The 72,089-nt window shown below is 42.4% G+C and overlaps 2 pseudogenes; one reads left to right on the top strand and one right to left on the bottom strand.

Annotated features, from left to right (window-relative positions):
• The first annotated feature begins 24,773 nt into the window (after nt 1-24,773).
• LOC140525231 (alpha-enolase pseudogene) lies at nt 24,774-26,073 on the top strand (annotated as a pseudogene).
• A 2,571-nt stretch (nt 26,074-28,644) lies between these two features.
• LOC140517153 (procathepsin L-like) lies at nt 28,645-45,332 on the bottom strand (annotated as a pseudogene).
• Between the last annotated feature and the right edge of the window lie 26,757 nt (nt 45,333-72,089).

Below are 72,089 nucleotides of genomic sequence, written 5' to 3'. Positions count from 1 at the left end.
GATTTCCACCATAAATACACAGCTGAAGGAGAAGGCACAGAGACTCTGAGGCAGGCCAACTCCAAGTGGATGAGTCCATCTGTCCTCCTCTTAGCATGAGGCAGGGTCTGACCTGCAGCTGGAGCCTCACCTTTGAATCATTCACGGCTTAGAGAGGAGGAGGGGGCACACAACAGTAGTGGGATTTTTTTTATATTTCTAGAAAAGAATACACATGTCTTTACAAGTGACAAGATTGTCATTGATGGGACCCAAACAGATTTATAGAGATGGAGATACATCAGAGGCATTGAACTTTGGCCCGCACAGCTTTGTAAGAGACTGCAGCAATACTCGGCTCTAAGATGCACCATGATACTTTGTTCAGCCTGCCTTCCCAAGGAGGGAGGGTAGGACCACTTCTGCTGTAGGGATAAATCAGGGTGCAAGATCCCCAAATGCTGTGATCACATCTGGGTCGCAGTCCTTTGAGGGAACAGAGCTACCTTATCTGTAAAATGGAGGTGACAATGATACTATCTGCTTCATATGGTATTGTGAGGAAAGGGTTTTGTAAACCTTCAAATTCTATAGAAATGTGCAATCATGTTCTCTGTTTTAAGGCCCCTTGCGATTCTGATGCTCTAAGATCCCTTCAGGTTAAACATCCTATGAGGCCCCTCCCAACTGTGACATGCTCCACTGGAAGGCTGAATAGTACAAAGGAAACACCATAAGTCAGCTGGAAATCAAACCTTCTACAGACTTCATAGGAAGGCTTCTTAGGAGAATTGGGGCTAGAGCTAGACTTGAAAGGACTTTTTCTCTTACACCAATTAAAACGCAGCTGTGAAGTCTGTACAATCTGAAGACAATGTTGCCGAGTGGATAGGACACTGGGCCTGGAATGATCACCTATGAGTTCAAATCCTGGTACTGGCATTTAACTAGCTCTGACACCCTATCAATGGAAATTAACATCTATGAGTCTCAGTTTCTTCATCTGTAACATGAAGATAATTATCCTTGAAACACCTATGTTTCAGAGTTATTGTTAGGAAAGTGTTTTGTAAATTTTAATGTGATACAGAAACCAGAACTGTTGCCATTGTAACCGTTAATCTTGTGGTTAGCAGGGTCAAAACCATATAAGGAGCTCCAAGGGCCCTTTCTGAAGGATACCCAGTAAGTAGCAGAAAGTAAAACCATACTTCTTCCTGCTCCCCTACAACCCTCCTGGCCTGTAAAATATCTATCCTGTACATGTTTTACAAAGTTGTATTTAGCTCCTCATCTGAGCTAGTGTATGTGTGTGTATGTGTGCATGTTTCAGTGTGTGTGAGTATATGTATGTGTTTGAGTCTGTGTATGTGAATGTGCGTGAGTGTGTATGTGAGTGTATATGTCAGTGTGTATGACAGTATGTGTGTGTGTGCGTGTGTGCATACGCAGGTGCACGCAAGAGGACAGAAGGATGAACCAAATGGGGGCCCCTTATCTTTCCCTTTTATGCCAAACTTTTTTATTGCTCTCATAGTTGAATCTGTGGTTGCCATGGCCTCCTCCACCTTCAGGCCTCTGGGATTGCTAAAGGCAGAGGCCTAGAAGAAGTGAGACCTGATGAACTACAGGAAACCTGGGAGACACAGCTGGGCAAAAACCCTCTGGACCACAGCAAACGAATCACACAACCAGCATCTGCTGTAGAGCATCCTGAGGCTCCTGCTTTCCAAGCCTGGAGCCTGTCCCTTCCCACCCCTTCCTTTGATTTATACACTTATACTGGGAGGAAAGACAGGACCCCTCCTCCTTTCTGACTCACTGACATCCTAGTCTGTAACTTCCTGAATTGCAGAAAAATCTTGTTCTTACCCTCCCTCTTCCTTCCCAATTAAATTATTTCCAGGCTTGATGTGTGTTATCTTTCATCTTTGATCTCAAGCACCTGGCATGCAGAGAGTGCTTAATACATAAGCTTGTTGGATTTAATCAGTTTCATCTCAAGATGGAAAGTTGCATTATAAATACAATCGTAACCTGAACATTCTGGGCCATCCAAATGCACTTGGAGCTTGTGGAGAGCATGATGCCCAGAGAAGCTGGACAACCTGGTTCCGACCTCAGCTCTGAGACACTTTTCTGGCCATGAGGCCAAGGACAAATCTCTTTGCCTCTCCAGTGGTCAGTTAGTTCATCTGTTACATGGAATCCTAACTACTTTTCAGAGTAGCTCTAATGAGGTAATGTAGGAATGCCTTACATTAATATCACTTATTAGTGTATACTGAGAAGTCATCCCACTCTCTTCATTCCCACCACCACTTAGTCAATTCTGATACTACTTTTGTATATTTCATCCCTTCTTTGCTACACCCGTGTGGTCAGTGAGGCATAGTAAGTTTGGAAACAAGGTTAAAATTCATTCTCATTCTCTTTGTGTCTTTACCATTTCAGTGGGTTTCTTGTAGACAACAATTTGTTGAGTTTTAGCTTCTTATATATCCTTATCCTTGCTTTTGCTTTATTGGGTTGTCTAATTTATTCACATTGTTAAGTTTGTGTTCTATTCCATTCATTTCTTTTACCTGGACTTTGACCTTCTTCTTCTTTTAAAGTTGTCCTTGTACTTAGATTTGCTTTTACTACGTTGATGCTAGTTTGTTGGCAAAGGCTCTTTCCTCCCTCTCTTCTCTCATTGACCCACCAAGGACAGAGTCCTTTAAAATAATTTAAATTGTAGAATATAAACTCTTGGGATAAGAATTATCCCACTTTTGTCTTTACATTCCTAGTACCTAGCACAGTGCTGGTCACACTGATCACAGCAGGCACTTCAAAATGCTTGTTGATTGATCATCTCTGTTTTAAATACAAGAATGAAGTAACAAAAGCTTGGAGATCCCTGTCCCCTCCCCATCCCCAAACAGGAAAGATGGTTAGACTAGAAAGTTAATCATCTTGGATGTCATTTTTAATGGTTTCTATTTAAAACTTGGGCAAGTTATCTGACTAGTCATCAGTTTACCAGCCAAGAAAATGAAATGGAGATCAATTGTAAAGAATCCAACAAAAAACCAACTACACAACAACAATGCTGTAACTGCAGGTGATCTGGGAAGTTTCTGAATTTTCTTTAAATTAAATGAAACATTCACCAAGTTTACTTTCTTCTAATATTTTAGAAGAAAAGCAAGAAAGTATGTTTGGCCCTCTACTGTCCTAAAAAATATGTAGTAGAATAAAAACAATAATACCTCTTCATACTGGATTTCTCTTTCTTTCTCTGTCAGTCTTGTTTTCTTCTCTCTCTCTCTCTCTCTCTCTCTCTCTCTCTCTCTCTCTCTCTCTCCTTGCTATGTCTCTTCCAATTAGTCCTCATGAAATCTGAGCTTTCTGAAATGAGTTAGAAGTCCCAGTAAATTCACTGTAAGATAAGGAACTGTATCTCCAAAATCACCTTCCCTAATGGAATCAAATGACAGTCTTGAGAGAGAGGGATCCTGAGTTGAATGTGACATGGAGATTTCATTGCTCCCATATTCTGTGAGGAGCCTTCCACAGCAAGGGGAAACACATTCACCAAGCAGAGAGAGAAGGCCTCCATTGGAGCCCCTCTTACTTACCTTGCCCTACGTCAGTTCCCCTTGCCAGCCCTGAGTTTGGGACCTGGTATTGCTGGAGCTCATCTCTGTTTTCAAAAGGCAAGTTTGATTTTATGGGTTTAGGAGGCTATCTTTAAGACAGTCATGTGTCTTCCCTGGAAGAAAAACACTGTGGCCTCCACATATATGTTGGCTGGGAAAATGTCTTTGCATTTGTACACCAAGCCCTTTTCACCTTTAATATTGAGAGAAAGAAGCCCAGTCCCTGCCAAATACCATAAAGGCTTTTGTGCTTGCAATAGCCTGTGTCCTTTGTGCTCAGCACCTCCGTCAGTATTACATTTACAGAGCAAATGTTTTCCGTGATAACTGGCCACGAGCAGATGATAGTAATAAATGCGGCGCACAACTCATAAAGCAGAAAGTTCAGCCGTGCACACACCTGCAAAGACTTCGATAAATAAGTGGTGGAGAACAAAGCTGAGCTGTGAGATGGAAAAGATGACTTTGAAAGTTCAGGAAATGTTCACTGGCAGGATGAGCTACAGGTCGGAATCCTGGAGCTGTTCTGTGCCTTGGTTTTTAGAGCCAGAAGGGGCCTTGTGGTCCCCTTTTCCAATCTTCCACTCATTTTATAAAAGAGCAGCCTGGGGCTCCTGAGAAAGAGACTGAACCGAAGTTATAAGGACACTTTCCAGAGATATCAATTTATTACACAAGGGAAGAAAAACCCTCTTAATGGTTTATATGTTAATTTCTTCAAGGCATCTTTAAATTTTTCAGTATGTTAACAGATCCATGATCAATATCACTGTCATCTCCAAGAGTGATTATCACAAACCATTCCTGACAAATCACAGATTCTCAAAACCAGGAAAATCATGGTCATTGAATCCAACCATTTCCTAAACAAGAATCCTTCTATAAGGTACATGCAATTTGGTCACTAAGCCTTGGCTTAAAGACATCTAGCAAAGGAAGGCCCACTAGCAAGATGTGATGGGGCTATGTGGTGGTGATACACATCCCAGGTGACATTTTTAAGACCACTTTTGTGCACACTTCATCGTTGAAAATAGTGCTGCTTCTTTCTCATGATCCTATCTTTCCACATCCCTTTGGGTCCTGGGATATGGAATCTTTGGAAACTAGTTCTTCATGATTCACAGGCATAGGGCATCATTCCAAGATATTGGAGCTTAAAAGAGAGGTGGTTGTTTCAGGAAACAGCTAGAGATCATTGGAAGTGTTGCATGATTTCCTAAACATAATCTTTGACTTCCCTGAAGTTGCTGATGACTGGTGGTTCAGAGTGCTAGTGGATAGAGCACTGGGTCTAAAGTCAGAAAGACCTGGATTCAAATCTAAATTCAGATACATAAACCTTTGACAAGCTATTTAACCTCTATTTGCATCAGTTTCCTCAACTACAAAATGGGTATAATAGAGAGGACATCTTGCAGGGTTGTTGTGGGGAGCCAAGAAGATATTTGTAGAAAATGTTTAACACAATGCCTAGCACATAATAAGTACTCTATAAATGCTTTTTCCCCATCTCCCTTTCCTCCATTCAATTCTACCTTGTTGTCCTTCTGGACATTAACCAGAAATTTACTTACTGATGGACTGAATCAGTGGATTGTCCATTTACTTGCATACTTTCATCTTTAAAAAACAAAGTCTTTCCACTCATTTGTGTGTATCTGTCCTTTTTTTTTTCATCTAGACTATCAAAGGTACTTTTTTGATTAATTATGGATCTCATTGAAAAAATTCAGTAATGTTCTGGGATTTGAAAAAAATCAGCAGGATGTCATCTGCAAACAGAAGCATCTGGGAGACCTAATCTTCCATAGGAAATTCCACCTTCTATGATAGTGATAACCATCCATATCACATCTTTATGCTTTACGCAATGTTAATAATCATGGGAAAACTGAGTAAAGTCATTTTAGTGCATGCATCTATCAAAGAATCTCATGATTTTGGCATATGAATGAGAAAAATCTTCTTTAAGGATGTTTTTTCTCAACTATATCAATTGGTTTAATTTTTTTAAATAAACAATAAACATAGCCTTATCTTGTATTCCTTGCCTCTTTGGGTCAATTGTGTGACTGCCGAGATAGAGGTGGCTGTTGAATCTTGTTGCCATTCTTACATTTTCCTCAAGGACATTCTAAAGCTATGTGCAAATCATTCTCATGAAGATTTTGTAAGAATCACAATATGTAGACAGATGAGTCAGTAGCTATTCATAGCAACTGACTTTTTTGGTATTGATACTGTTGAAGATTTTCATTCCAGTACTTTGGCATATTCTTCTTTTTAAGATATCTTGAAAACTAATCCCTTCATATTTAAAAAATGCAGTCATTTTCTTCTGGGTTTAGTTGACTTTGGAAAGCTACTCTTCTTGACTTCACTTTCTTAAAAGTCATTTCTACTTTGTTCAACAAAAATTTAAACATCTGGCATACCAAAATGGTGGATCCAGTCGTTAATGATGAGACTAAATGGTTACAAAAACACTGAAAAATTTGTCCCATTTTCTGTCTGTTTTCTTCCAATTTCCTCTCTAAATGTCATTGGTATAGCATGCTATTTGGGAGCCATGTCAACCTCTCTGAAAAATCATTGTGTCCTCAACATCTTTTACCTGTTTTGTGATACAGTACCATTAGTCCCCCTCAGTCAAGTTCACCATTTTACAAATGAATGAGTTTACAGTTGCAACAACTGTTATCCATAACTAGCACTTCTCTGTGCATGGCAAGTAGGTCGGTTGTTCATGATATCTTTTAGCCTCCATCTTAATTGGAAATCACATTGGTATGTTCACTCAGTAGTCACCAGTCATGGATCTTCCATTTAGAGTGCTAGTGATTAATTTAGTGCTTATAGATGGCCTTGGTACTGTCATCCTTTGCACCTTCAACATCCTTTTCTGCTCCTTCCCCTATCACTGCCACTGAAGAAATGAAAGGGGCCCACAGAGGACTGGGAGACATTCTGTGGTTCTCTTTGCTTTGTAGGTTCTCATAGTCAAAGAATTTGTCTCTGAATGTGAAGATTTCAAGTTGATCGATTTCTCAATACTTCCCTAGGCTGATCCCTGGACAGCAGGCTGAGTTGGCCCCCAGGACTTTACCCAATAATATCCTAGCTTAGTAGAATCTACCAGAGGCTTTGGAATATGTTTTCTATGGAGAATAAGATGCTATTAAATGCTCATTCACTCTTCCCTAACATGTTCTCTTTTCAGTGGAAAATCTTTGACTTATAGACTAATGCACACTTCAATGGTGCCTTGTAGTTTACAAGTTAATTTATCTACAATTCACAAGCAGTTAAGTTTTCTGGCTCAGGTGAAATCTGTAGCTTGATAAGTTAGTTTGGCTGCTACCCTTGGTCTGTGAAATGTGCAGGCCATTGTAATAGCACTTTTGACATTTTTGAAAATCTTTCCTTTAACTGTCTGAAAAACCATGAAAGGTATTCAGAGGTATTTACCTAAGCCTCAGTTTTCCAATCTCATCCCTCCCATGAGATATTTAGATATTTCTTGAATTTCAAATGTAGCATGGCATGGGTGATGGAGACACTGAATAAAATGAGTAGAGAAAGAGAGAAAGCTGGTGGGAAAGAAGGAAAGGAAGCTTCTTTGAAACAGTTCACAAAGCTGGCTATTGACTATGGTTTAAGGGACAATGAGCAGGTTGCCTATCCCCATGGATGTCATCCCTGTGAAAGGTCTAACATTGTGAGGTGTAAGTAAGAAACAGGAGAAGAGGACAGCTGGGAAAGATACCTGGAGGAAGAAATAATGGAACTTGGTGAGTGCCTGGATAGGAGAGGTGGGGGTGGGGGAAGGAATAGTCAAGGAGGACATCAAGGCATTCACCCTTGAGATTGTTTCATTTCTTCAACAAGTATTTGTTAAGTACCTGCTACATGCTAGGCATGAGAAATAACAAAACAAAAAATCAATGGCTCCTTCCTTCTAGTACCTTGTTTTGTTCATGAGAGGAAATGACATGCACTGAAATAAATACATTGATAATGTACTCAGTCCTCCACTATATCTGTGATTTTATCAATTCTCAAGTTTCTTCCAAAATTCCAAAACACCAGCAAGCTAAACTAAATCATGAAGAAAGATAATTTGGTGATGTGGCCATGACAGTATATTGCATTTCAGTCATAGAGAACTACCTGTGAAAAGGCAGTAAGATGAAAGATGGAATTCCAAGTCCAAGGAAGAGCTAGATGCCCAGAGTTGTGAATAGGAAGAATGGAAATTAAATAAATAACTGCCCAATAGAGCTATTAAAAAATACTGTTAATTGAGAAGATGCCATAAGTAAAAAAAAAAAAAAAGTTTGCTTTGTGATAACTTGTTAAAAGAACAGGAGCTCTTTACTCCTATAATCACTAGGATCTTTTTTACTCCTATTCCTAAAGTCCATTGAGTGACATCTACAAAAAAAATCCCTCTGCAATTAAAATAAAGGTCAAATAATTAGGCACTGAAGGTGAGTGATTCAATGTGATGCATCTGAGCTAATGACCACATAGGTGCTCCAGGGAACTATAAACTGCTCTGTCACCAGGGTTCATAATCATCAAATATATTTGTCTTCTCAGCCAATGAGAGTACAAAAATAAAAGAAATCACTTCCTTGTTAGTATTACTACAGTTAGCATTTGCCTCTAGAGAGTCTGGATATATGCTTCTGAAGTTTTAGACTGTGCCGAAGTTGTGTGTGTGTGTGTGTGTGTGTGTGTGTGTGTGTGTGTGTGTGTGTGTAGGGGGTGGGGGCTACTGTGAATTTTCCCCTCACTATGAGTGTCCTCTTTGATGATTTGTAAAATTTCATTAAAGTAGTAGACATGATAAAACAGATCAAAAAAATCCCAAGAGATTAAGGAGACCCAGCTAATTGACTGAAGTCATGAACTCCTTTTCCCATTGCTTCCTGGGCCAGCACTGACAACAGAGAAACGTGGTGATCTCAGAGGAGTCATCCATCAAACACCATTTTCTTTAACCACAGTCTAATCTTCATGAGTCTACAATAACAAGGGACCGCAAAGTCCAGCTGGACTGATTAGAGTTTTGAGTATGGAACTTTCCCAGTTAAAAAAAAAAGTCTACATGATACTTTTGAAGAATTCTGACATTTTCTCTTACCCTTTTCAGCTCTGCAGAATATATTGTACATTCAATATTTAAACCTCGAATGTGGCAGCATCTTGACCAAGATTCAAGACACAACACCAAAGAAAAGATTGACACTGTGGCAGAAGGAACAGAAAAATGACCAGTTAAACAGCAAAGGGAGAGGCCAAGTGACCGGTGCCAGTAAGGCAGTCACTCAGATGCCTGGCTCCTCACAGCTCCCCAGGAAAATGGAAGCTCTTAGAGGACAAGGGCTGGGTCCTTTTTTCTTTGCATACTTAGTGCCTAATGAAATGTGCACGCTCAATAATGAACTGAACTGAGGTGAACAAGAACACTTTTACAAAGAGCTTTAAGATCATAGAATTCAAGATGGGTACCTTGCTACTGACTATCCCACGTGATGTCACGTTGTGCATAGCAGGCCCTAGACATATCCAGCTACTCTTCCCAACCCCCTGCAGCTACTCCTGTCAGTGTTGTCTCCCCTTCATTAGAAGGTCTCTTCCCTGAGGTCAAGGACTGTCTTGCCAGTTTGCATTTGTATCCCCAGTGCTTAGCATAGTGCCTGGTACACAGGGCTTAATAAATAGCTTGTCTGGCTGGCTGGCTATTTATCTATCTATCTCCATATTTTTATTCCTCTATCATCTGTCTAACTATCCCCCTACTTAGCTACCTAACTGCCTAACTCTATCCATTTATCTATCATCTGCCATCTCTTTAATCCATCTATCATCTATCTGTCATCTATCTATATCAATCTATCAATCTAGGCCTTGAATACCATCCCTTCTTGCCTCTACTTCATAGAATCATTTATCTTCCTTTAAGAGGCAGTTCAAGCACTATCTTCCACTTGAAACCTTTCTCAATCCCTCCCATACACCCATACATACACTGCTAATGCTCCCCCTCCCACACTACCTTTTATTTAACTGCTTTGTATCTGTGTTTAACATCTGTGTTTATTCACTTGACGTTTGTACTGTGCCTAAATGTACTTGCTGTCTCCCCCATTAGAAAGTAAATTTATTGTGAGAAGAGATTGTAATCAGAAATAGGATTAGGATCAAAATCTCATGCAGTACTTGGTACCTACTAAGTATTTAATAAATGCTTGTGGGTTGATTAGCTGCTTATGGATGCAGAGCAGGAGGGAGCCTTGGAGCTCATGATCCAGTCCCTTCATTTTAGAGATGAGGGAACCAAGACCCAGAGAGTCAGGTTGAGGGGAAGGGTATCCCCAAGGTCACAAAGCTAACCAATGTCAGAGTAAGGATTTGAATCGAGGCCTCCTGACAATAAAGCCCAGCTCTCTCCTTTGATGGAAAGCTGGCTCTCTTGGAATTGGGGTTAGAGTCAGAATGTGGAATTATATCCTGTCTTGGCTACTTTTGGAATGAGAGATCAGTGTGATCTTGAACAAATAACTTCCCCTCTCTTAGACTCAGTTTCTTCATCAGTAAAAGGATTAGACTTGATAGGATCCCCAAGGTAACCCAAGTTGAAACTAAAAACTAATCAATTACAGTTTAAGTTAGTTAAAAGTTGCCAGTTGAGTGCTTAAGTATAATATTTCTTTTTTGTTCTAAAGGCTAGGTCATGTGGAATTGTATAATTCATGTTTATGCAAATAGTTTATTGCTATTTTAATTTAGCAATATAAATAAAAGCCAAAGCATGTCCCTAAGATCATGTATCTGTACCTCGAGTAACTCAACACATTTAGTCCCTGCTATCATAACTGGAATAACTATCATGGCAGATCAAGTGCCAAGGAAGTACCAGTTGCCCCTAGGTCCTCTAGCCTCCATAGTCAATCCTATTTGAAAGCAAGAAGATAAAGAACAAGAACAAGAAGAAAAAAAAGGAGGAAGAGGAAAAGAAGAAGAGAAAAAGGAGGAGAAAGAGAAGAAGAAGAGGAAGAAGGAGAAGAAAAAGAGAAGGAGGAAGAAGAAGGAGAAGAAGAGGAGAAGGAGGAGGAGAAGAAGGAGGAGGAGAAGAAGAAGGAGGAGGAGGAGAAAGAAGAAGAAGAAGACAAGAAAGAAAAAGACAAAGAAGAAGAGGAAGAGGAATAAGAAGAAGAAGAGGAAGGAGGAGGAAAAGGAGAAAGAAAGAGAAGAAAAAGATGAAGAGGAAGAAGAAGAAGGAGAGGGAGGAGGAGAAGAAGAAGGAGAAAAAGAGGAAGGAGAAGGAGAAGAGGAAGGAGAAGAAGATGAGAAAGAAAGAAAGAAAGAGAGAAAGAAAGAAAGAAAGAAAGAAAGAAAGAAAGAAAGAAAGAGAGAGAGAAAGAAAGAAAGAAAGAAAGAAAGAAAGAAAGAAAGAAAGAAAGAAAGAAAGAAAGAAAGAAAGAAAGAGAAAGAAAGAAAATATGGAACTTAAGTCATGAGGACAAGTTTTGTGCCACTAGCCAGTTTTCTGGTATTACGCAAGTCTCTTAATCCCTCCAGCTTCAACTTTCTATAAAATGACACAACTGGACTAGATGACTTTCATGTCCCTACCCCCTCTAGACTTGTGGTCTCATGGCCTCTTGAATGACGAAGTTATACTAGATAAGTATTATACCTCTTCTATAAAATGATAAGACTTCAGTAATTGCAAAGATCATAGGAGAAATTTTATTTTAATTCAAAAATGGTCAGATATGACAAAATAATAGCTCTTTGTTCCACATCCATCTGGTTATGGATATCAAAATTGAAGGGAACAGAGAAGCTTGCTTTTCAGAATGTCTCTATCCACAGTGCTTTATTCACATTCCCATTTATTTATTTGTATTCCCTTTACCCTTGAGCTGAGTCTTCAAGAAATCCAGGGCTTCAGAGCAGTGATAGAAAGCACTGCCGACATGGGGAACAACCAGAGTGGAAGGAATGATTAGCAAGCCAAATTAGTGGAAACACACAGCACATGAAGAGCGGCAATATAAAGAAAACAAAGGTAGCTGGAAACTAAGCTATGGAGGAGTTCCAATGCCAGTTGCCTGGATATTACATTTTGGGGGCTCATTCAGAATTGTTGCCAGTTTCTTGCCCTCAGCATGAGGTAAAAACTTTCAAACAATCCTCTCCATTTGTGTCTCTTTCTTGGCCCTAGGAGATGACACTGTTTCAGATAATAATAATCAATACCCAAACAATATCTATGAAGCACCTACTGAGTATGAGACACTGTGCTCCAGAAACAGGGGATGTGTTGTCTTCCTCTTTGTGCACCTTACAAAACAACCTGTGGTGATGTCAGCTGGTAAGCTGCTTTCTCCAACACCCTGGGACCTTCTCCACCCCTTTCCCTGTTGTGCTCAGCTTCTCTTCTGAGATGTACTAGTCTGACCTCTTCAGCATTCCACTGCATTATAACAGCTAAGTAGCACCTCCAGTACAAGGAAACAGGCCAAAAGTATTGCTGCCACACCCAGACACCAGGCAGCAAAAGCCTGTAGAAACCTCCAAGCTTAAAGTAAACTGGTCTTTAAACTCCTCTTCTCCTGCAATTTAAAGACATGAGATCATGTACTATTGGCTATGTAACAGCAGCAACAGCAGCAGCAGCAGCAGACTCTTGTCTGGGTTAGGGTCCAAAATTCCTTTTTACTCTAGTCATGTTCCTTGGTCATCCCTAATCTTCATTCACCTTTAAATGAACCTAAGGACCCTCACTCTTTGCCACCTTAGGAAGCTTGCACAGGAACTGGGAATCAGGAGATCATCCTTACCATGATGCTCCTGGTGGCCAGGCAGTTAGCTCAAGACCAAGACTGAAAGTGCACAAGCAGACAGGGCTGTTAATCTTTGATGACCTTTGCCCTGTTTTCTATCAGTTATTAAAATCAGTGGTGTCCCTACAGATGAATGAACAATATATAGATGTGTGTCATTTGCAAGTATGATAATTGTCTTCCCTGGTAAGTGAATAAGATCACCAAGCAAACAAGTGCAAGGGAAGAAGAGAAAAGAATATTGGAAAACACCCACTCTTGATGAGTGAGACAAGGACAATTCGGCACTAGACACTGACAAAGAATAGCCATATCAGTAGCAAGAGAAGAGTCATGTCACAAAAGCCAAGGAAAAAGAAAGGACATGGAAAGGGAGAGTGGTCTACAAGGATTAAAAACTGAAGGGAAGTCAAGAAAAATGAAAACTGAGAAAAGACCCTAGGTTTCACCAGTGAAGAGAAAGCTGATAACTTGCGTGAGTTCAACTTTGATTGACTGGAAGGATTGGAAGCCAGATCTCAAAGTATCAGGAAATAAGCAACATTTGAAGGAATGAAAGCAATGGAGAAAGGTGACTCCTTCTGGGAGCTTGGTTGCTTTCATGAGTATCTACGTGGGGTGTGTGTACTTATATGGGATGATTAATTGAGGGGTGGCAGCACCAAATAAAGGGGATTGTTTGTTGTTTTAAATAAGGATCAGAAGACCCAGTCACGTCCATAGGCAAAAGGGGCAAGAACCATGTGGACAAGCAGGACATGCAAGAAATGTAGACTGAAGATGAAAGAGAGAAAAGAAAAAGTCAGGGGTAGGCACTCAGAGGAGATGGGAAGGGTGAGATCAAGGGCACCCATTGCATCCTGTAGCTCTAAAAACGGGGGGAAGGCTTTAGCAAAGAGTAAGTCCACCTTCTGAGAGAACTGAGCAAACAAGAAGAAAGGAGATGATGACCTAAAGAAAGTCTGAGGAGAGGAATAGGGGAGCGAGGGAGCACTCAAGGGCTTGCCCCTGTGTTTCCAGTAAAGTAGATGAGGTTCTTTTATGAGGTGAATCAGAGAAAAAGCATTTGGGGCAACGTGGACAGTCTCAGACAATTGCCTGCAAAGAGATAACAGTCTAGGTTCTCCCATTAACTTTTGTTATACACTCAGTCCCCAGCAGAAAACTGATCCCCATCACCGAGAAATTATGCCCATTGCTCCCCCCAGACACAAGATGAGGGGACGAGCAGAGAAGATCTACAATTACATTTTTAAACCAACAGCTCCCTTCCCCTTCCCATTATTAATCAATGTACAAGGGGGAAGCCAAACTCTTATCATGACAACTACTCTAGATTTCCAGACAATAAAACTGCCCTCCTCCAGTATCGTAGAAACTTACCTGGATTTGGCTCTGGCTCTGAAAATAAGATAAACTTTTTTGAGACTCTGAGATTATGGCCAGTCCAATAATACACCAGTGCCCAGTACCAACCCTTCCTCTCCATTTAATCCCAGTTAAAACTGTTTCCATGTGACATTGTAATAGCAACCAATGATGCACTCTGTATTTATTTCCCCTAGTACACAGACTTACTTACAGAGCTAACCCCTTTAGTACCATCTCAGCTGACATTCACTATAAGAACATCATAATGACTTGGATACCACATATTGGTAATCCATGGTATTCATTCATGTTTCCATTTCCTAGGAGCTCGCAGGGCTGAGCTGGAAATTGGGACAAATTCTTATGTGGACTCCCAGCATTAGCGCTTTGTCTCTGACATTGTTTTAATGCCTATGTGCCAGGTAACAAACCATCAACTATTTCATTTTCTAGAGGCAGCTTTGTGGAGAATTTGAACTATACCTTTTGCTCTCACTCTGAATCCACATTCACACAATCATTGATTTTAGACTAAAGAGAGATCTTAGAGGTGATCTGGTACAGAAGAGGAAACAAGCCCAGAGAGGGGAAATTCGTTCATTTTTCATTCATTCATTCAACAAGCATTTACAAATCAGGTTCCATGTGCGATGCTGGAGATATGAAACCAAAAATGAAATAAGCCCTATCCTCAAAGAGCTTATGCTCTTTCAGCAGAGAGCAGAACATCCATATATATACATACATAAATATATGTATGTATATGAACATATATGTATATATATTTATGTGTATACGTGATAATAAAACTTCTTATTTTATACCACATGAATAATGCCTTAAGGTTTACAAAGCGCTTCCCATATTTTATCCTCACAACAAACCTATCAGAAAGGTCCTATTATCATCTCCATTGCATAGATGAGGAAACTGATTCTGGGAAGATTGAGTGATTTCCTAGGATCATAGTTAGTGCCTGAGGCAGGATCCAGCCCAGGTCTTCCTGACTCCAAATTTAGCTGTCTATTTACTAGACCACCTAATCACTGCATCAAAGGTGAGCACAATGTCATTTGGAGAAAGAAGGGGCACCAACAGACAACGTGCCCCTGATCACAAGATGAACCAAATTCAGCTCTTCCAGGTCCACATCCAGTAATCTGTCCAACCCATAATCTTCTGCCTTTAAGCAGAATCCCTAAAAAGGGATCCTAAGTTTTAGCCAGACTATGATGGTCTTAATTCCCTGAAAAGAAAGGAGTTATCAGGGCAATATCTTCACATAAACAAAATAAACTTGAACATTCTGGAAAGAAAAATGCAGTTGGTGCAGAAATGATTGGAAAAGTGAGATGGGGTCATTTTTCTTGTATGCCAAAGCTTGGTTCTCATTCCTACTCCCATGCCAAGACAGTGGGCCTGAAGAGGAGGGGGTGGCCAGTCTCCGAGTATGTCCTGAGCCGGCAGCATCTCTAGCTCCTGGCTGTCTGCAGCACCTGACAAGCCCATCGGAGCCTGCATATCTCATGCTCAGATTTTCAGAAACTTGTTACCACACAGTGGTCTTTGTTAAGCTGTCAGTGCACACCTTTCATGACAATGGTGGCGATGCTGGAGACAGGATGTTTCCTCATTATTTGCCGCTCCGAATCAAGCTGCACATCCCCTCAAAGCGGGTTCCCGTCTGATTCTTCTCCGAGCGGGTCCCTGCTGTGTCTCCAGCATATCTAATTGCCCCTGTGTTATGTGCATGTTGAAAATTGTGTCTTATTACACAACACACTCAACATCCCCGCCTAATGAGATTTGCCTCCTCCTCGTGATGAGTGCAAATAGAGATGTTCATTTGGGCCACCATCCTCTGTCAGGTTTAATCTCCTTTACTCATTTCTTTCTTGAGACTTGAAGCCTACTTTTCTTAAGTACTGAAGCAGCTCCTACTATATGGAGTTTATTATTCTCACTATTATTATTTTTTATTATTATTATTTCTCAGAAACAAGTGAAGTCAAGTAGCAAGTGGTTCAGCATGGACAGCTGGGATATTAGCCAACTGTCTTTCATGCTAGTTGAGATAGGGCCTATTCTTAATCAGGTTGTAGAGACCTACCAAAGACCTTTGGCTTTCAATTATTTGGGGAAAATGTCATATTGATGGACTTCTTATCTCTCTGAGATGTTTCTTTCCTACAGTGCCTCTCCATTTAAAGTCAATAGCTTTCAGAGTTACAAACTCATACCCATCTGTTAGCTACTTCGGATTATTATACAGATTTGGGGGAGTGAGGTGTTAGAAGGAGGTTTCTTCCCTTCCACTTCTCTGCCTGGAACTTTTCTAAATCTTAAGTTCACATCTGTGTTTTCAGGACTTACACCTGGGGTGCAGGTTCAGTTAACCACCACCACATCTATAATTGAATGCCTTCTAGAACGCACTTCTTGGCTGGTGTCTTCTAGGGTTAGTGAACGCAACAGGCAACCATTGGCTGGTCATCCACCATTTTGCCTACTTCCAACTGCGGTTGGACTCACAATGGATTTTCCTGTTGCCTGACCACAGATCCCCAGCTTTAGTCAGCATGGCTCTCTGTTTGGAAGGAGTTCTTCCTCCAGCCAAGTTTCCCATCTGAGTTCAGCTCTCCTCAGTTCTTACTGCATAGTAACCAATAGAACCCATGATATTCATCTTTTTTTTTTTTTTGCAGCCTTGCAATCAAAGGATCCCACGTCCAACATGAGCAAGTACAGGGGATAAATAGTTCCTTCAGGTCTTCTGAGAAATGGTTGAGTTTTCAATAACAACCATAAGCTTGAAATAAAGCCAACAAAAACTCATAAACTCTCTTGGTATAAGTTAAACATATTTACTTTCCAAAATGTAGCTCTACCTCCTAAGAAAATTCATTTGGGATGAATTGTCCAGAAACTATGAGTAAGAATTACATTTCCTGAATTTATTTTGAACACTCTTAGAGGATGTGACTTCTAACCATTGCTTAGCCTTCCTGGGCCTCAGTTTCCTCGATCTAAAATTAAGGAATTGTATTAGTTGACCTCTGGGGTCTCTTCTTTCTGTAGACCTCTGATCCTGTATCAGTGGCCTAGAAGAAGTAAAGTTCCTCCCCATAGGTTTCACATGAATAGAGAGAACATGGATGAGCAGACCTATTAATCACTCTGTGAATGGGTATTTATTAAGCACCTATTGTGGACTAGGTCCTGTGCTGAGTGGTGGGGATACCATTCTAGTGACTAATTAAAATGTTGCTAACCCACTAGCTGCTTTGGATGAAGGAGAGTCTAACTCCTGGCTCCCAAGGCAAGGGTGTGATTATACTCTGCTCCCCCAAGGTGAGCTGAGGGTTCAGCCCCTTCCATTCTGGAGATCAGCCCAACAGCACAGCCCTGTGTTCACTGGAGCATGGAAGTCACGCCGAGCACACACTGCCTCTCCTGACTTTCTCTTTTATTCAGAGATCCTGGCAAGAACACACTGGCTAGAGCTGGTTGGGCCCAGCAAGGGTGAGGCCCGAAATTCTTTGCACCATGTGGTACTGGTGCAGTTGGCTCTTCGGGGTGGCTCATGGGAATCAGGAGATCGCACCACACCTGAGCAAAGACTGAGTGGAACTCTGTCCATTTGTCCTAGCTGAGTCTCTTTTCAGAGGGCTTATTCCCACTGCGCAGTCTTTGGAGTTTTCCATGGAGAAGAAGCAAGGGGCTGTCCTCATTCCCCTCATTCTTGAGCTTTACTTTGAGGTCACACAGTCTACAAAGTTGTCCTGGTCTCCAGCACGTTAGGGCTAGGACAGCTGGGAGGCACAGTGTTCTGGAGTAAGGCAGACCTAAGTTCAATTCCTGCCTTGGTCATTTACTGGCTATGTGAACCTGGTCAAGTTACAGAACCCACCCATCTGTGCCTCAGTTTCCTCATCTGTAAGATGGGGCTAATAATAGCATCTATTTCATGGAGATGCTGTGACAATTCCATGAGACAGAACATGTTAAGGACTTTGCAAATGCTGAAGCCCTAGGTAAATGTTAGCTCTTCTTCCTACTTAGCTGACCCCTCCCAAGGAACAGACAAATGCCTCTCTGAAAAGAGAATTTAGAGCCTACCTGCTCAGGCTGATCACACATTCTTCCCCTTCATGGATTCTTTTATCCAGCCACACGAACTCCATTTCCCTCCTTTGCAAGAACTGTCCCACCACAGAAGTCATGAACTAGGTGGTAAAGGGAGTTGTTCATGGGACTAAGAATCAGCAAAATCCTGAGTTTGAATCCTGCTCAGACACAGTTTACTAGCTGCATGCACCTCAGGCCCAGGCTCCTCCTCTGCAAAATGGGAATGATAATGGCACCACCTGACATCGTTCTTGTGAGAATCAAATGAGTTTCCATATACAAAGTGCTTGGCGCATCCCAAAGTGCTATGTGACTGCCAGGTGTGATTACTTAGAGCTGAAAGGGAACTTGGAAATCATCTCCTCTAACCCTATAATTTTACAAATGAGGAAACTGAGGCCCAGGGAGGCTCAGTGATTTGGCCAAGGTCAGAGTAAGGATTTAAAAACAGGACCTCAAGCTACAAATCCAATGAGCTTTTCCTCTGTCACCTGCTATCTCCCAAGCCTGGGTTGCATCCCCTGCCTTGCCTCCACTTCTCAGAATGAGGGCCTTCCTTTAAGGCTCCCCTTAAAGGAAGCCCATGCTGGCCCCTACACTCGTATACTCTTGATTCCCTGACCTCCATTCCCCACCCCCCAAATTACCTGGGAGACAGTTCAGACTGACTTTTCTAGGTACTGTTTCCCTCAGTAGAATGGCAAGAAGAGGCTTAGCTCATCACATCACGCATAGTAGGTTCTTAATAACCACGGGTTGATGTCATCACTGATGGTCCCCATTTAGCTTTATCTCACATAGGATAAAACCTTTTCAGGAATGTTCTGGGATCACTGCCAAGGAAGCAAATACATTGCAGGTGTACAGACGTGTCTTTTATTGGAAGGGGGAGTGATCTTCCCAAGGAGCCGTTGGCCTCTGCAGCTGTGTCAGCCACAATAAAACTTTCCCAAATCAGGAGACAGCATGGAGTCCTTCTATAAGCAGATGAATATCAATACTGCTCAACTCAAGCTCCAGGAACACTTGTTGATTGATTACTAGGTCTGTTCATCCACATTCCTTCTATTAAAGTGAAATCTGTGGGGAAGGACCTTACATAACTCCAGATAGGGAAGAGACCTCAAAGGTCATCTAGAACAATTCCCTGATTTTACAATTAAGGAAACCTTTCTTGACAAGAGGATGGCCAAACCTGAATCTGGGAGCCTTGATCATCCATTGTCTTCCTAGAGAATGAGATCCAAATCTTCTGGTCCTCCAATGACTCGATGATCCTACCTACGTGGGGATTCCTCTCAATGATCCATCCATGGCTTCCCATCTTTATTTGTGTCCTTCCATATGTTCTCTCCAGGACAGCCAGTCTAACATGCTATGAGCCTTTCTCCCGATATCACAAGGACGCCATACACATACACAGGCATTCCATACAGTCCCCCTTGCTCTTGTCATGTGGCCAAGCCATCTACCTTTTGACCCATTCCTACTTTTCATTAACAATATCCTTGACCTGGCTTTTCTATTTTGTTAGATGTTATGGGCTGTGCTCTGTTGACCTCTCAGTGGTCCTTATTTATATTGATTTTAACACTTTGGTATGTCATAGCCATAGATTGTGTGTGTGTGTGTGTGTGTGTGTGTTTTCATCCTTCATTGCTGAAGAAGACCATGCCATTAGAGAAATAATGACATGACTTGCACTTGACTTTGTTTTGAGTGAGGGAGGGCTGTGTAGGTCACCAACCTCACTTCTCCTCCTGAGCCATCTGAATCCAGTGGCCAGATATTCATCAGCATGACTGGAGATGACTCAGGATGAAGCAATTGGGGTTGAGTGTCAAGTGTCTGAGGTGAGATTTGAACTCAGGTCCTCCTGATTCCTGCACTGGTGCTCAATCCACTGCACCACCTAGCTGCCCCCATAGCCATAGATAGGCATCGGCAGAATGTTGGTATGAAAAGACAAGCCTGTAGTTCCTAGGAGAAGCTTAGAATCATTAAATGAGATGGGCATTTCCTCGTAGACAGTCCTGCCTGTGCTCTTCTTCCTGTTTCTTCTTTCTGGAGCTTAACTCACCTACTTGCATTATCTGTCCAAGACACAAAGAAACAATAGCTCTACAGACCACCCACTGAACGATATGTCATTCCCCTAGAAAATAGACCCCTCAACTTGCAGCCTTGTCAAATTTTCAATTCAGAGTCACAGACACACATAGATTTAGTTCTGAAAGATCATCATATCAACCCCCTTGATTTACAGATGAGAAAACTCAGGCCCAGAAGTGAGGCATGACTGACCCAAAGCCACCCAGGCATTAAATGGCAAAGTCAGGATTCTGACACAGGGCCTCTACTTTTTTTCCTTTGAATCAGGTGTTTTCCTTTAAAGGGTATTTTAATCTATGGGATTTTCACAATCACAAGCTAATTTCACAATCACACTCCCTCCCAATCCCCAAAGAAGAGACTACTAGGCTCATGGAGATGTAAACCATTTCCTCAGAGCAAAACTAAATATCCTTTCTGCCTTAAACTTCCATTGAGAGCACACACAGTTTCACTTGGTTTTTGTTATTGACAGTCTGTTCTTGACAAAGCCCAGGGGAGTATGAGAAAATAAGATGATAAGAGGAAGGAAAGGTGAGAAGGCATCAAGTTTACACTTCCCATGAAAAATAATGGGGAGTCAGCTGAGGAGCTTATAAGAAAGATACCTTCTCAGCAAGCACAGAGTAGAAAGAATCAGTCAAATCAGGAGTCAGCCCTAATATAATTCAGTAAATCAAAGGTGGTAGTAAGAAAAAGGTGGGAGAAATTTACAGTTAGAGCTGTGGGGGACCTTCAGGGCTATGGAGTCCATCATACCATACCACTGGCACATTTTAGAGATGAGGACACTGAGTCACTGAAAAGTTAAGTGACGTGTCCATGGTCTCACAGCTAGTATCTGAGATAGGATTCAAACTCAGGTTTTCCTGATTTCAAGGCCAAAACTCTATCCCCCACATTGCCTAATATCCTCAAATTGCAATAGACTTATCAAGGTTGGTCATCATAGGACAGGTTTACTATTTGCTCCCAGGTCCATCCTAGAAGCTTTTCCAGTTTGCCAGAACTGGCATTCTGCTGGCACAGATATCAGGCACCCAAGGTGAATTCCAGTCACTATGAAACTGATCCAAAGGGACCTTTGAGAAATATGTAATAAATGGCACCTTCTCTAAAGTATCCCCTACATGGAGGCAAGCCCAATGAGAGAGATGCTGCTATTATAGACCTTTGTTTAAACAGCCCATAATGTCATCTCTGTCTAGACTCCCAGTCATCTCTTATACACATGGAATTCCCTTTGAAGTCAATAAGGAAGCAACACACTTCCATATCTCCCCCTGGGCATGGTAAAAATAGTCCATTTTCTGCCAACAGCCGCCACTCCAAAGCCTCCATCAGTCGTTGGAGTTTAAGTTAAGTTCAGAGCAAACTCTGAGTTTAGAGGGTGACTTTTAAAAAAAAAAAAAGTTTGACTCTATCCTGACCTCAGAACCTGCCAGTTTGGAAGGGAAACCTCCTGAGAATACATCTCTTTGTGAATCTACAGAAAAATCAGCTTGGAGACAATAGCTCTTTGGGGCTATTGTGCTTCTTAGAGCATTGGCACAACATCAAGAAAGTGAAGGAGTCAAGAAAGTGCAGGTGAGTCACAGGTCTTTTTTTCCAAAAAGGTGATCATGAGGAGGGAGGCAATGCCCAGTCAGCTTTCTGGGACTTTCAGCACTCCAGAGAAGCAGCCCAATGGGACAGTGTCCTAGGTAGACACAGTCTGTCAATGAAGCAGACAGGAGAAAGGAACATCTAGACCTGGGCTGTGCCCACATGGACACCGGACAGATTGAACAAAGATAAACAATTGTTTTAGCATAAGGAGGAAATGTAAATACCAGCTCAAATCTTCTAGCAATTTGAAACAAGGCAAGACCAGTTCTCTGATCATTCCCACCCACCCACCCCCCACCAAAGAGCTGATAACTCTTTGGATATCATGTGAATTCTGAAACAAAACTTTTTGTTGACTGCCTATGAAATAAAATCTTTCCCTCATGCTGAATGTTTTATGGAAAACCTGTCCCAGAGACACAAGAGTCATGCCTCATGCAGGCTTCAAGTGCACGTATTTTGGGTTTCTGGCCCCATCTCTCATTTTTGTTTAATTCTTTCCCTACCAAGGTGCCCTCTGTTCCCTTGGACTAACCTCCTTCTTCTGATTGCTTCTCTTACTTTCTTTTCCCCTCTTTCTGATTTTTATGGTGCCTCATTGCATGCCCATGTGGCTGATCTTTTGTTTCTTGCTATTTGCTTTTAGTTGTCTTTATTCTTCTATACCACACTCATTCTTGTCTTATTTACAAGACAATAGATATATGCCAAGGGCCATATATACCAAGATTAAAAAGTCCAGGGGGCTTCTGGAACCAGCTAGAGTTTATTGTCAAATTTTTAGTGTAAGCATTTATATATGGAAAATTAGAAAACGCTGCTAATTAGGACTTTCTTATTTTCTTCATCATCCAGATTAAGGAAATTATGCAAAAAAGGTAATAACAGATTAAAATTAAAAGTGTATTAAGACTTTTTTGAAGAATAATTATTAAACATTTACCAGCATGTCCTTGCTAAAGACTTAACTGTAGCAAAGAACAATTAGCAAATTTGCTATTCTTTCTATACTTTTAGTGATGACTCTAATACAGACACAATGGCCATCAAAGAAAAATAGCAGAGCCACTGGACTTGACATCAAATCCCTGATCTAATATATACTAGCTGCATGACCCTGGGCAAGAAGACATAACCTCTCAGCTTCAGTTTTCTGATCTGTTAAATGGACTGAAAATTAAGTATCAACCATCTTCTTCCTCCTTTTCTTTTTTTCTGTTAAAAAACATTCTTTGTTATATATGATGATTCTCTGGTAGGGGAGAGAGAATAGACAAAATTTGCACAGGAAATTTTAGGTAAGATAAAAGCAAAGATATAAAAAATATGTTATTTTTAAGAAATGCCTTCCTTCCAGGATTGTTGTGAGAAAGAATATTTGAAAACCTCCAATTACCTTTTAAGTGAGTTATTACAATTATATGTTTAAAGGGCAGAAGTCCATTGAGCTAATCAATCAGTGAACCAATCACTCCACTTAGTCATGATACTTTTTTCAAGAGAGGCCATAACTTGACAGAATCAGTCGATGAGAGGTGTGGACTAAATGTGACCAAGAGCTACATGTATTGAATCTACTGAATACATCTATGGAATCAATAAATCAAAGACATTCAATTTGATGTGAAAAGTCACCAATCTATGTAGTAGTCTTTAAGAGGCATTGGATGAAGTTCAATGATCTGTCAGAACGGATTGGTTGGGGGACTTGGTCATACCATGTGGGACTTGTCTCAAACCAATGAGCTCATTTTAAATTGGGGATTCAAGCAAGACTCTAAGGGGAATTACTAGGCACTAAAGGAGGATGGAGAAGAGCTCTGACCACAGCCTCCATCTCCTCCCTACTTCCCTTGGTCAGAGAAGGGCCTTGTAAATTTTGGAATACATGTATGTATTATGTATTTATTAACTTTGTATGTGTGATGCATTCATATGCAGGGGTCCTTCTTATCTCCCTCTTGACAGAATGGAAGGCTCTGACAGATAGTGGTCTATTCTTTGTACTTGTGTCTTCAGTGCCTAATACAGTTCCTGACACATAATAGATGCCAAATAAATGTTTATTAATTAATGTAAACAAACTCACAATTATGGGATAGGAATCGACTTCTATTAATAAGCAATTATTCTCAAAAGGCGTTCTGCGTTACCCTAGTTTCATACAAACAAGACGAGTCTGTGTCTCAGCTTTCCCCCCTCCCCACAAAAAAAACTCCTTTATGCTTAAACCTGAGCCCTTTTGGTCAGAAATGTCCTCCTTCCCTTTCCGCACCTACTCGTGGCTCATCCTTCAACGTTTGCCTGGGATGCCCACAAGTCTCCCTTGGTCCCTCCAGCTTTCAATGACTTCCCCTTCAGAACACAGAGAGTACTTTGTTTTGTTTCTCTGTAAGACCCTTGCCTCATAATTCCAAGAATGACGGAACTGTCTGAGTTGGTGTTTGTCCCTCCACTAGACTGGGAGTTCCATGTGGGCAGAGATTGAAGGGGGAGGGGAACACGTATTAATTAGAGTCCTACTATGTGCCAGTGGCTGTGCTAAGCACTTTACCAATGTTATCACAACACTTCAAGATAGGAGTAATTCAGTATGATCTCAACTTCTTGCCTCGGGAATGTCCTACAACCTACAGGAATTTGCTAAGTATTTCATCTACAGGCCAGATTGGATCTGCTCCTTCTTATTTCTAGTCATAGAAATCAGTCTCGGTTGGATCTTTGATGGTGGCCTGGTACGTGTTTCTCTCTGCTCCTAGAAGCTTCATCCTGTGTAATTCCTCCCCTCCTTTTAAGGTTCTGTGTGTTTCTCTCAGTTCCCCCATGGCCCTTTGGGTTCTCTCTCTCACCAACATCCCTCTGTTTCCTGAGTACAAGAAGGGCTGGCCTCAGGAAAGGCTACAACTTCTTTCCTCAACACTCTTCTCTCCCAAAACAACACAAAACTCTTCTCAGGTGTTTTTAAAAATAAAGTTCACTCACATTTAACACTCCCTCTTGGTGTAGGCAGACCCCTCAGCCTCCGTCCTCTGAGCCTAGTGGAGGAAGCCCTATGCAGAAACTCAACATGTCTATTTACAGGATCCATGCAAGAAAGATCTTTGACTCTTGTGGAAACCCCACTGTTGAAGTTGATCTCTACGCTGAAAAAGGTCAATTCCGAGCTGCTCTACCCAGTGGGGCTTCTACCAGTATCCATGAAACCCTGGCGCTCCAAGACAACAATAAAACCCACCACATGGGGAAAGGTGTCTCAAAAGTAGTTGAGCACATCAATAAAACTATTGCCCCAACCCCAATTATCAAGAAACTGAATTTTGTGGAGCAGGAGAAGATCAACAAATTGATGATAGAGATGGACCGCACTAAGAATAAATCTAAATTTGGTGCAAATGTCATATTGGGAGTGTCTCTGGCTGTTTGCAAGGCTAGAGCTGCTGAGAAAGGTATCTCCATGTACCACCATATTGCTGGCTTTACAGAAAACAATGAAGTTATCTTTCCAGTTCCAGCCCTCAATGTGATGGGCCTCTCATGCTGTTTACAAGCATGGCCATGCAGGAATTCATGATGTTCTCTGCTGGAGCGGCAAACTTTAAGGAAGCCATGTGCATTGAAGCTGAGGGATACCCTAACCTGAAAAGAGTGATTAAACAGAAATATGGACAGGATGCCACCAACATAGGGGATGAAGGTAGCTTTTTTCCTAACATCCGGGAGAATAAAAAGGCTCTGGACCTGCTAAAGAATGCTATTGGTAAGGCTGGCTATACTGATAAGGTTGTGACTGGCTTGGATGTTGCTACCTCTGAATTCTTCTGATCTGGGAAACATGATTTGGACTTCAAATTTCCTGATGACTCCAGCATATACATCTCCCCTTCTGAGCTTGGAGACCTCTACAAGAGCTTCATCAAGGATTACCCAGTGGAGTCTATTAAACATCTCTTTGATCAGGATGATTTGGAAGCTTGGAAAAATTTTACTGCTACTGCAGGTATCTAGGTGGCAGGGGCTGATCTCACAGTGACCAAGTCCAAGTGCATTGAAAAGGCTGTGAAGAAGAAGGCCTGAAACTGCCTCCTACTCAAAGTGAACCAAATTGGTTCCATGACTGAATCTCTCCAGGCGGGAAGCTGGCTCAATTCAGTGGGTGGGGAGTAATGGTTTCCCATTGCTTGGGGGAGACTGAAGAAGCCTTCATTGCAGACCTGGTGGTGGGTCTCTGCACTGGGTAGATCAAGAGTGGTACCCCTCGCTTATCTAAGCATTTAGTCAAGTACTACCAGCTTCTCAGAATTGAGGAAGAGCAGGTCAGCAAAGTCAAATCTGCTGGAGGAAATTTCAGAAACCCTCAGGCCAAGTAAGCTCTGTGGCCAAGAGACCTCAGAGCTTGAGGGCACCAGGCACAAGGTACCTCTGCTCCTGTCCTAAGAATGGGCAGCACCAAGCACTAGACCAGTCTTGTTTTGGGGGCAGGATGCTTAACTTTCCTCTTCTTCCCATCTTTCTGTGATATTCTTACTGCTTTTTTAGAACTGTCTTACCCAAAGACTACCTGATCATCTGACTCTCTGTCAGAAGACCCTTATCATCTTGTGACTGGGATAGAATGATCAGTTCTTACCCCCAACCTTTTGTTGATGTATGCAGCTATGTACTTGTGATGGAGTCTGGATGAGCCCACAGGCCAAATCCTTAGTGGCTTCTATGCGCAGAATGAAAGTATTCAGTAACCCCCCCCCCAAAAAATAAAGTTTACTCCTGTACCTGATCAGGGAATGCACAGTGGGACACAATAACAATTGGAAAATCTGCCAGGTAATTAAGGTCTGTCCCTTAATGCTAATTCTACAAAGGGGTTGATTCTTTAATAGAATCATCCCTTTCTTTTCTGGGGTTTCCCTCTGCTTTACAGCCTGTACCAAAGTCAGATTGCAGCCTCCTTTAATTTCTCAGCCTTGATACTCCTGGAATTCCTCTCCCAGACATTAACACAATCCAAAACAGTTTCATCCCCTACCTCCTTCAAGTCACAAGTTGCCTTCACCAGAAGGATGTGCAATGAACAGCACGAGGCAAGACCTCACCTAAATTCTTTAAGACAAATTTAGTCAGGAAGAGAAGCCCCTGGACCCAATACCATGGTAGGAAGATGGAGACCCAAAGACCCTGGCAAGCCATTACTGAAGTTACTTGAGATGGGGAGCCAAGTGGACCCAGGCTAGGCTGCATCTGTCCTATGATACAGCCATTAGAAGGAAGAACACTGTCTAATAATTTCCTGTTTTAACTATGTGACACTACGCTCTCCACGGGTCTCTTATATTTAGGAAACCTTGATACTTTTCAGGTTTAATGTATGGTTTGGATTCATCAACTGTTCAAAATCACAGTCATTCTCCAACACATCTCTATACCAACCCTAACAAAATACAGGCATTTGAAAGAAAAGTCATTTAATTGGGGCTGATTAGATCATATTTAGAACCATAAAGGACTATGAAGGTCACCTGGTCCAAGCCCCTCATTTTACAGATGAGGAATATGCTCTGTAGAGATACAACATGATGTATCCTATAGTAACATGACTGATAAGTGAGAATCAGGACTAGAACTCAGCTCCCTGGACTCCAAGCCCAGTGCTCTTCACCATGTGTAAAATTGTCTCACCAGCTAAATAGGAAGGAATCACATAAGGTGGTAGATACGCTCTGTCCCCATACATGAAAAACATTCCATTTCCCAAGACTGTAAGGATGAAAAACTCAAATTCCTTTCTAATCTTCTGCTTCTCCCAACATAATGGGAGAAAGAATAATGATTTCAAACTCATCACATTAACAAAAAAAAAGTTGAGGGACTAAAATCTTGAACATGAAAGACAGAAATGGCCAATACTGGAGAAAGCTATTGGAAGACCAACAAGCACATACATTGTTAGTGGAGTTGTGAATTGTCCCAACCAAAACTGAAAATTTTCCTGAGACTAAAAATACGCCCAAACAGGAAACATTCAATAAGGACTTCACCGGTATAGTGATGGTGAGGTGGTTCTTAATTACTGTAATGACTGTTTGCTTGTTAGTTTAGTTTGACTTTGGCTATTGTTTTCCTTCTCAGACTTAGATTTGTTTGTCTTGGGAAACTCCCACTGAAGAAACACTATACTGGTGCAAGATGGTTTGGGATTTTTTTGTGGTTGTTCACTTGTTAACTTGTTTGTTTTGCTTTTATTGATGTGTTGTTGGCTTTTTTCTCCTTACGTTACAAATATTTACAGATTTGAAAGGTCTCCTCTAAGAAAGTAAAACAATTAAGCAGAATTAAAAATACAGTGACCTCATGTAAATGTACATGCAACATTCCACATACGTGGTAATCCCTAACTTCCTATTTTTGAAAATAACAGAAATCTATCCTCTTTCTCTCTTTCTGGGGTGGGGTTAAGAGAAAAAACTAAGTTTTTGAAAACAATATGCATAATTATCCAAAATGACTTCACATTCTGCCCCCTCCATCTGTCACCTCTGTTACAGATGACGTTTCACTGGTCCTTGGGAATCACAATGGTCCTTGCATTGATCTTACAGCTTCCAAGATATTTAGCTTTAGAGGGTGTTTCTCATATAAATGGTTCTTATTCTGCTTATTTAGTTTTTCTTTTTTAATGTCAAATCAGGGTTTATTTTAAAAGGTAAAGTTTTATGCACACAATTTTAAAATGAAAAATTATAAGTTTTTTAATTGAGCAATCAATATTGCAACCTATTTATAACAAAATAGTGTTTACATATCACAAAGGTTAAAATGTCAGAAGAAATTCAAATTACAACTTGGATCCTGAGCAATTCAAGAGTTTGATCCCCAATGATTCAGGTCAAGTCCCTTCTCTCTGTGAGGTGATCCTCCTTCAATCATATCATACTTCAGGATAGCTAGCTGACTGCTGTCACTATTTCACAGTAGTTATTCTCGTCCTTGGCCATTAAAATGTATCCTTTGTCACCCTACTCTTCACCTCAGCTGTTCTTGACTATCCAATATTTCTTTCTATGTTTTCCAATATCACCATAGCCCACAACTAGCATGCTATGATCTAAGTGTTGACTACTGCATTTAGGTTCATAATAAACAACAGATTGATAGAACTGGAAGAATGGATATGCTGCATCAACAGCAACAGAGATGGAATCCACGGTTGCCAGAGACTTTGCAAGAGTCCTTTCATGTCCTAATGGAATGTCCACATATCCAGTGACACTAACTAATGTCCACATATCCAGTGACACTAACTAATTCTGGTCGATAATGACATTTGCCATCCCTTGCTTCATAGGGCTACGATTTCTCTGTATCAATGCCTCCATTTTTCTTCACATATTCAAAGGCATTATCCATTAAACCACCTCTACAGCCTTCATTGCCATCATCCTTAGTTCAGACAACCAGATTCTGTTCACTAAGTGAAACAAGTTCGCCTATCTTACAGGGCCACTGACCTTCCAGGGAACCAGTTGCGCTAAATGCTCAGGAAGAATCACACTGATCCTGATCCTTAACAGGAGTTACATAGTCTTTGTTTCTCCAGTCTACAGATTTAGGGATCTTTACAAAGAGAGGTTCATGAAATAGAGTTCCTTTGACTTTCCTTTGAAATCCCTTTTGTGTAAAGCCATTCATCACTTATCTGAATTTCTCATTGGTCATATCTCCAAACTTGTTCGTTTCCATTCAGAAACAACGTCTGCAGTACTGTACTTCAGATTGTGCATTTCAATCACTCTCAAATTCTTCTCCCATGTTGCTCTCCTCCAATTATGTTCCCTCCCAACATTGGTCCTTCTGTGTTGTGACCTCCATTGGTCCCATTTAGCATCTACAGTTGGGTCAAGTTGTAGAGCAGCAGCTGCTATCCCCAAGCAAAGGGAAGTTAAACATAGGTAGAAATTCATGTTTCAAACCTGAGCGTCTCAGCAGCAGTGGGACCTGGGGGGAACCGGACCTCTAAGGATACTTGGAGGTCCTGGCAGGAAATTGCTTACTTACTTCATTTTTCAACATTTTATGAAAATTCTCACAGTTGTTCATTTTTCTAATATTGATGTTCCAGGATAAGTCATTCTCCTGGCTCTGCACCCTTCCTTCTGCATCAGTTCAGACAAGTATTTCAGTGTCTGTCAAATCTTCTCTTTCCTCATTTCATACAGCACCAAAGGATCCACAGACTACAACTGATGTAGCCTTCCTTCAACTGTTAGACATGCCCTTCACTTTTACTTTGGGTCCACCAAAAGAAGAGCTGCTACAAATGTTTCTGTAACAAGAAAGGCCTTTTTCTCTTTCTTTCATCTCTTTTGGGCATTGACCCATTGATGAGATGAATAAGTCAAAGATTGAAACCTCCTCTGTAATTTACATTCTCAGAAAGGTGCTTGAGGTCATGAAAGGTGAGGTAAGCTGCTCAGGGTTAGACAGTCAGTTTTGAGTCAGAGGTGGGACTGGAATCTAGGTCTTTCTCACATCAAGGCTAGCCCTATCCACTACAACTTACAATAGCATAAATAGCAATTCAAATTTAACTGTGATAGGAAAATGGCAAGTGTAGCTTTTCATCAAGATATCTCTCATATTCTTTCATTGATCCCCAAAAGAAACTGAATATTTCACATGGAAATCAATCAGCAATAAGAGAAATACTCATTAAAAACAACTTTAAGATTTCACTTCACATTCATTAAATTGGCAAAGATAATAAAGACAGAAATCATCAGTGGTGGAGGGGTTGTGGAAAGACAGGCACACCAATGCATTGAGAACACACACAGTAAAGTAGAAATGTCTAGGTGGCACAGGGGATAGAGCACTGAATGTGGAGGGTCCAATTCTGGCTTTGGATACTGTCTAACTATGGGGCCTGGGCAAGTCATTTCACCTTTGTGTGACTCAGCTTTCTCATCCGGAAAATAGGAAAAATAATGATCCCTAGACCCCAGGTCTATTTGTAAGGATCAGTTCAAAGGTTAGTTCTAGAGAGGGCTTTGCAAACTTTAAAGTTCTGGTTATTTTTGTGATCATTCGAGTATCTAATCTGGAGTCAAGAAGATCTTGGTTCAAATCTCACTTCAGACTTTTGGGTCTCTGGGCAAGTCATTTCACTTCTCAGTGACTCAGTTTCTTCATCTATATAGTGAAGGAATTGGACTCATTGGCCTAAAGTCCTTTCCAGCTCAAAATATATGATGCTTTTATAACCCTAGGTGTTGTTCCATTGGGCCCATGGTCTGATGGGCACTCTATTAGACCCAGGGTCTCTGTGGGAGATTTGGGTTAGAGGAAGGAAGCTGAAAATATCACTACCCCTAGCTGTCACAGTTCTAATGCTCCTCCAGGTGTTGGGGAAAGCCCCAGCCTCTCCCTCCTATCCTGGGGGTCCTCTTAGGAAATCACACCCTCTAGTGCAGCTCTCCCATGAGCTTTTCTTCCCATGCTCAGAAGAAATCCTACTCCCAGGGTCTTTAGTGAACCAGGTTCACTGGAAAGTTGGCCAGTCCTTACCAGAAAAACCATTACACTATAAGATATTATTGGTAGAGCTATGAAGTGCTCCAACTACTGCAGAAAGCACTTTGGAATCACATGAGAAAAAGAATTTGCCTGTTCAAAGCCTTTGTCCTACATTGGGAGCCCATTACTGCATCCCAAGAAGTGCAAATAGCAGTCCAATACATACACCAATATATGCCAATATTCATAACCATTCTTTTTAGGATATCAAAAAAGGAAGCAAATAAGATGTCCATCAGTTGTGGAAAGGCTGAATAAACTGGAATATAGCAGTATGAAGGAATAGTATGCCCAAAGAAATGGGGAGATGAGGAGTTCAGAGAAATGTAAGAAGAATGAATGGTCTGATACTGGTGAAGGAAGCCAACATGGAGACCAATATGGAAACAAAGAGATCACAAAAAGGGATTCAAATTCCAAATAATTGTGATGACCCCCTCAGTCCCAGATAACCAATACTGAATGCACCTCTCCGTTTTAGGTTCAGCGGTGGAGGTCTATGGGGAAGAATGGAGCATGCAGTAGCAGGAGCAACTACTACATTAGGTAGCTTTGCCGAACTGTTTTTGTCTTTGTTACAGAGGAAGACCCCTCACTGGTAGTGAGGTGTATGTAGAAATGCTATTTATGAACGATTAAAGGCAGATATAAAATTCACTACAAAAAAAAAATCATTGAACAGTATGCAAGTGTGCACATGATATCATATCTGGAAATAATAAATCAGACAATGGAGTGGCTAGAAAATATGAGAACACACAGCTTTTCAAAGAAGCTAAATCAACACAAGTTAATAATAAGTGTCGACCAACAAACATTTATTAAACACTTAGTTCATAGCAGGCTAAGAGCCATAGACAATATGCTACAGGAAAGAACCAATGGAGAGCCATGGACAGGACACAGGTTTCCCCTTGAGTAGCTTTATGTTTCAAGTAAAATGTTTTCCTTTGGTTCACTTGCTTCTTGAATGACCAAGAGAAACAAGCTCCATGTGTTCTCTCCTAACCTTCATTATAGCACTCTGTCCTGAGACGTGTTTCATAATAAATAGAAAACACAGTGGCCTGATGTCAGCCCATGGGTGAGGGGCTCTGTGGGACAACATAAATGAGGCTTAATTTATATTCAGGGGACTTGGGCTTGAAATCCAGCTCTCTGACTGACTAGCTGTGTGGCCCCAGGCAAGTGACTTGCCCTCTCTGAATGACCATAATGGGGAAAATAACACTTGTGGAGAAAGGGAAGGTTTCTGTAAAGCTTCACATGGCCCTTAGGAAGTGGAAAGGATTACCAGTCTATTGCTTTCCAAGTAGGAACCAAATTCTCTTAGACTCATCACTCTCAGCCAAGTTGGAATGAACTTTGGAGATAACTGAATCCAATACCCTCTTTTTACAGATGAGGATGCTATGGTCCAGAGAAGGAAGCCACTGACTCAACTCATCAGAAGTAGAGCTGAAACTAGACCCAGGTTTTTTCATTCCCCGTCAAATGCCTTCCTTCTCTACTGTTCAGTCATGAAGGTCCTGAGGCTCACAAAATGATACCAGTATTTTCTCTCTGGCATAAATGAATATAAATGTACTTAAGATAGTGGGTAAGAATCCATCAACTCATTCATCAGTGTCTGATGAAAATCCAGGCAGTCCTTCCCATTCACTCTGATAATATTATATTTGAAGTGCCAACTAGAAGCCAGGGAGGTTGCCAATCCCACCTACGGTGACTGAGAACAAGGGACAATGACTGACCAAAGATCTCTCAGAAAAAAATAACTTAAAAAAAAAAGATCCCCAGGTCGTTGAGAGCTCTGTGCCAAATTCCAAGGAGCAGCAGGTAAGCCAGTGGTCACAGAAGGTGTGTATGAGCACTCTGGGTCACCATGTAGCCTATATGTTATAGCAGCATATCCTTGTAGGTATGTATGAGGTGGACTGAATAACCACCCAGATCATTCTAATTCTCCAGTTCTGAGATCCTATTGTAAGATCAGTGTCACCTACCACCGCACTGTAATTCTCCAGAGTTCTACTACCAGCCCTCCCTCCCCCATTATGTTTCACCAGTATCTCCAGTCTCTTCCCCACCCACAAAATCCCTACCCCTGATCCAGAACAGACCTGTCACTTCTGAAAGTCTGCTCTCTTCCAAAACAGTACTACCATCTCTCTAGACACAGGTGCCCTTCAAATCCCCACATTGGGCCAGGGTCTAGGAAATGTCCTGAACAGATTCAAAGTTAGGGCCATTAGCCTGATCTGTGGCAACACCTGCTGGCCAGACATGTGAATTCTGTAGCCCACTTTTGCAAAATTTCTCCATCACTTTCTACTGGAGGGAGCTAGGTAGTCATGGGTAAACTGAGTCAGAGAATGCATTCCACAAGCTCTGTAGGAAATCTGGGGTGAAGCCTCCCCAAATCAGGAAACCTGTCTCCCCCATCTTTCCTGATTTAGGCAGCATATGCCTCCTTCATGTTACCATTTTTATATTCGAGAAAAATCACATTTCCCCAGTAGCTCCAGACCCCCAAGGAGAAGCCACAAACAAGGCAGATAAATAGGTGCGGTCTCTGCTTCTGGGCCTTGATTTGATTTGCTTTTTTTAAAGAGCAGCCCTGTTTCGGGGGGCTTTGGCTGAGGCAGAGCGGGCCAGGCGCCAGTGGCATACAACAGAAGGGGTAGCAGCAGCCGCGCTGGACGGTTTCTTTCTATCGATCGATCGCCTCTAATGAGCACGGTGGAGCTGCAGCTAATGGTGCTGTGGCTGGTGTTAAGGGCAAGTGTGGGAGAAGATTATCAACCCAAGGGCTTTGACAGTTGCTGGACTGCCCTTAGCCCTCGGGGCAATGTTGCACTTGAGAGGTCACTCTATCAAACGAAGGGAGAGCAGCTCAGCCCGAGCTGGTGGAAGCAAAGATGCTGCCGCCGAGCCTGGCTGCTGGGCTTTCTCCTCCTCCTCCTCCCCTTCTCCTCTCTTTCTCCCCCTACTCCTCCTCCTTCTCCCCCTCCTTCCATGCTAGGTATAGCCCGAGCTCATGCCCTCCCCCTAGATGATTTTTGCCCACCCTCAGCTACTCACATTGCTAATTATAAAGCCTAATTAATAGGATCTGAGCCTGCCCCAGGGGGTAATGAGGTCCGCAGCCCCATGCCAACTAAGAGATTCAATGTCCTGCTCACCTCCTCCCTACCTGAAGCCCTCTACCTGGGGGCGGACAACCCTTTCATGGGCTTCCCTTACTATAACAAGCACTGCGGTGCCCATTGCCCCCCTCAGAGATCTGAGCCACTCCACCAAGTAACTGGGAGAACCACAGAGGCCAGGGGCCTTTCAAGGAGAGTCAAATGGCAGATCTTATGTAACGCTTGCAGTCAAATGTTCCTGCAGAAAGGAAGCCACAGGTATTACAGAAGATAGAAAATTCGCCAAGCCTCACCTGCTGGGGCTGGGCTCGTTACACGTGGAGAACGCTGCTTCCCTAAGGGACTCATTGCAGCTGGGGAAGGAACCCAGACCCATGCAGGAGTGGAAAGGGAGAGGGAAGCCTGGCACCCCACGTGTACCGAGCCTGACATAAACGCCCAAACCCTTGTTGATTTTAATGCTGTAAATAAGCAGTTTAAATGTTCTCCTAGGTCCGTAATAAATCGCGTGGCTGTGGTGCCCGGCAGCCAGAGCCAATTATTTATTAGGGTTTCGAAATTCCAAGATGGAGAATCTACTCCTCAGAGGCTCCTGTTGGGTCAGATTACTTAAAATGTCTATGTTTTTTGGCTGGTTACTGTTTTGGTGGGGGGCTCCCCTTAGTCTATGAAACACTAGCTATGAATGCATTTCCTCCGGAGCAGATGTAGGTTTTTCAAAGGGACTTCTCTAGCCAGTCACCCCCCAGAAAATGCCCTTGCTCCCCATCCCACACAAGCCAGGGCCCATTTCCAAAGCCATTGCCTGCCCACCACCACTGGAAAGAAAATGACAAGAAAGACCCAAGCAGCAGGGGCCAAGTCCTCATGGTTATGGTCTGAACAGCAGGGAGCAAGTCCTCGAGGCAGGCAGATTAAAGCCTTAGATCCAGAGCTCACTGTCAAAAAGGCTTCAGCCTCACTACCCAAATGGCCCTGAGCCTAAGTGCCCTGGCAGCTACCCCAGAAAGGACAGGGATGGAAGGCAAGCTAGGAGGTGTCCATCTCTTCAGAAACAATGATTTCACCAAGGTGAGGCCTGAACTCTCCTGATGCAGAGCCTGTGGTGGCCCTGAATGAGATGTCCATCCTACAGGGCTGAGTTTTTGAGGGGCGTTATTGCCTATGGTCAACTGATCCTCTGATGACAGACATGCAGCAGCCTCTGAGGGACATTATCTTGAACTCTGCCCAAACTGGTACACCTTCTAGCACATGTCATCTGCTGGGCAAGCCTCAGAGATCCAGGGTCACCTTCAGGATCAATGTATGTCCTCTCTCAGAGCCTCAGCTTCCTTTTCTGTAAATGGAAATGATATTTCTTATAGCCCTTCACTCACAGAGTTGCAATGGGACTTAATAATTAAAGAAGCATGTTAACATATGCATGTATGTACGTATAAAGTACTTTATAAGCCTTTTCGATAGGACCTGAGATGACCATCTGCCCTACAGCTTTGGGTCTCAGGGGACTTCCTGGGGTCCTGAGAGGTTCACTGGCTTCCCCAGTCACATGACCAGTGTGTAACCACTGTATATATGCATACATACATTTAAGCATGCATATGCACTCAGAAATATCTGTAGTAATCCCAGGTAGTGTTTATAAAGCACTTTCAAATACCTCTTTTTATTCTCACAACAACCCTGGGAGGGAGGTGCATTATCATCCCCATTTTACAGATGAGGAAACTGAGGTCAACAAAGGCAAAATGACTTGCCCAGGGTCACACAGCTGGCAAGTATCCAAGCCCAGTGCTCTATCTGCTGTCCCAACCAGCTGCCCTTGGCACTTTACATCTGTTCCTACATGACCTTCATAACCATCCAGTAATATTGGTAAAGTACTTAGCACAGAGCCTGACATATGGTGAGTGCTATATGTATGCTAGCTGTTGTTACTATTATTAAGAAATATGTATGTGTGTTTATATGCATACATGTTGGCATACATGGATGCCTATGCGTTATTGTTGGTATGTGGACACACTATATGTCAATTCAATGTATTTCTCATTTCACTAAAACAAAATGTTTTTTACAAAGGCATAGAAGTATTCTAGCATAAGGAAATTGTTTAAATTATTAAGCACCTGAGAAGTAGTGAATCAATGGCATTGGGGTAAGGCAGACCTGAGTACAAATCTCTCCTCTGACATATTCTGAGAATGTGACTTTAGGTAAGCGTCTTAAGCTGTCATTGAACCCCTACATTACTTAGCAGGTGGAATTTGGTATGGCTAATGAACTTTCTTTGGTGGGGTCCCCCTGCACTAATGACATGACACATCTGGGAGCCCTTCCATTTCAAAGGATGTCCCCAGAGCCCCCACTCAGCCCCTTCTCTCTAGGGGAGTGAGCAGTCCTTGGAGCCAGTCTGCCCCGCCATATCCTGGCTCTCCTGGTGGGACTTCCCCTCACCTGACCAGAACAAGTTGAGAAGATACAGGATTCAGTAAGTGGAATTGGACTGAAGTTTCTCTAACAGTCTCTCTTCAGTTTCCTTGGGTCATACTGATGACAGTGTGGGAGGGACAGAATGGAAAGGATGAGAAGACAAGGAGGCTGACGCCATTCTAGAAGTACACTTGGCAGGGCTCTCTGACCCACCCATTCGTATGACCACCACATCCCAAGCTCCTAAGCTGAGTGTTAGATGGTTGTCCAGGGTGCTAAGATGTTCAGTGACTTGCCCAGGAGCATATAGCCTGTAGGTTTCTCAGGTGAGACTTTTTGGTTTCAAGGGGCAACATGACTTAACCAAGATTCTGCTAAGCCTGTCCTTCAATCTGAATCCCCTAACTCCAACTCCAGGGAGTCATCCTACCCCACTTTGATAGGTGAATAAAGTCCAGCTGGGCCAAGATTGGTCATCAACCTCTAAGGCTTGTAAGGGAAGCCAGGACTTGGACTATGGGTGGCACACATAACACATAGGAAAGGGAGAGCTCAGCCCCACACAATCCCACTCAGGTCAGGGAAGGATGACCCCAGCAGAGCATAGCTCCTAATTATGATGGCAACCAGGGTACCAGAGTGTATAGCATGCCCCATCTGGAGTCAGGAAGACTTGTCTCCCTGAGTTCAAATATGGCCTCAGACACTTTACTGGCTGCAAATCACTTCACGCTGTTTGCCTCAGTTTCCTCACCTGTAAAATGAACTCTAGAAGGAAATGGCAAACTGCTCCAGTATCTTTGCCAAGAGAATCCTAAATGGGGTCACATAGTTAGACACAACTGAAACAACTGAACGATGACAACAATGACAACAAAAACACGGAGCAGAGTAAGACCAGTGTACACAGTGGGCAGTGAAGATGAGTGTATGGACATTCCCCAAACCACACCCAGGCCTAACGCATGGTCCAGGATTCTCACCACTATTCTCATTCCTCTGAGATAAGGCATGGTGTTCCCAGACCTTCTGCTCAAGTGTCTAAGAGGCTGAACGGATTATATGCTCAATACATTTGTAGCATCCGTGGTCCCTGGAGTGACCAAAGGAGGACAGCCAAGCTGGTGAAGCTTCTCAGGGTCATGCCATGCAAGGATCAGCTGAAAAAACTAGAGAAAAGAAGACCTGAGCAGGACATGATAGTTGTCTACAAGTACATGAAGGTTATTGTGCTGAAGGCGATTAGATTTGTTCTGTTGGACCTCAGAGGGAAGAAGCAGGGGCCCTGGGAGGAAGTCACAGGTACTAATTTAGATTGAGCCGACATGGACCAGGCCATGTGTCACATTCTCCCAGCTGACTTTAAGCTCCATGAGGACAAGCAACACAGATGACCTATTTTTGAATCTCCCCCAGGATCTAGAAAAATGCTCTATGGGTAATTTTATAAAAGCTTATTGGATTGAGCTGAAAAAGGAGGGTGGAGTTCCCACAATGATGCTGAGGGAAGGCTTTGTTCACACCACCTGGACTCATCAGAAGCAGCATTCTGAGAGCAGCGCCCTCACAACAAGCCATGGTCTGAGACTCCTCCAAGAGACCTCCAAGAGACCTTCCCAAAGGTAACGCCCCTCGACCACACGAAAGGTGCATGGTGGCTCTGTCCAGGTGAGGAAGCTTCCATCTATTCTGGAGCCGGGCTGTGTTATAGGAGACCAATACTGTCGAGAGGCAGGTCTGGAGGCACAGCCTGCTCTGTCCTCTCAAAGCTAACTGAACACAGGGACAGAAAGTCTCATGTCAATGCAAAAAGCATTATTAACTGCCTGCTGTGTGCATTGGGCTCAGCACTGAGGTCATTAGGGGGAAAAAACCCAAAGCATACCCTCAACGAGTTTACTTCCTGCTAGAGGGAAACAGCAGGTCCACATGAGGTAAATACAAATCACATTCAAAGCACTTCAAAGTCATTCTTTGAGGGATGCCAGCACTGTGAGAACGACAAATGACTTTTTGTGGAGCAGCTTCTTGAAAGAAACCAGACATTCTAAGAGATGGACGTGAGGAGGGAGGGCATTTCAGGGATTAGGGCCAGATCGCTTGTGCCAGATTGAGGGGACAGAGACTTTATGTAGCATGAAAATCCCCTGACTAGTTCTTGGTCAGCCTTTGTTGTAACTTTCTTGGGTTACAAGTTCAGACCTCTTCATTATTCAGAACCAATAGAAATTAAGGTCCGTGAGGGCAAGGAGCATCTTATATTGTCTTTGCATCCCCTGTGCCTATCACAATGTCTAGTGCAGGGTAAGGCTTAATAACTACTTATTGAATGAATAAATGACTGTCAGATTACTAAAGAATTGTTGAATTTAACAAATTAGGCTAACGGTGGATTTGTCTAGCCAGAGAAAGAGCTGGACATTGGGATGATTGGGCCATTAATGATATCTCCCCCAGGGATTCCCAGCAGAAGTATATCAAAGTGTATCAAGAAGTGTATCAAAAGTGTGAGGGAAATATTTGGTAAATAACTGTTATCTTATTTGAAATTAACTAATATCTTTAGTATATTCTTTATGTGCAGGTGCACAGTAGATCCTAGAATTTATTTGCTTTTATATTAAATGGGGAGAGAGGAAAGTTAACTGAAAACCAAAGGATACAGGGACCAAAACAGGTTGGGAGCCCTTGACCTTGATGGAAAGCTGCCCCATGTCAATGTTCTGGGTTTGTTAGTTTGTTTGTTTGTTATTAACCTACATGATATATCTTCCCATTTTACTCTCAATGTTCTATGACATAATTGAAAAGTAGAGCATGTCAAAGCTCTAACAAGTCATACAATTTATCTCATCCAAGTTGTTCTCTTTACAAATGAGGAAATCAAGTCCTAAGAAGGTGAGTTATTCACCCAAAATCATGCACTAGTAAACAGCAGGACCAAATCCCTTAGCCCTGAACCTGTTGGATGACAACTCATGAGCAAAAGCTATAGGGAAGTAAGTTTCAGCCCAACAGAAGGATGTGCTCCCTAGCAATTAGAGGCATCCTGGAAGTGCATGAATGGTCCTACAAGGGGGTGCATCCATCCTGACTCACTGGGGGCCAAGGCTAGAGGGGTATATTATAGGGATGCTCTAGAGGGAATTCATTACCACATATGATTAGACCAGATGGTTGCTGATCCCTCTTCTAACTTCAAACCATGGTTCTGAATGAGATGCCTTCCTCCACAGGAGAAGAAAAGTAGTTTTTAATCAGTCTTGAGACCAAGAAACAGAAAAAACTCCAAAGACTGGCATCCAAAACACAGTCATCTTGCTCTAAGCAATACACTATTTTAAATGAAAAAAAGTATTTTAAATGAAAAAAAGATGACTTTTTATTACTAAAAAGATATTATAAAGGTTTGGCAAGAGAATAAAGCAGACTAATACCATTTACATTCCAGAGGCTGTTTAGGGAACATTTTGATGAAAATCAATAATTGTGAAAGAATCTTTATTATGTTCCATTTTTCTTGTACATCAACTTAAGGAAATGGGTAGAGGTCAGGGCCAAATGAATTGACAAGCAGTATAATGGTGCCGATGGAAAGAACATATTGGCATTTCAATGGCAGGACCTGCTTCATTTTACTTAAGCCTAACGATTGAGAGAAAGTCAGTCTGCAGAGGCCCTGTGTCAAACCAATGAAGGTTGCCCCTTAGTCATGGAATCTCTATCTATCATGAGAAAGCCAATTAGGAAATCCATGTTAGGCAACCCTCAATATATGGAAAGCCTGCATTTCTCAAGCAGGCTGCCTTTGATGCAAATATCCATATACTGAATCAGATTCTCCTACTAACCTCTACTTAAAAATTGAAAATGTATTCCTATTGAAAAATATATATATATATACATGTGGTCCCAAGGTATTATAAAATCATACTCAGGAGAACAATAAACCTTATTTTTAAATTGAGTTCTTATAGAAAAAGTTATAGTTTTCTGAAAAAGTCCTAATAACTCATATAATATATAAATATATACATATGGATTGAAATATATAAATTTATGCAAACTAAAAATACCAGACAGAAACAAAAAGTCTTTTTTTAAAAAGCCATGGTTGCTTTATTTTTAATAGTAAAAGACTAGAAATAGCCTAGATCTCCCACAATTGGGGAATAGATGAATAAGTTGTAGTCTATTTGCAAAAGGGAATATAATGGCCTTGTTAAAAGTGTGTGTATGTGTATATGTGTGTGTGTGAAGAATATAAAAAAATCTGGAAAGCTATATATAGTAAAGCAAAATAAGGTAAGTATCCTAAAAAAATACCCAGCATTTTTGGTGACAAGTTGTAGGTTTTGTTTGGTTTTTGACCAAGAAAGCAAAGTTTAACGAACCCATAGACTGCTTTGGAAAGGACACAGTAAATGCACTTATTCTTACCCTGTTTAAACAATGCCTGTTAAAATGTATTCCTTTTTTGTAGAGATGGAAGACAATGTGTGGTGGACATTACATACACCACCAGGCACAATTGATGTGTTGATTGGTTTTGCTGAATAGCTTTACCTCTTTTTAGTCATTTTTGTCGGGAATGGATCTTTGGGAGGGGGGGAAGAAAATGGGAGGGAACTAGATATTCCCAGAAATAAAAGTAAGGTGAGGACAGAAGATATCCCTAAAAATAAGATTTTTTAAACTATACCTATAATACATTTTGTCCAGGCTTTGCTGTTCAGTAAGACAAATAGTTTGACTCAGAGCTATGCACTCCTTGGACAGAAGCTAAAGATGAATGATAAACAGGCCCAGAATTTATAGGAAAGCAGCAGTAGGATGATTGCATTGGAGAAAGTAAGCAGTTCTTTTACTGGCCCGAAGCTTCTCCCAAGAACTAAGATCCAACCCCAAGCATCATTCTTTGGGGAATGTTGTGTGACTTCAGATCATGGGCGCTACAGTCTTAGAAAAACTGTTTGCCAGGCATTGCAAGCAGAATGGAGAGAGCCATGGTGGGCCAGAGATGACTTCAGGATGTGATCAGTGAAGGATGGTCCAGATGGGAGAGGTGGCTTGAGGGAAGTCACCAAAGCAGCATACAACCAGAAATGGACAAGGACCTATTCCGTAGTGAAGGTGATGAGTAGTATGGAGTCCTTGCAGGCTAATACTTGTGAAAGGGTAAGAGATGGACTAGATGGTGTTCTGCATGTCCAGCACATGGGATGGACCTCACATGTGGGAGGGAGAAGCATGCCCACAGGATAAGAAAGCTCAACTCTTCATGAATGTAGCAGGGCCATCAAAGCATCACAGAAATATTTTACAATATGTTTTCTTGTTCCAGATGTAAGTAGGTCAAATTTTTGATTTCTAACTTGAGAATTACTCTATGTTTGGTCTAATTACTAATTTATTAGTATTTTCTGTGAATGTTAAGTAAAATAATAAAAAAGAAAATTGTCATAATAATCATAGCTGACATTTATACAGCACATTCAGCTCTACAAGGCACTTCACATACATTATCCTGAGAAAAGAGGCAAGGTTGGAAGGAGATAGGCACAAACCTAAACCCAAACGATTTTACAGCTTGGCTTAGCTCTCCCCCCCTTTTCCACCCAGAGATTTTTTTCCCCAAATTCCTTTCCAAAGTAACTGTTTGGGTATCTCTTCCATTCTCCCTCCCTCTCCTCTCCCAGACGTTGGTGGCCCTGTGATACCGCACTGACGGCTTTTTGTCCAAGAGACCAAATACAAAGCAGACCTCAGAGGTCACCCACCTTGATTCCAGCACAGCCACAGCAACACAGGCTCAGCAGGCAAGTGGAGCTGGACCTGGTGAGCAGCAGGCATGGCTGGAGAAGGCGGACCTAGTGTCCACCTCTTTGATTTGAGATGAAAGGCAAGAGCAGAAGGCAGAGAGGAATTTTTAAAGTGTCTCTTGCAAGGCAGTGAGTCCCAGCTCTGGGGAATTTCCCATGCTACCTTCTGCCCCCTCCCCATCATTCACCTAATCAAAGAATTTCAAAGTTGGAAGGAGCCTTAGAGATAACTTGTCCAGCCCCCCACCCAGACCAGGAGTCTCTTCTGTTCAACCCCTAACAAGAATTCATAAAACCGGGAGGGGGTAGTGCAGGGTGTATAGGGTGTGTGTGTGTGTGTGTGTGTGTGTGTGTGTGTGTGTGTGTGTGTGTGTGTGTGTGTGTGTGTGTGTGTGTGTGTGTGTGTGCGTGTGTGTGTGTGTGTGTGTGATAGAGACAAAGATAGAGAATGACAGAGAAAGGCAGAAAGAAAGAGAGGAAGCAGAGACAGATAGACAGAAGGAAGGAGAGGAGGAGAGAGGAAGTGAATACTAAGAATTAAAGCCAAAAGCACCATTAGAGAGTCATTAAGTCCAAGTTCTTTTTTAACAAAAGCCCCCAAAGGGCCCTATGGTACAGAAGTAAAAAAAAGGTAGCCTCATTAGAGTCAGAGGCCTGGGTTCCAATTCCACCCCTAACCTTGCTACCCTGTGTGACCTTGGGCAATTCATTTAACCTCCTCCAGCCTCCTCTCTAAAATGAGGGGTTAGCCTGAATGGCCCCTCAGGTCACTTTGAGCTCTGGCTTTAGGATCCTAAGCCAAAGGGAGGTGATAGGCTTCTGGTTTCATGGACAGAGCCAATAATTCGCCCCCTTTCACCTCAGCTCTCCAACAGACAAACCTGGGTCTGAACATCAAAGTGAGACTAATGCAGAAGGAAAGGCTGGGGCTTCTGTCCAGTTCTGCAACCTCAGCGCACACATCCTGGAGTGGATTTATTCCCTAATTTGTCTGTCCTATTACTTGCACCTGTCTAAAGCCCAAGGAAAACCTATGCTTGATAAAATACCCGGCAGACATCAGGAGCAGACAAGCAGCAGGATTCTAGTGTGGACTTGAGTGGCCTCTGAGGTCCCTTTCTGCTCAAAAATTTAGTGATTCTACAAAACAAATGGAGAGAAGCCCCTGAAAAGCCCATCCCTCTGCAAGCAGGCCTGTGACTCCTTGGCTCAGTTCATAACCATAACCCGGAGCCAATGTACTATTGGCCCTGGTTAGCTGGAAGCCACAGGTCCCTGCGGCCTTCATCTCAGCCCATAAATTTTCCCTGAAAGTGTCTGATTTTGTTCTTTGCCTGACAACCTTCAGTATAACCAGAGTCTAGAATAATACAGACCTATATTCTTCATGTCCCTATTCACTCGCTGCAATCCTTCAGGGACCTGTGATGTCACTGGATACCCTCTGCCATCACAGAGCACAGAGCTGCTTCCTCTGGGGAAATAGTCTCCTAAACATGAGGAGGGGCAAACATCCACCCACCTACCCAACCATCCATCCACCCACCCACCCATTCATCCATCCATCCATCCACCCACCCATCCATCCATCCATCCATCCATCTATCTGTCCGTTACATTTTACATTAAACTCTTACTATGTGCCATCCACAGTGCCGAGCGTGGGCAAAATAATGCTGCCTGCCCTCAGGAAGCTTACATTTGTGACCAGTGTCCCTAAAATCAGATGAATTAGTCATTAGGTCCATGTCTGAGGCTTCCTTTGAGCCTTGGCTTGTGCCCTCCAGGTGTAGTTTTTACAAAACATAGGGTCCTCTCTCCCCCAAACAAGGACTTTCCTAGTATCTTCCCAGGTCACCTTTACCTCTCACACCTTCAAAGGTCAAAGAACCAGATCGAGTAGGGACTTCAGATATGACCAAGTCCAGTGCTGTCACTTTACAGATGAAGAGACTGATCCCCTGATAAGCTTAGTGAGGTGCTCATGATTCTACAGGAAATGAATAGTAGAAATGGGACCAAAAACCCACTTAGAGCATTCGGGGAGCACAGGGTTTAAGCCCTAGAGGCCATCAAGTCAACCTTCCCATTATACAGATGAAGAAAGTGAGTCACAGAGAGGTTAAATGATTTGCCCAGGATCATACTATGACTAAGAGTTTGAGGCAGATTTTGAATCCAGGTCCTTCTAACTTCCCAGTCTGATCCCCTACCACAGCACCACACTGCCTCTCAAATCCTCTGACTTCCACCTTCTTTCCACTTGCCTTAGAACGTGTGTGTGTTTCCTCTCAGACACTGAAATACTTGGGGGTGGGATCCTGGCATTCTTTACTTCTGTTTCCCCAGGTCCGAGCCCATTGGCTAGCCTACAGCAGGTACTTAATGGATGTGAATGGGATGGAATGGAAGCAAATCAGTGCCTCTGGGCAGTCAAGGAGACAGCCGAAGATCAGCAGGACTCTTGGGGCTCAGCTACCCAGCTCGGACTAAAGACGCAAACTCCATCCCCCACTTTCCCCATAACTACCTGTCCTCTATCTCTAAATAGAGCTCCATAGAGGACTCTCACCTTTGCACCCCAGTTTGGCTGGTGCTCTCAGCAGCCACGGATCCTGAGTGAAGTGCAGCGCCCACGCCGGCACTCACCATGCTCCATATATAGTGGCTGCTGAGCTGACAGCGCTGGGCCCAATTTTATCTTGGGAACTATTTCAGCCGGAGTTCTATTTTTATAAGACAATCCCTGAATGGAACCAGAAGCCCTAGCTTTTGTTCTTTGTCAGAGGGTCTGAAGAAAATGAGAGGTGGGGTGGGTTGGGGGGCAGTTGCAGAACAGTAGGAAAGGGCGCGATTCTTAGGCACGATCCAGGACTGTCCAGCCTCCAACAGCATTTCCAAGCTCAGAGATGCCCCTTGCTTATTTGCCTTCACCTGGTGACCTGTGCAGAATATTGCTCAACAACCCACTTTGGGGAACTGCCTTTTCCTGTCCTATTTATTGAAAGAAGGACCAACAGATCTCCCGTATGGACTCATCTCATATCTAATGGATGAAGTTATGTGGAAATGGCATAACAGGAAGCCATTCCTCTCCTTGAAAGGTCTTCTATGTTTATCTGGGGGTGATGAAGCCTGGTATAGTGCCAGGTTAATCAATAACAAATTGTGAAAGGGAAAAAGGAAGGAAGGAAGGAAGGAAGGAAGGAAGGAAGGAAGGAAGGAAGGAAGGAAGGAAGGAAGGAAGGAAGGAAGGAAGGAAGCATACCAAGGATAATGTACATCGAGGGTATTAATTATTTATATTAGTAACATTATCACATTTGGAAATAAGTTTTTGGAGCTTAAAAATGTTTCACTGAGCAGAGTTTAGAGAATGCAGAACCAAAAATCCCATAAAAGACCCAGATCTTCCCCTGTCCAGGTCTCTTCATGTTTTGAAAGTCATTGAGGCTGAAAATCTTTTCATCCCCTAACCAACCAGGCACTGAGCTTCTCTTTAAGCTTAATGAATTCTCATTCCCTTTCTCTCCTTTTCCACAAACATCTAGACTGTCATGGGGACCATATATTCCAGTGTGCTTGCTGTCCATTCATATGTGCACATATTATCTTCCCCAGCAGATTGGGAACTCCATGAGGGCAGAAGCTGTTTCATTTTTTCTTGTCATTTTATTTTCAATGTCCAGCAGAGTGCCTGACACACAGTAGGCACTTCAGATGTGTGTTCATGTTACTGATTCATGGAACCTGCCAGAACATGGACTCTCCAGAAACACATAGCCTTTGAGACCCCAGGTTCTCTATGGACTATCATCAGGTCTAGAAGAACATGTCAGTGAAAGATCTGGAGATTACAACTCCAATACCAGGGTCAAGTCATGAGTCTGAGCCTCACCCTCCAAACAATAAAAATAACTCATATATGGCACCTAAGGATTATAAAATATTTTGCATCCCTCATTCTATCAGAGGTTCATAGTAAGCCTGTGAGACAAGTCCTATTATCACCATTTCATAGAAGAGAAATGTAATGACTTGGTTTGCCCAGAGTCACGCTGCTGGTAAAGGCAGAGCCAGACTCTCCACCAGGCTCTTCTGATTCAGAATTTGCTCTCTTTCCATGCCACCATACCTCTGAGATTCACATCGGACTGCCCCTTGCCTCCCTGGCTGCCTTCACCTCAACAACAGAAGGGCTCTTGGAAACAAGACGGGTCCTCTTTCCGGAAATGGATGGCCAAAGATCTCACCCCGAGGTTGGTGGGCTGCCTATCCAACCCTAGGGGTGTCCAGACATCGGGCAGGTACCCAAGCCCCTTTTGTCACTGGGCAAGCTGGAGCCAGAGCTTCAAGGCCAGGGTTCAGAATCCCAGCTCTGCTACTTACTGTTCATCAGTCACTACTCAAGGACTCCCCATAGCAGTGTGCCAAGTACAAGTACCAACAGGGACTGAAAGCAAGAACCGTTTCCCCCTGCCTTTGCACTCTCAAAGTGAGAGCAGCGCTTGGCACATAATAGTGTCTGAGTATGAGTGTCTCCTTGTGAGGAAGGCTTGTTTCATTCATTCTACTTGTGTCCCCAGCAACCTTCATAGGATGTGGCACATGTTAGGCACTGAATAAATGTCTATGGGTTGGCTGGTTGTTTGTCAGATTGATTTATTTCTAGGCACGGGAGATCTCAAGAGCTCTACCTGCATGACCTTAGCCATCACGTCACCTTTCTTAACCTCAGTTTCTTCATATTCAATACAGGGGCTTTAGATTAGAACAGTTATGATCTCCTGAGTATGTGTTTCGACAGGAGATTGTAGTCAGCAGGGCAATTTCATTGGCAGTGTAACTATGACTAGAGGCAAACCACATCAGAGTAAGGGTCTCTTCCCAGGAAGAAGAGCCAAAATGGGGGTCTTAGTATGTTCCAGGAAGTTCTTCAAGTCTCCTGTGTTCTTTCCTTCCCTCCTTCTCCCTCCAAGACCTGAAGGGAGACAATCATTAGGAACAAGACAATTCCATCTGACTGCACCTACAAAGCCTCCATGTGACCTTAACTTGCAGCCACTTCCCCTCTGAACTTTTGAGAAGAGAGCCACCAGAGAGGAACACTGCAGGCATCCATTCCAAGGGCTCGCTAAAGCATCAGACAAAGAGCTGACTCTCCCTAAAGAAAGAGCCCCGGTTCATTGATAGTGCTGAGATGATACAGCGATGGAGCCCTGTGACATTTGGCATCAGCCCTCCATTGTCTTGCCCCTCTGCTCTAGCATCCTCTGAGCTCCTGGCTTGTCCTCCAGGCAGAGGCTCCTGCTCTCACCTTGAGTTCTCCTCTGCTATCAAACATGAAATCCCCTCATGGACCATTCCGGAGTCATGCCAGAAAATTACCCTTGCTAATTATCATGAAATAAAGAACACCTCTAAGACAATAGAGTTTAGCCAAGCAGCGGGTCTACGCTTTCTCTCCAGTAACTGTCAAAGAAAAAAAAGAAGCAATCTGCATCTGCATTAATGAAGATGGGAAAGTATTGTGCTTTCTGGGGAAAGTGGAAGAATGAAATTAACATCTTTACTTTTGTCTGCCAACAGATGTCTTTAGTATGCACGATGTCCTTCTCAGTCTCAAGGTTGGGAGGAAGAGATCAGAATTCTGACATTAACCAACTAATTCAACGTTCCTCCAATCTACCTGAAGAACATTTAAGATGGATAATATTTCTTGTAGATTCCCATTAATCTTAAATTGTCCTGGTCAGCAAATGTCAGCTTGGATCATGGCTAAACATGAACTTCCCTCAGTTCACCTGTAAAACTTGAATTCCCTTGTTTGCTGGGGATCTGGCCCTCCTGAATCTGTTGTCTCTCTTTTTTAGTGTTTATTCTTTGTCTTTTCTCCTGGAAAGCTCTAACAGTGACAAAATCTTCATTCTCCACTAAGGATATTACTCACTCCTCAACTCTGCTACTAATAATGCTAAAATTACTAAACATATGACAATTATAAAATAATACTCATAATCTCTATGCTACATGAAAGAAAAAGCTTTCAACAATATATAGAGACCTAGTAGAAGAAATAAAAGTCATATGGGAACAGGATGGGGCACACACATAACATCTCCATTATCCTATTTGCCATTTCAGGTATCCCAAAGCTGTTTTCAGTAAACCTACAGAATACAAGCTGAAATCTCAATATTTTATTCAATTACAAATGGCAATCAGTCTATTTCCCAGCATGGCATTCTGAAGAATGTTTAAATAGAGTTGACTGAGGAAGATATGAGTCCTCTCTTCAGACAGTTTTATCTGAACTCCATCAAAAGTGTGAGAAAAAATGAAACGACAACAATAACATATTTCTAGATTGTCAGGAAGTTTTCAAAGTACTTTCTGTCCATAATCTCAATCATGCTAGGGCTTTCACGATGTTATGGAAAGCTGGCCTCGGTTCCCCATTTTTGCTGGTTGCCTTGTGTGCCAGAGAATAGCTAATGAGCAGCTCGAATTTCTTGTTCTTCAGTTCCCCTCCACTGTTCTTATCTAATCTGGCAACATGAATGAAAATACAAAATGTTAAGATCTTCAGATGAATATTAAAAATCTTTGCAAATTCACATCCAAAAGGGTTCCATTCTATTTCTTTTTCTTTCTTTGTCTCTGTCTCTCTCCCTCTCTCTTTCTCACTCTCTTCTAAGCAGGGGAGCTGTTTAGCTTTTTAAAAAATCATAAGAGAACAATCAGTAATACTTGGGTGAGAAAAATGAAAGCGAATGAAACATAATTTGAAAGAAGTTCTTAGAGGGAGAAAAGAAGCCACAAAGTCCTATCCCTTGATTTCACAAAATCATTAGGATGGGAAAGAAGGTGTGGAGCAGAAAATCAAGGGCTGATTCATGGAGTCAGTAGATCAAGGTCTTTCATCTAGGAAATCTTTAGCTGGAAAAAAATGCACATCAATCAGATATTATTTCCAATTATTTTTCAAATTGGAACAGAGGCAGGAAAACACACACACACACACACACACACACACACACACACACAGAAACCTGACATGGTGTTACTTGAGTCTGTAGCTGGAAGGAAAGTCCTTGCCTATATTGAAGTAAAGTTCTGAAAATAAGCAAAGAACAGATTTATTGATTTTTGGGGAAGTCTGAGTGTAAAAAAGAGAAAGAATAAAGAAGTGCTCTTTGCCCGCTATGTCCAAATGACATCCCCAGTGGCCTTCTTAATGGTGGGGGAGGGGAGGGGGCAGGTGTCTCCCCTGCACATGGATAGAACTGCCCTTAGGCTAGGGCTAATGGTATTGGCTGAGCCTGCTGTAAGCCTCTCTTTTCTAATAGCCAACTTTCTATGTGCGAGAAGACAGACAGATATTGATTGGTCCAAATGCCCTTGAGTTGACAACATCTGAAATGAAAATCCACGAGGCTAGCACAAACTTTCTCCAAGTTCAATGTCTGGAATCTGATTATGACACTGGACTGTGAAGCCATTCAGACATTTAAAAGGCTTGACTCTCTACCCTCTTCTGTACCCCACTCAAACCCCCCCCCCAACCTCATCCCCAAAAATATAGGGAATGAAGTAGCTTCCACACATTTGTTATTCAAATGTTGAATCAAAAAAAAAGGGAACAGACGGCTATGAATACACAGGCTGCTTAAACCTCATCTCACCAATCCAGAGCTGACAAAAATTGGGGCTCCCAGATCCCATACTGCTCTCTCATGAGTTCTTTCAGACCTTGAAATATTTCCCCTCTAAGAAGTTGATCCCCAAAGAGAACGATTCTCCTTTTTATAAACTTTCCTCCACCAGGCAAGCTTTGGAGGTTGCATCTCCATTTTCTACCTTTTTGTTTCTTTTCTGATTATTTCCATTTTTCTTTTCTGCCCCAAATTGAGATGCTGAAGTTGCAGTTCAAAAATGTGGAAGTCCTGGGAATAGTGAGCTTTGCAGGAGTCTATTCAGCTCTTATTAAACGCCGTTCTGCATTCTACAAATTCCTCCTGATCAATACATTGACGGCTGTCTAAACCTTACATAAAGCATTAGTACACTGGAAGGGCACTGCTCATGTCTTAGTGGGTTATTTAGAGGCATAAAAGGCAAAACCTTTCAGAATTAGAGTCAGGCTGTTGGGTGCCAAGTAAACTACAGATAGAACGCACATTGAATTTATTCTGTCATTGATTGGAAATGCTGATCCTTCATGCTTCATGTTTCTTTCCTCATTAATCTTAGTTAACCCTCTCAAAACAATGCCAGCTCGGCCACTCAATGTATTGAAAGATCCAACATGCAAAGGATGTGATTTTGGAGCCCTGGGGTTTGATTTCTAGCATTCAAGGATCAGACAACAATCCTAGTCATAGGAAACTTCGCCTCGCGCCCCCCCCCCCCCCACCCCCCAGCACAGGATGTGGAAGTTTTTGCTTTTTTTTCCAGATGGGAAGAGTTGATCCACAAGGGGGAGGTGAAGAGATGCAGTTAGATGGGATATCTCTTTTCCTTACCTGGACAAAGAGGACAGTTCTCTGGAAGGAGTTTATTTCTCAAACTGTAACCACCCTGAGTTACTGTCAACCTCTACCCCAAAAAGCCAAAGAAAGGGAACAGAAAATAAACATCATAGTATTCATAGCACAACATTGCTTTTTGTAGGAACAAAGAACTGGAAACAAATCAGATAGAAGCTAATCAATTGTAGAATGGCTAAACAAAGTGTGATAAAAGAATGTAATAGAATATTATTGTGCCAAAAGAAAGAGCGCTGATCAAGAAGTAAGAAAAGTATGGGAAGACTTACATGAACTGATGTGAGGTGACATGAAGCAGAACTCCAACAAAGTAAATGAAGAGCAAGAAGAAAAATTTGAAACTGAATAAAGACCAAGTAAGTGATATGAAAATATCTGTCCTCCCCTTCCTTCAGATTTAGAGGACCAAGGGTGCAGCATATTTCAGATTTAATTATATTAATTCAATTATACTATCAAGCATATTATCAGACTCAATTGATGTGTTAGATAATTTTACAGAAGTGCTTTTTTTCTCTTTCTTTTTATGACTTGTTATAAGAGTTAACTCACTAGATGGAGGGAAGGATTTAATTGGAAAATGAAGGTGATATAAAAAAATCTCAAAGATATCATTGATTATTTTAAAATACCTAAATCTTTTAATGAACCAGAGATTTCCATTTATGAAGCCATCCCAGGACAGTCAACAAGCATTTATGAAGAGACTACTCTGTGCCAGGCATATTGGGAATACAAAGAAAGGCAAAAACAGTCCCTTCTCTCAAAGAATTCACATTCTAACGTGCAAACAACTTTGTACAAATGAGAAAGATGAAAGGAGGAAGAAGGAAGGTGAGAAAGAGAGAGAGAGAAATGATAGAGCCATATAGCATATGTAGCATACATTCCCATGCTCAGGACAAATTAGAGCTGATCTCAGAGGATAGACAAGAGCTTTAAGAAAGATGAAAAAGGTCTCTTGCAGGAGGTAGAATTTTAGCTGAGACTTGCGCATAGGTGTTCAGAGATTGTCCAGTTCATCCAAACAAGCTTGCCAATCAAACAAATCCTGAAGTTCCAGGGACAGTAGACCTTCCTTCCTCTTTAATGCACAGAAAGAATTCTTCTAGACACAAGAAGAAATTGCTCCAGAAATAATAGGTTCCCCCCAAAACAGTTCAAAGCAAAGCTTTTTCATGAGTGCTTTCCTTGTCTCTTCAGATGCTAATCCTTTCTCTATAAGATTACTTTCCATCTATGATACACAGACACAGACACAGACACACACACACACACACACACACACACGTGTGTCAAATAGTCATTCCCCCTATTACAATTGGAGCTTCCAAAACAGGAATGATTTTTGTGCCTTTGGTATTCCCAGCCCTTATGCCTACATGCCTGGCATATACAAAACATACTTAATTACTAAGCATGTATTAAACACTATGTATATGCTTCCCCGTTGAAAGAAAACAAAGGAAGCTACATTCCTACTAAGATTTCTCTTCACCATCCATCACAGCCCAAGCTCCAAGCCTTTTGTAAGCAACTCCATCTTTTTTCTTCCCTGCTTCCAGGGAGAACAACAGGGGAACTCACAAAACCTCAGGACTTTGATTGCTGAGGTGGAGGAAGAGTCCTTCCAAATTGTTGGAAAAATATCAAGGTAGAGAGTATCATCAAAAATACCTTTAAACCTCAATAGTTCTAAAGACAAAAGTCACCCTCTAGCTTTAGGGTCTCCAGCTCAGGAAAAATCCCACCCCCAACATTTTCACACACACCCCCAGCCCTCTCTTGTTGCTGTTGGGAGGAAGGCAGTAAGAGGAGTTAGACTAATCAGGTTCCACAGAAGTACAGTTTGATGTTAACATACAAATCTAAAAGAAAAAAAATTAAAGCCTCCTCTGGACACACTCATGTGTGACCATGAGAAAGTCACTTAACGGCCCAGTGCCCCAGGCAGTTCTCTGTCTAAGTTCCAGACAAGTTGTCAATCCAGGCTGGTAGGAGAAATTTCCACCCAGAGAATTTTCTACACCAGTGACGATATATGATTGGACAAAAGAAAAAGGACATAAAAAATGGCTCTAATTTGAAAACTGGAGCCACCGCTTTCCTTAACTGCAGAGCCCCCAAACAGCTCAAAGTAATAAGTGGATTGCCACCAAACAGCTGGATGGTTTCATTCCCTAGCACCAAGAATCCAGATATTTGGAAGAAAAAAGCCAGGAACTTCTGACTAAAAGTCACAGGGTGACTCCTCTGTACTCCGGTCACGGTGGGATGGGTGAATGATGGCCTTTCCCTGCCAGGACTACCACCTAAGCAAGGCTCTCACAAGCCACCAGGAAGAATCACAACTGGGGTGACTATGGGCCATTTTATAGGCCCTCTATCCCTGGTATTCTTAGAACACTTCAGATGTATGAAACACCGCATGCAGGTGATCCCATTTCACTTTCATGACGAATATGGGTAGAAGGTAGAAGGACTATAGACTTTAGTTTCCTCTTCTGTTAAATCAAGTAATTGAACTAGATGGCCTCTAAAGCCTTTTCTGGTTTGAAATCTATGATCCCTGGAGCTGGAGAACCTGGGTTCAAATCCTGCCTCTGATACTTATGACCTGTGTGACTTTGGGAAAATCACTTGACTTTTCTAGGCCTCAATTTCCTCATGCAAATTTGGTACTAGATAGTCATTGAGGTCCCACCAGGTCTAGCTAGTAGGGGCCTGTAGCCTCCATTTAGACAACTAGAAGAAAGCATCTGGGCTATTGGATGGAATCTCTTCAAGGGATTTTCCAAAAAGCATGGACAAGAATTGTATAGGATAAAATGCAGACTTTATGGATGGAAGGAGTATCCTCCCACAAAGATGAGATCTAGTACATACGAGGAGACCAAGGCTCAGACTGGGAAAGTAACCCAGTCATGATCACATAGTAAATAAGGGTCTGATACAAGATTCGAGATGGGGATTCCCAACTCTAGAGCAAAAGTTTTTGATTTTTACTGTATGTCAGGGAGCCCTTGGGAAGTCTGGGGACATTCATGGACTCCTCAGAATCATGTTCTTAAATACATAAAAGACTTAGGTTTGCAAAGGAAGTCAATTGGCTTGAATCATACTTATCAATATATGTATTTTTAAACCAAGGGCACAGACTCCAGTTCATGAACCTCTGATAAAGATTGATCCTGGGCTCTTTCTGCTGGGTCAGCAGCATGGCATCTGAACTTAAGACTTTTAACCTACAGCACTTGTGATACGGACTTCAGCTCTAGAGAGAAAGAGGTTAAATATCTGCCTGATCTAGAACTTCATTGAGATGAGTTTGGGGGCCTCTCGTGGATACTAATCCCTGAACTCTCTGGTACCAAACACTCACAAGGTATTTACTGGTGCTTTGTTTTGTTTTCATTTGTTTGTTTTGTGACAGCCAAGTTATGAAGCCATTTGTGAATCAATTCTCCCATTATTTATTGATGGTCCTAGGACACTGGGTCTCTTTGCTTTTAGTGACTTATAAATCCTCCGCTGATGTGCACATCCATGGTGTGAGGGTAACAGACATGATCTGCTGAGTAGGGGTTTCCATGGCTTCAAAAGAAGAAATGTGTATATCAGCAACTTTCCTACTTCTCTTTACCATATCCCCTTCCTTCCTTTAACTGCAAGAATAAAAATGGATGCAAGATGCCATCTTGTCCTGGTGGAGTCCCAATGATATATTCTTCTATACTTGGGGTGCTGTGAAATGAATACTGTATATAAATTCAAAGCCTAGCTCTGCACTTACTCCCTCGATGATTTTGAGAACATCCTTTCCCTTTTCTGGGCCTAACTTCTCACTCTCTACAAGAAGGACAGGGCTGGCAGTCTCCAAGGTCCCTTCTCCCCACCACACTATCCCAGCTCTAGGACTCCTATGAAAAGGGACAGATTCCACATTCCCAATGCCAGTTAGTCCACAAAGGCACTGTGCTGGCTGGGTACAGTACTTGAGAGGCTTCTATTTGCCTTTTGCTACATAAGAAGACTTCAACTATCCACTACTAAATTTAGAAAAAGAGAAAATATACTTTGATGGGGCTTGAATTTCCTCATCCTCAGTATCAGTTAGCCTGTCCCTATGGGGCTCAAGCCTCAGGCCCATGGGACACAGACAGTAATCATGAAATGCCCTGAGAGTTATCTCATATTCCATGAAAGAAATTCTGTCTCGTTTTTACACCATGTCTCATTATAGAACAAAAACAGTATTGCCCAGCTTGGTCACGCAGATCATTCAAGAGATTCAGCTCTTAGTGACTTTGGTCTACTTCCAAATATCAGACCCATTATTAAATAGCAAAGACTATCCACCGGTGAGGATGGTCCCAAGAACAGAAAGCTAGCACTGAAATACATATGAAAGAGACTGAGTAACAATTTATCTGGGAAATAAGTATCGTCCTTCAGAGAGACTATTTTGAAGGTTCACAGCATTTAGCACAGAAAGAGATAAAAGATCATGTATCCCAACGATTCCAACTGCCTCTTTGTATTGATAGAGAAGTGAGACTGAGCAAGGGAAAGAAAAGAACCAAAATGATACAGTTCATTAGTGAGAAGCCTGAGATTTAAACTAGGCACATCCGTAGCGCCTTAAGAATCAGAAGCTTCTAGTATGTGAGAGTTGGAAGAGACCAGCTTGCACAGGACGGAATGTTCACTATTGCATATCCAGCCTCATTCAGCCTCCACTTGTAGCATCAAAGGCAGGAGGAGTCACTGATTCTAGAGGAAGCTCAGCTCATTCTACTCTGGATCAGTTCTAGTTGGGAGAAAGTTTTCCCTAACTTTGAGCCTACATTGGTTTTTTTTCAGCACCTACTTTGCTCTCATTTTGGCACCCCCCCCCCCACCTCCCTCCATGCCTCTAGCTGAGGCCAAACAGAATGAAATGAATTCCTTCTCCAGTAACAGCCCTTCAGATATTTCAGAACAGGTCTCGGGTTCCCTGAATCTTCTTTTCTCCAGGCTCAGTATTCCCAAGATTTATAGAGATGTTTCTGGGCAGGTATAGGCTAGACTCAATGGCCTCTTCAAAATCTGAGATTCTATGATTCCAAGACCCCAAATGCCCATCTTCCCACTGTAGCATTTGAATATATAAGCAAGACTCTATTTGCTAAAAAATCAATTGGACTATCTTGTAGTCGATGAAAATAATATGTATACTTTAAAGTTTGCAAAGCACTTTATGTAAATTACCTCATGTGATTTCACAACAACCCAAAGGTATTAGATAGCTAGACAGATAGATAGATAGGTAGATAGATAGATAGATAGATAGATAGATAGATAGATAGATAGATAGATAGATAGATAGATAGATAGATGGATGGATGGATGGATGGATGGATGGATGGATGGATGGATGGATGGATGGATGGATGGATGGGTGGATGGATGGATGGATACATGGATAGATAGATAAATAGATAGATAGATAGATAGATAGATAGATAGATAGATAGATAGATAGATAAGGAAACTAATGCTATAAGAAATCAGATAGTGTTGGAGGTAGAATTCAAACCCAGGCCTTTCAAAGTCCACGCCTAGCTTTCCAGCTACTATAAGGAATGCTTTAAGATTCTTCCCATTGATAGCTAATATTTTGCTAGAATTATCTTTAATTTCCATTTTGAAATACACCCTAAGAGGAATTTCTAACCTTCCTGCACATACTGATGAAAAATCCACAGTGTCCATAGTGGCCAGAGTCTTGGTCTTGGAGTCAAGGAAATCACCTGTGACCCTTTGTAACTCTGAGATTCTGAGCCAATCACTTCTTTTCTGTGAGATTTGGCTTCCTCATCTATAAAATGAGCATAGTAGCACCAAGGATCTTCTTCATAGGGATGTCATGAAGATTGAATGAATTAATATGTATGTAGCATCTTACAAACCCCGGAGTGCTATGAGAACGAATGAAGAAGCATTTATTAAGCACTTACTGTGTGCAGGGCCTTGGGTCACTCTTATGACATTCACAGCTTGGATGGTTCAAGTTTGCTAGGAACCCAAGGATTGTTTCTTGTTTCTATGAGGGGCCCCATCTCCCAGGACTATGCTATGTCAAAGATGGGAGGGTGAGCAGCAAGGGTAGAAAATCAGCTGCAGATACTGTCCCCAAGGATCCAGGCTTGGAGTCAATGACTGTGGTAAGAGTTGGCTTTATTTGTGAAGTGCAAAAACAGACTTTAAGTACACAATTTATTCAGGGACACTAAAGAGAGAAATCAGGCCAGACTTGCCCCATCCTGGGTCCTAATGACATGCTGCTTTAATCACACTCCTGTGAATTCTGCTCATCCTGTGCTGTCTTACAAGAGCCTAGGATTTCTGAGAGTACAAATCCTGTAACCTAATGAGTGATTAATCGTGTTTCAGCCACAGGCAGTGTTGTTAAAAGGGCCATGTGAATCCCAGGCTCTGCCAAACCAGACTCCTAACCATGATCCACATACATGCCCTAACTTGGAAATGATCAGCCTTTCTTCTATTTGTGATATCAGGTTTAAAAGGAAGCTGCTTCCTGAGGGGGGCTGGCATCCCATGCACACAACCCCCATGTATGTCAAAGGGCTCTCAGGGTGGGCCTTGCACTAATCTATCTGCCGGGGGACTGGACATTCTGGTGGGTACAGCTATATATCATAGGTGGGTGGGAAATCTGTTTATGTATGAAGATCACTGATGCATGTACAATATATACATATACATGTATGTATATATACACACATATACATACACATATGTGTGTATATACACATATGTGTGTACATATATACCACAGAGGACAAAGAAAAATTAATGATGATGATTTAATTTGCTTGTAAGTAGTTAAAAAAGAAAATATTTAAATTTCAACTAACTTGGTATCTGAATTAAGAACAGAGAGCAAAAAATAATGTTCACCAGTAAATACAACAAATAACAAAGTATAAGTGGCCAGCTGCCCTTGATGGGAGCTGTCCAGCACAGCTTCAGAGACCCATAATGACAAGGCAACACTGCCTGCACTGGACCAAGCTCCAGGATGCAGGAGTCCCAGGAGACTGGTGGGTAATTGCCTTCTGGATTATGAGCCTCTTTTTCTCCTGAAAGTCTCTTCCTTTGTCCATCTTCTTTTTTCCCTCGGGGCAGGGGGAATCCTGCAGGGTGTCAAGAGATAGAGGAAGAGGAGAGAGAATCTAGTAGAGAGAGAAAAAATGACAAATGGAGACAGATAGATATAGAGATGGTGAGGCAGAGAAAAAGGCAGAATGAGGGAAGGAGGGAAATATAGAAAGAGAAATTGAGAGGGAGAAAGAGAGGGAGAGAAAGAGAGAAAGAGAGAGAGAGAGAGAGAGAGAGAGAGAGAGAGAGAGACTGAGAGAAGTTGGAATAGATATAGAGACAGGCAAAGACAGAGATCAAGAGAGGGACAGAGAAAGACAGACAGAGATCCCCAGTGGTCATTATCACCATTGCCTCATAGAACAATCACAACAACCTGTTGGAAGCTTAGTCTGCTCCTGCATCCAGCCCAAGGAGCACTGGGCAAAATATTAAAAATTCTTACCTTCCCTCTGAATTCTCTTTCCTAGTCATGAATCAGAATCTGTTGATCTTAACAGGGTAAGCCCACGCACCCTCAAATCTTAGAAAATATTCCACAAGTTCAAGGAAATTAGTCAAAGAGCTACATGTCAGAATGATTCTTGCCCTCTTCTGGGCCTAAGTGGTGCCCTTGAAAAGATAAGTGCTTACCAGGTCTTCCAAACCAAATAATATTGTAAACCCATCCTGAATGTGATTAACTAATTTTGCTCCTGTAAATTCTCTGGGGAGATTTTATTAAATCCATGAGAATATATGAGGTAGGTGTTAGTATGTATTAGATACTGTAAGGTGAGTCCTCAAGCAGCTTAAGTTCTACAAATACACATACCCAAACTGACATAGTACTCAGAGCCCTGAGAAATGGCAGATCACCCCTCTCTGGCAAGTTCAGGGATGACCTCTTGCAAAGGCAGCCTTAATGTTAGGCCTTGACAGGTGAATAAGATTTCAGCCAGTGGGATGTGATGGGTCCTACCCAACATATTCAGGGACCTGGTAAATAAACAAGCGTGACAGAAGGGTGGGATGAAGGAATGAGTAGTATGAGATCAGACTAGAAGTTTGACTTTGAGTTATTGAGGGCCTTGAAAGCCAAGCTCAGGAATTTGGACTTTTTTCTCATAATAACCATGAAGTTACTGATGTTCTTTTAACAGGGAGGTGGAACAATCTGGCCTCTGCATAAGGAAAAATGAATCTGAAAGCAGGTATAATGAAAAATTTTAAGCTAGATGGCAAAGTGGATAGAATGCCCTACTTGGGAGCCAGGAAGATTCATTTTCATGAGTTCAAATCTGGCCTCAGACACTTACTCACTGTGTGAATCTGGGCAAGTCACTTAATGATGTTTGCCTCAGTTTCCTCATCTGTAAAATGAGCTGGAGAATGAAATTGCAAACCACTCCAATATCTTTTCCAAGAAAACCCCAAATGAAGTAATGAAGAATCAGACTCAACTGAAAAAGACTGAATAAAATAAGGAGAAATGGATGGAGAAGATGGTGAGTCATTTTATAAATAAAGAATGCCATTGTTTTTAGCATGACTGATCATCCTTAGGCTTCAGGTTTCCCAAAGGGCCCCAAAGCAGGGGCCACCTTTCTATCATTTTTAGCCTTATGCTTGTTCCCTGATACAGCATCAGGATCATAAATTCCAAGTTAGAAAAGACATTAGAGTGCATCATATCCAGCCTTCTTCATTTTACATTTGAGAAAACCAACTCAGGGGTGATGACTTGTGTAAGGTCACACAAGCAGAATGTGCAGAATGAGAACTCTAAACCTAGTCATCTATATAGTACCATAGACAAAGTATTGGACTTGTAGTCAAACTTGAGTTCAAGTGCTGCCTCAGAAAAAATATGACTCTAGGTCAAGTCTCCTAACCCGTGTCTGCCTCAATTTCCTCATCTGTCAAATGGACACTATAGGACCTCCTTTCCTGGGATATTATGAGGATCAAATGAGATAAAACATATGTAAAGTGCTTGGTAATCCTTGAAGTTCTATATAAAGTCTAGCTATTAATAATAGTGTTGTTATTACTCCATACCCGCATGTCTTAATTTCCACTGCAGAAAGCTGTGGAAGCATCTGGACACATGGGTTACTCTTCTGCCTCCCCTGCAAGAGATGAAGAGGTGCACACTGCACTATCTCACACAGGATAAGCAAATAGAGCAGATTATCCCCAGAGAATTTGGTCTCCCTTGTACCCAGGACTGCTAGTGCTTTCCTTGATCTTAGGGAATCATCTGTTCATACGACTGGGAAGTCATCTAAAAGGTGAAAAAAAAAATCTTCACCCTAAAAATGACTTAATCTCTTGAACATTTAACCTAACTGAGCCTCAGTTTCCTCCTTGGCAAAATGAGAGAAAGCATGGTATAGTGAGTAGAAAGCTGGAAGCCAGGAAGACCTGGGTGCAAATTACTTCATTTCTCTGGGTCATGGTTTCTTCATCTGTAAAATAAAGTTGTTGGGTTTAATGGCTTCTAAGGTGCCTTCCAATTCTGAGTTGATGATCTTATGACCTCCCAAGTCCCTTCTGAGCATCCTTCGTTAATTAGTTCCTTGTCTCAGGCTCCTGCTTTAAGCAGAACTGGACTCTGGGAGAAGGGACAAATTAAGCCATCATCGCTCATTAAACCCTTGCAGGAACAAGTTTGGAGGGGGTGGATGAGATATCTCAGTAGTACAAGATAGGAAGAGACTGAAAAAAGGGAAGGAGGACAGGCATGGAAATGAAAGTTTGCTTTCTTTGTGATTTTGCCTAGGGCCAACCCTGTTCTTTCCAAACACACTGGCTTGCTTTTCAACCAACTTGCAAAACAAAACATTTTCAACATCAAAAAGCTGATAACAAGGCTCTCTTTCAGAACTTTCCTGAGAGAGCTGCCTTTGGATAAGGAATTGCAACTGTGTGGCAGCGGTAGGAAGGCTTGCAATGAGGAGGTCTGTTATGATGAGTTGACCACATCCCAGCAGGTATCTCTACAGTCGATGAGAATCACTAAGCATCAGTTGGAGGAAGCCGGGGTAACTCAGCCAACCAAAAACAGAGAGAAGATCTAAAAGAAGAGTGAGTTAATTGGCATCTTAAAAGGGCAGATCTATCATTGCGTTTCTAGAATTCCTGGCCTGGACCAGACAAGCAACCAAAGCTAAAGTCAGATGGAGACATTCTGCTCTTTCTCATTGAAATGACTAATTGGGCATCACCTCCCTATAGGTACTGGGAGAGATCTTTTGGTGATACAACACACTGGAGCAGCTTAATTCTTCCACATTTTAATCACTCTCCTTTGCCAGTCTGTCAGAGTCCTTCAGAGACTAAATCTAAATGCATTCCTGGAGAGGACAGCTCTGGGAGGTTACCCAGAGGAAATGTTTCACAAGACTGGCAACCCAAGAGCATAGCTAGCTCTCACAGGAGGCAGAGTACGCTTCACCGGGGTTGCTCACACAGCACAAAGCAAGAGAAAACCAAATGCTACCAAGCAGCAAATGTTTTGGAGACTCCATTTTTGGAGAGGATAGATTCTGTAGAAAAACCAAGCCCGGCAGAGGTGGAAGAAGGGAAGAGGATAGCCTACAAATGTGAGAATTACCTTCTGATTATAAGCAAACAAAGGTTTTATCTCACTACCGGGCAAGTCCCCTATCTCCCAGTCTCAGTTTCTCCTTTCTGTAAATTGATGGGCTTAGATTAGTGGATTTCTATTGTTCTATCACAGTCTGACATCATGCAGTACACATCTATCATTCCATCCCACAAACTGATTAGAGGCCACTTGTGACCAATAATAATGAAATGTGTTTGCATTTCACAGGATTATTTGAATTTCACAAACCTTCTATTTCCTTCGCCAGGGAACCAAGCATCCTCAGTGTTAGCTCTACAATTAGGGAGACCCAGCAGAGATTCAGGAAACCAGTGACCTGCATTGGAAGTGATCCCCCAAGCTTTCTAGGGAGGAAGTGTTTATCTGTGTTTTTAAGAAGAAGGAAATTTTGTCACTCCTGCTGATGACTTGTAAATCTGGCCACAGTCCTGCCTGCCTTTGGTCAGTCTGGGCTCTTCAGGGGACAAGAAAAACAAACCCAGGTCAGTCAGTTAGTTCATCAACACGCATTTATTAAGTGTTTCCTATGAAGCTGGCATTGGTCTAAACATTGGGGATACAAAGAAAGACAAAAAAAGATCCTCACACTCCAAGGAATGGGGGAAGCATCATACAAATACCTGTGGAAACACAGGTATATGCTAGGGAAGGGAATCTCAAAGGAAAGGCACTAGCTGGGGACTGAGCTGAATCTTTAAGGAAGTGAGGGAACCTTGGAGGTAGAGTTGGGGAGGGAGGGCATTCCAGGTATGAAATTTGAGACTCGTAAAAGGGCTCTGCTCAACATAGATTTCCAAAGGAGTCTTCCCTTATTGAGATATATGGACCAGCAGAAAAGCAAATAGAATGGAGGAAGTGGTTCAGGGCCAGGAATGGTGCCAGATGTACTCCTTCTGACTTTCCATCCCCACAGATATTTGCACATGGACTTGGTGACCTTCCTGAGGTAAACATAAATCTAGTAGAGGGGTGAGCCTGTCAACACCGGTTTCTTGTCTGACAAAGATGATCCTGAGCTTCTACTCATAACTGCAGCATTATGCTGGAAAGCCTTAAGTATAAGAGTTAGTAAAGGCATAAAGAAACACTTCCTAGGAAGGCCTCTCTACAACGGGCATTTGGGCTTTGTTATTCAAATAAAACATGAAGAAGGCTTAGAAGAAGTCTTGAAGAAGGTCTAGAGGTACAAGGGACTTGGAGAACCTGGAGGACACGAGGCAACAGAAAATCTATGGCTCATTTCTGGGGGCAAGGAGGAGTCTTGGTAAATGGATATAAAGCAAAGGACTGGGCATGAGGAGTGCTGTCCCTTCACCTTTGGTCCTGCCTAGTTCACTTTGAAAGCAACTCTTTTTCTTGTCTAAAAATACAAATTACTCCCAAGGATTCCAGCAGCATTCCCCTTAAAGTAGGGGAATTTTCTTCCCCTATACCACCAATAGAAAGCAACTTCTAGTCCCCTAATGCCTGTGCACCCTGATTTCTACCCTGTGCCTGCTGTTCTAACATGCTTCCACTCTACTCCCCAAATACCAATTCACACTCAACAAAATGAACTTAATCTGGTTAGTACATACCTGACATTCTCACCCAAGTGATGTTCTCATCCCTCTCTAAAAGGAGACCACAGGAGGACTGAGGAGCTGCTGATGGACTTCTTCCCACTGGCTGCCAAATCTGCTTAGGACTTAAGAGATGAACCGCTGAGGCCAAGACAGTAGCTTCACAAGCCCCAGTAGAAGTGGACTGGACAAGTGGGTCTGGGCTTACTTTCCTTTCTCCTCTGAAAAGAAAATGAAACTATGGAAACTATCTGATAGACCCAGTATTGTGAGAGTGTGGACAAGTAGGTGCTGCCAAGACTTCCCTAGCATCTCCTTGTCAGTTGTGTTTGCATTATAATCCACCTCCAATTCACTAGATGTGGAGAAGACCAGGACCCCACTCCTTGCCATTGAGGACATGAAAAGTACTGGGCTCCTCACTCTGATTTAAAAGGCCTCCCTGGGGACAGCGGCACATGCAGAAGCATGTGTGTGTGTATGTGTGTGTGTGTGTGTGTGTGTGTGTGTGTGTGTGTGTGTGCGCTCGTTTAGCAATGTGCACCAATCAATCAATGAACAAGCATTTACTAAGAGCTAACTGTATAGGAATTGTGCTAAGCACCAGGGCCATGTGGGCTCTAAAGCAGGTTATCAAACAAATACTTATGCCATGAGAAGAATTATTATTCAAAGAAACTGTGGCATTAAAATCCAGGGCAACCTCTACCTTATCATCAGGAAAGACCTATAAGGTGTCCAATGTGTACCATTAACCTCACCATCAATAAACACTAAGTCCCTACTACGTGCCAGACATGGCACAGCATCAATTTATTAAGTGTTAAGCCCTGAGGTTCCAAAACCCAGGCCCCATGCAGTCCCTGCCCCCAGGAAGCTTCCACTCCAATACCTCCTCAGGATAATAATTGACTTTTCTCAAGGCTTTAAAGTTTGTAAAGTCCTTTACAAGCGTTACTCCCATCTGGGCCTCATGACAACCCAGTAAGAAGTTACTTATTCTTATAGGGGAATTATCACCCAATTTTACACATGAGGAAACAGACTAAGGGTAGGGAGTAGGGGATGGAATTTTCCCATAGCACACAGCAAGGGAGAGACAGGGAGTAGCATATGCCAGGAAAATCCAACCATCTCCACCTCTTTGACCACCTCTCCCTTTAGACCCTGAGGGAGACAGTCCAGGTCCAGTGCTCAAGAGCCTTGGGAATCACAATCCAGATCGGCTTCCAGTCTGATCACTAGAGCCATCATTGAGGGGAGGAAGCCCACCTTTCTCATTACTACCAGCTGCCCCCAACGGACAGGTAAGCACAACCTCCCTAGGCATAGTGGCATCTCCCAGATCATGGGTGCTGCTTCTTGTACAGTCCTCATCCAAGGAATCAACTCCTGTAAGGAAGAGATTGCCCTCCTCCCCCACTAACTGCCACCCAGAGCACAGGTGAGCCAGCCTGGTAGAAGCAGCAAGGTAGCCAGAGGAAGAGGCAGGGAGCAACATGTGTGAATCAAGTCAAACCCCCATCTGCTCCTGGTCCCCTAGCAGGAAAGCCCAGGACTCTGAGCCCATAAGCTTGGGGACTGCTCAGTCCTTGGTGCCCTCAGCACTATCCTGAGAAGCAGCCCCTGGGAAGATACAGCCCAAGGTCAGACTGCACCTGCAGGTGCTGTGGACACAGCTACTAAAGAGACAGAAGGGAACGTGCTTGCCATGAAGTCATTGGCACAGTCGAAGGGCTCAGCACCAGAAAATGATGTGATTTTTACCAGTGGGGATAACAATAAAGAAGAGGTCTGCCCATTGCTTTGGCACTGCCCCTAAGGCACCTGGGACTTGTTCGACTGAGTGGCAGCTGAAAGTGTCCCTATTTATTGCCATTAGCTTCTAGAGGGCAGAGATGGTCTGATTTTTCTATTTGTATCTCATGTTCTTTCTCTCAGTTCTGCCTCTGACTCAGGGGACACCCCCACAGCCTCCCCCAGTACTCCATCTAGACCTCTCCTTGGCTCCACTGTAGAGTTCTCTAGGGGCCTCCACTTTGGATAGGGACCCAGGCTTCCATTCCTCATTCCTCTCTTAGCTCTAGTTCTGAATTTCTGGACTTCTTCTCCCCCCACCCTGCCCCCGCACTCCCACCCCTATTTTGTTGTCTTCCTCCAGGATAACGTAAAGGCAGGGGTTGTTTTTCTTGTTTGGTATGTGTATCTTTCAGGCACATAGTAAGTGAATAAAGCTTTTTGGGCTGGCTGACTGACTCACAACCAGACCACCCTAGTTCCTTTTTAACCATGTATCTCTGATGCTATGCTTACTGCCATTATGCAGGTTTGCATGATTACTATATTATAATCCATTTATAAGCACCATGTTCCCCTCTCTTGCCAAGGCAAAAGTAGAGTAGCAGCACCTCAAAAGCTAGAACTGCTTTGTTTCTGTCTGTGTTTGTTCAATGCCTACACAACATGGTGCGTGGCATGGAATCAGTGAGTACTGAGTGGGACTTGAATTGATCACCCTCAAAGATCCAGTAGAGAAACACTTGCTCATCAATTGGCTAAGTCATGCCCTGTGTGCCCACAACCCTTTCCTCTACCTATGACAAAAATCAACAGAACCGATAGAAATGTAGGCTCCATTTTTTATTTTTTTCAATTCAATAAACATTTATTGAGTGCCTACTATGTGCCAAGCACTGTGCCAAGTACCATGGAATATCATTGCTGTTGGTTGTCCTTTCTCAAAGAGGAAAGTGATGCCATGACTTGCCAGGGACTTGAATTTGAGTGAGGGAGGGCTGTGCAGAGTTACCAGCCTCACTCTCTCCTCCAGAGCCACCTGGGTCCAGTGGTGAGATATTGATCAAGATGACTGGAGATGGCTCTGCCAGGGATACAAAAAGAGATGAAAGACAGCCCCTGCCCTCAAGGAACCTACAATCCAGTGGGGGAGACAGTAGGCAAACAGATGTCTACAAAGCAAACTGTAAACACCTGAGTTTAATAGGTTCTTTCCACTTGAAGGTGAGCTCCTTGAAGGCAGGAACTGCCTTTGCCTCCTTTTCTAATCCAATTCTTGGCACAGTGTCCAGTACATAGTATGCACTTAATAACTTTATTGACTAACTTTCTGCTGCAGATGTAAAATAAAACTCTTGAATCAGCCCAAACCTGCCTTATGGTTAGAAACTGTGATTAGAAAAAGAATGCCCCTGCCTGTCAACTTTTCTGATTAGATAAGAGCCAATGCAAAGGGCAGAGTGTGGAGAAGATTATCCTGAAAACATGGGAGTCAATAGTGATAAAAGATGTTTCTAAAGGAGATAGGGAAGAACTGACCCACCTCAATACTGGTGAATCCATTTGAAACTTGCTAAGGGATACTAGCTCCCTCTGCATGGCATATGTAGACTTCAAAGAGATGAGGGGAGCCTGGAATTCTCTAGCGTCTGAGCTGGAGGGACCACATACACCCTCTAGCCCCAACCCATTATTTTATTGAGTCATCAATTCATTCTATGAACATGAATTAAGTGTCTGCTATGTTCCAGGCACTATACCACATGCCAAGGGTAGAGGTAGAGGGGGACATATGAGGTTTAGCTAAGATATGACTCTGCTGTAATGGAACTCACAGTCTGGGAGAGAAACCAGTCACAAACGCAGAATCCTCCAATCAAAAGCTATTTTATATCCAAGATTCATAGCACTAACTGTGCCTAGGACAAGTGCTGTGGGATGCACTGTCAAACATTTCTGAGCAGGATGGCATAGGGGAGTGATCTGAAGAAAATACATCCAGGATACCATTGTCAGCATGCCATCCAGTAGCAACTTTCCTTAATTATTCTTACCAGGTCCTAGAATCAATCATTTCCCTACTAAAGGCCTGGAAGTTTGCTGTCAGTACTCTCTAAATATTGGTAATCTGAAACAAAGTTCTATTGACACCATCCTAGTTCCACCTCTAACCTTAATCCACAATGTATTACATAGCACATTCTTTAAGGAGCTACAGAATGGAGTGCTACAGGAAGTAGGTCTAAGGTGTGAAGGCTGTTACCAGTGCAGGGAAGGAAGAATTCAGAGTCTTCATATAAAGGGTGGTACTTGAGGCCAGTGAGTTTGGGTGTCCTTCAGCTAACATGTAGACATGAAGAAGAACTCTATATTAGGTATTAACTCATCACTGAAGGCAAAGGTGAACCTCAAAAATTTGAAGAAGGGCATTTTCAACTTAAAGGTTCTACAGAGTCCTTACATAAGTCCTCTGAATTTTCTCTCCTAGAATTTGATATCCCTGGGAACCTGCCAAGTGTTATTCACAAGGGAGATTGAGCTTATGAAAAGGAAGAGAGAAAAGAGAGAAGGAAAAGTAGAGGCACAAGCCAGCAAGTTACATGAATCTCTCCCTGCAATTTCATCAGGGTCCCTGGAAAAACCCAATACCCAAAGATGGCACCTCGGCTACATTTGCATACCAACACTACCACTCTGAGCCACCGGGTTGCCATGTGGATCTACCACTTTAGCCCTCATTAATCCCAGCCTGGCATAGGGCTTTCCTTGTGGTCATTAGAAAGCTGATTGCTAATAGCAATTTAATCCAGCCCAGAGATCTGCCATTGCTGCAGTATTGGGAATGTGCACCCAGGATCTGTCTGAAATGGTACAGCAATCAAAGGTCTACCCCCACAGTGACTGAGGTCTCTGGCCCAACCTTCAGGATTTTGTGGTTTTCCAAATAGGGAGAGTGATTCATCCCTAAATTCTTGGAACTGCGGGGTTTTTGTAAACCTCCCTGTAGTTTATTTGTCTTTGGTCTCCTCCTGAGCAATGAACAGCCACTCTAATCCTCTATTTCTCCAGTCTCAAATCTTTCCATCCCCATGATGCCAAGGGCTACATTCATTTCAGGTCAATTCAACAATTTCCTATAATTTGCTAGGCACTGTGCTGGCTAATGATACAAAAGCCTCGGCTTATATTCTACCACTCTACAGCACTGTGTGGCTCAGTGATTCTGGAGCTTTTTTAGAGGGCCACATGAGTTATGGGGATGTCTCAGGAATTCTAGCTTAGAGGTAACCTGGTCCACCAGAGAGGGTAAAGCCATCATCAATATAATACTCTACCATTGGCTGGGGAAATGAAGACTGAAAAGAAACTCAATGTCCTTACATTAGGTGCCCTCTTCCTGACCTCCCTGAATTCACAAGGAGATGCTACAATATGAAGGATTTATGTCAAGTTTAATAAATCCTTCATGGGAAAAAGGGCTGGTAGTAGGACTCTAACATGTGGCTTTTTCAGGAGGCCAATGAAGGAGGAATACCAGAACTGGACCAGTCAGTGGAGATGGGTCCATGGTTGAACTCCACAGCTGTCAAGTGCATCATTCAGGTCAGTGTTTAGAGTTTATTTGGGGAATTTAAGGTATCTGGAGGACAGAATTTCAGATTTGAAAGGGACTTCAGAGATCATCTGACCCAGCAATAACCAAAAACAAAACAAAATCCCTATCCAGCCTACCAGACCAGGGTCACCCAGACCTTTCCCAAAGACACGCCAATGGGGTGGGGCCGATCACCCCTCCAGGAGTCCACTCTCCATTTGGACAATGGCAGGGGAGGTTTGGTACAGGCTCATGTTAGATCTGCCTCTTTGTAGCCTCCCCCATTTTCCTTTTCCTTGCCCTCTGGGATACAAGCAGATTTGGTTTGGTTTCTCTCCCCTCATACAGCCCTTCAAATGCATGATTCCCACCTCTCCTTGTCTTCTCTTGTTGAGGAAAAACATTCTCAGTTCTTCTGATTGGTCTTCACATGACATGAGCTGATGTCCCTTCACCACAAGTTGTCCTCTGAATATACTTCAGTTTATCAATCAATTGAAAAATGTTTATTAAGAGCCTACTATGTACTAAGCATTGAGATACAAAGTGAAGCAAGTGATACAAAGAAAGTCCTGATCCTCAGAGAGCTTACATTCTCATGGGAAAGGAAATGTACTTAAAAAGTAGGGAGAAGATCCATAAAAAGGAGATGCAAGCTTATCAGAGAGAGGAAGCAGCTGGGTGGGACCAGGAAAGACTTCCTTTCAAAGAGGATGATTTCCTTGACTGTCCTTCTTAAAACGTGGTGTGCAAGCCTGTGCCGGAGATCACAGATGCCATCTGACCAGGGCAAAGTATGAGTTTTACCCCTGTGCTCAAGAAGCTGGTGAATTATAAACAGGAACTCAAGGCTAGTACCTCAGACTAGACCTTACTTATTAGTAGAGTCAACAAACCCGAGTAATTCTTTAGTACCCAGGAGAAAGGGACACAGCTGTGGGCGAAAGGCTATCCCAGGGAATGCTCCCTCGTAAGGTTATTTCTGCAAGCTCTGTCTGGACACTGGTCTATTGGGCAGACTATTAGGCCAGGGAACAAGGGGATCCTTTAGAGTGCTTCTTTGTCTCCTTACCCAGGCACCCCCTCACCTGTGGCTGCTTGGAATCTCCAGATATTCCAGAAGAAGGTAGAAGAACTCTTTATAGGTATCAGTCATGTTATTATTCTATCTGCTGGGTCATGGCTACCCATATTTTCTTTACCACTTCATCATATATGCCTTTATATTGATCTGAGCTATTTCCTATGTGTGAATCTCATCTTCCCAACCCAGTGGTACAGAAACTCATCAAAGGCAAAGACCAAGTCTTATATGGGTCCACTTGACTCTGTTTTAGATGGCTCAAAATAACCTATCAAAAATGAAGTTGAATTCCATATTCATAGACAGCATACTGGGTATAGACAACAAACCAATGCCCAGACACAAGAGAACTTTTAGATAGGGAATCAACCCCCTTTACTCAAAGAAGATACATTATTCCCAAACAAACAAGTGCCAACCTGAATCACATCAGCCCAATGTAGTGAGCATGCCTATGCCTCTTTTTCATTTCTGTTTCCACCAACAGCATATTAAGTCAGAATCTCATCTATTCTCCAAATAAAAAAAAAAGTCCAGGTACATTATAATCAATTAGGTGGCTTGGTAGATAAAGTGTTAGACAGAATCAGGAAGACTTAAGTTCAAATTCTGCTTCAGACATTAGTTCTGTGGCCCTTGGCACATCAATTAACCCTCTCAGCCTCAATTTCCTCAACTGTAAAATAGGAATAATAATAGAATCTACCTCAGACAATCAAGAAACATTTATTAAGTACCTACTATGTGCTGGGTAGTGTGCTAAGCCCTGAGGATAAAAAAAGGAAGCAAAAGACAGTCCCTGTCCTCATGGAACTTACAATATAATGTCACAGTGTTGTGAGGAATAAATGAAATAATGTCTATAAAACACTTTGCTACCTAAGTATTAATTATTAGCTATTATTGTTATTATTTTCAGTGAAAGATATTCAAAGAAAATCATATCATATTTCCTAATCTAGCAAATTTTTGATGATCCAAAGTTTGGAAACAAGACAATAAATTGATTTTAATAATGTTGCACAATTATTTCTTAAATATCTACTAAAGTATTGCCAGTGGCCCACAAGAAGCTTACAATCTGTCAGGAAGACAACAGAGATGTAACCACAGTTATACTCAATGAACACAAGACCAGTTGAGCTGAGGCAAAAGAGAGGACACAAACTGTGAGAAGAGATTTGGAATTTTTTGGATGTCCCCATGATGTTTTTTGCTATTGCTACAGAAGCAAATGAGCTAAACCTATCATCTTGGTGAACCCAGTATCAGAGTAATCTGAGAAGCTTTCTTCAAAGTACTTCCGTTTGGCTCAGTTGGCTTTCCCCACGGTGACTATCTTCACATATTGATCGCAAAGATGCCCATACTGGCTTCCAACATCACTTGTGAAAGAGAAGAGTCCCTTGAAAAGTGCCATGGCTTAAAATGAGGCAGTCAGACCCACCTCCTGCCGAGGGTATTTATTAAGTACCCACTGTGCGTCTGGCACTGGGCGTCTGCTGCCTCCAAATGAAAGTCTGATTTGATAAGAAGGTGTGGAAGATGTTTTCCATATTTCCAAGGTGGTTGGGGGCCATATCTCACTCCCTTCTAGCCTGGAAGGAAAGGCAGAGCAAGGGAAGTAGTTCTCCACCTCCCTGAGGCCCAGTGGCCTACATGAGGCAGAAGAGAAAAAATGGACTCATCTTTTGCTCCAGAGCCTAACTTATTCCTTCCTTTCCTTTCCCTTCTCTTTCTCCCCAGCCCTCCCCAACTTTCTTGAGTCAATATTCCCATTAGAAAGTAGAACAACCATAAAGTCACTTTTGCGATGAAGTTTATTTAGTGTGGTCCAGTCCAAGACGCAAAACCCAAGGAGACCATTATTCTCAGGCTCAGTGCACAGCGATCAAGGTGAAAGCAAGACTATATACCCCAGCCCAGACCTCCCCATTCTGGCCTGAGCCCTCCCCTCGCTATTAATTTATTTAACATACAGTCTTCTTCCCAGGCCTGGGGAGAATCCCTTGTTCAGGGAGGTCCTCTTAGCGAAAGATTTATCA

This window comes from Notamacropus eugenii, chromosome 1 (assembly GCF_028372415.1).
Source record: "Notamacropus eugenii isolate mMacEug1 chromosome 1, mMacEug1.pri_v2, whole genome shotgun sequence".
Lineage (NCBI taxonomy): Eukaryota > Metazoa > Chordata > Mammalia > Diprotodontia > Macropodidae > Notamacropus > Notamacropus eugenii.
Note: the sequence above shows the minus strand (reverse complement) of the source record. Positions and strands in the feature narration are given on the sequence as shown.